Here is a 72,089-nt window from a genome sequence, read left to right on the forward strand (position 1 = left end):
TTAATATTAAGTAGCGAATATAAAAATCAGAATGTAAATTACGGAAATTAAATAGTTTTAAAGAAAAAGAGAAAATGTATGAAATTATAGAGGTTCAGTCAAAAGAGAAAAAGACATACTCACTGTGTAAGAATTGATCTTGAGAGTATAAAAAAACTTGAGAGATTTTAGAAGGTTATACTCCCGAACCCTCCTTATACAAGAAAAAACATGAAAATTAAGGTTAACTTTTTACCAAACAATAAACTGAGGAATGAAATGGTGAGTCTTTCTTCCAAATGGAGGATTGAAGCGGTTAGTTTACTTTCCATGAGAATCTTGGAGCACTTAGTCTTAAAGCTTCTAAACAAACCTTAGGAGCTTTTAAAAGTGGGATAACTAATAATCTGTGAGATTTTAATACCGGGAAAATCTCAAACCTAATCACACTTTTAATACCGGGCTATGATTTAAGATTCACTTGGTTTTATCACAGGCTAACCAAGAACCTACGAAAGCTTTTAAAATGGGTCTGGCCTTCAAACCTAACAAGGGTCTGATCACACAATCCCAAAACAACGATTTTTACGGGTTTAGCTTCTAACCTTAAAAAAATTTCCCTAATAGGATAAAATGTTCAACCAATGCATAAAATAAACTCACTTGGTGAACTGAAAATTCTACCCTTCCAGAATTACATAATCCTCACTTACAAACAAACTTTCTCGAAAAACACTTAGGCTAAATTCTTAGTGAGAGATAGTAAAAAAAAGACAAGTTTAGAGAGAGAGTGAGAAGTGTTAAATGAAACATGATATTGGAGTGATTTGAAATGATGGAAGGGACCTTTATATATAGGTTAGAGGTTGGCTCAAAAAGGAAATAGTTTTAAAGATATTTTATGACTTGCCAATCAATTGGTAACACGAATCAATTGATTGGTTCCTTTCAAAATAATTGATTACTAAGTTAAAAAAGGAAAGAAAAGATATCTATTTGTTACCAATTATTAAGGCGTTATCCTAATCAATTAGGGCGCACTTTTGAACTGGCCTAATCGATTGGCAAAGACAAGACTTTCCCAAAGCTTTTCTGACATGTCCTAACTTTTCTGGCACGACTTCAAGACATTTTTGAAAATATTTTATAGAGAGAAATTAGTTTGAAAAGTATTTATGTATGTGTGTGATTTAACCATGCACTTTAATGAAAATACCCTTATACATTTCAAAGTTTTCACTCAGACTAAACGTGGAAGGGCTTTGTTGTACTTCAAAATTTTGTCGAGGCTTTCTTTCTTGTAGACACTTGCTTGAGTTTAATTAATATGGGCCTTGAGTTAAAATTAATTTGATTTCCATCATGGGATAGTCAAGTCCAATAAACCATAGTATTCTGGTTTGCATCTTTAACAGCTTAATCGCTTATACTTGACTTATCATTAAGGACTAGTTGTCGTCATCAAAGTTGTTGTCCTTAATAAAGGCATGTGACTTAGAAGTAACTTGTAAAATAAGGTTCCACATTCTCCCCCTTTTTGACGATGCCAATGCAACTCTCAGGGGTGTGCTAAAATAAACAAATAAAAGTATTTGGAGTAATCAAACTCCCTCTCAATTTAGTAAAGAGTATACTCTACTCCTCTCGAGAGTATACTTCTCCCTCTTAGTCCAAATAAAAAAAGAGCAGGTAAATATGCATTGCGAGAAATATAAGTATGCAAACATAGGCAAATAAACATTTAAGACCGGTAAAACATTACTTTTATTAGTTGAAAAACTCAGAAAACAGGGAAACATTTGCTACTTGAAATAAAAAAATGGAAATTGTAAGAAATTAAAAAACATGAGTAACTAAGAAACAATTAGTTCATCTTATCATCATCATCCTCACTTGAAGCCATTGGAGAGATAAGGTTTATTTTCTCCATTCTTCTAATCAACTTGTTGATTTTTTCAGTCATTGTCTTTTGGTCATCACGTATTTAATTGAGGGTATTTGAGGAGGATTGCGGAAGGTATTTGTTTCTTAGCTGCATTGATCTTCTTGGAGGTATTAGAACTAGTTATTTTCCTTGAATAGGAAATCCCATCTTGCTTATAACGGCTTGCCCAATCTTTGTGTGCATGAATTCTGGTTCATCCTCTCCTAAATCATATCCGGTGTAGGTTAAGATTTTTGTGATTAGTTCGACACAGGGTAATGATGTTTTTCCTATTGCTATCTAGAATATGGTGAACTATGGCATCCACCCAATATTTCTCAACTTGGTTTTCCAAAAACCCAATTTCAGGGACATTTGACTTTTGGATTGTACTATAATTGCTTTTCCTTGGTAAAATTACATGATTCATTGTGTAATGAATCAATCTGCAGTCAAGGATAATGATTCCAACAATGAAAGAATACGGGTTACCAGAAGAGGGATCAATGAGAAGAGTGTGAGCGAAAGTTTTAGAATTGAACTTATTACCTTAAAGAACAATTTGATCATAATCTTCCTCAATGAATGGTAGCATGAAAACTCTTGCAAATTCTTATGAGGAAAGGGTACAATGGTGTTTCTTTATTTCTGAATTTATGATACCATATTTGTATTTGAGATTCGCATAAAACATTTTTACTAATTCCGGATACCTTTCTTGGGGTTTTTCGAACACGAAGTCCTTCAAATCGATGAAGTTTAAGGCTTCTATAAAAGCGCAATTATTGAAGATATCTTCATCAAATAATGAGAGATATACCGCTTTCTATCAACATAGTACATGTTGAAGTTGTTTTCTTGAGATTGAGAGGAAAAGTCTTCAGAAAAGTATGGGGTTGAAGGTTTAGAGGAACATGTTATTTTTTTAGCCAGTTGAGGTGATGCTGGATGATTGAGAGAGCTAGATTGTTTCACTACTACAAAAAACACCTATAATCATGGTTACGAAAGACATACAATAACGGTTGAACAATTGTTGTTAGTTAGGGTGTGATTGTATGAGGGTTATTTACAGCCACGGTCCAGTGCTCGTGGTAGAAAACTGGAAAGCACGCTACCTATAACCACAGTTGTTTTAAATACCCGTAGTGAAAAGTTTGCCAGCATTTTTTATTTTTTCCACATGTTTTTCCTGACTACATTGATAAATTTAATCAAAACATATAATATTAAATATTTTTAACACAACAACAACAAGAACAATAAGAACAATAACAAGAACAACAAGATCAACAACGATAATAATAACAACAACAAGAACAACAAATAGAACAACAAATAGAACAACAAGAACAACAACAAGAACAATAACAATAACAACAACAATAACAACAACAATAAACATAATAAGAACAATAATAAGGATAACAACAAGAACAAAAATAATAACAAGAATAAGAACAACAAGAAGAAGAAGAAGAATAAGAACAACAATAACAATAACAACAACAACGACAACAACAACAAGAACAACAATAACAACAACTAACTTTGCTAAGTTGAATTCATGCTTTTCATGCCTTGTTTAGTTTGGAGAAGAGGTGATGGAGTTTTGAAACTCAGTAATGGAATAAATGTTTTTAAGTTTCTTTTATGGAAGAAATTATATTTTCAAGTTTGTTTTAGTTGAGTAATAGTGTTTCATAAATGGAAGAAGTTTGGAGAAAGATGATGAAGTTTGTCTAAGTACGTATAGGCAAAAAGTGAATGAACCAAGAACGATATATATCTTTAAAAAAAATAAGAACAAACCACTTTTCACCACGGTTAGAATTCCAACCGTGGTGAAAATTGGCTTAAAAATAAGTAAAACAAAATTGGTGTTGGGATTCAAACCCATGACTAGACGCCACTTTTTACCACAATTTGAATTCCAACCGTGGTTAAAAGTGACACCTTCCTACTTTTCACCATGGTTATCATTAAGAACTGTGATGAAAAGTCTTTTAATAAGATAAAAAAAATCATGCGCGTTAAAAATGACATATTACTACGGTTGACAAATGGGTTGGGGTAATATAGTGTTACCAAATGTATATTTTGTAGTGGTGTTTCTAATGTAACGCACAAGTGAAATAATGATGAAAAGAAGAATGATAAAGTTTCCTCTCTCTATATGTAGCTTATGTCCAATCGATTGGAAGGGTGTGCCAATCGATTGGAAACCCTAACATAACAACTAACCATAATGCTTTCCATTTTCCATCATCTTTTATTATTGGATAAGAGACTTCATAAATATTGTATACTTAGAAGTATACTCTTGGTTTGCATAGCTCCATCTATAATAATTTAGAGCTTTGAGCTGCAAAGCATACCTGCAAAACACTAAGGTTTCATATATGGTGCCCACATCTTCTTTGGCCCATGTGCATATGTTGTAGAAGATCTAAGGTTATTACCTTTAGATCTATTCAATTTATTAAAACAAAAAGGCTTTAAATAGTCAACTCTTTTATAGTGTGTGCACTTATAAACAAGACAGTTCCTTTTCTTGTGATTTATACCTTTAATAGGTTTTATATCTTTTTTAAATCCTAGAATGTTCTTGTTTATGGAATATTTTTGACTCGATAAGATCAAGTCAACCTTTTCTTTCACTTGGATGAACTTGCCTATTGTTTCATGTAAATAATTTACTTCCTTTTTCAAGGAGACACAAGTCTCACATGTTTCTCTTGAGCTTCTAATTTTAGTTATTTCTATCTTGAAATAATTATTAAGTTCTTCAATATATTTTAGTGATTCCTTAAGACCTAAGTTAAGTTCCCTAAGTTTGTCATTTTCTTTAACTAACTAAGCACTCTTTCTAAACAATTGTTCGTAAGATCGTTTGGTTACCTTAACAATATCTTCCTCGTAGGATGTCTTTAAGAAAATTTCATCTTCTTTGTTTTAAGAATATTATTTTATATTTCTCCCCGAGGTTGATGTTTCTCCTCCTTTTCTATGTTCGGATATTGAAGAAGCTTCTTCATCTTCACCATTTCTTAAAAAATATGATCCTTCATTTGATGTTGAATTTTCCAAATATCATTCAACTACTGAGTATGTTATTTCGAAGGGTTCTACCAAAGTTGTATGATAGGAGTATGATGAAGTTGATGATTATTCAGTTTTTACTTTTTCATCTTTGAGTAATTGAACTAGTTCATTCAATTTCATAACAATTTCCTTCTTTTTAGGTTTTTCCTGAAATTCATGAAGTTTCCCACCTTTTGATTTAAGGGTTGAATTAAACTTCCAATTCTTAAATCTTAGACATTGGTTAGTGATGCGTGTTCTAATATAATTTCTAACATTTCTAAACTTTGAAAAACAACTTAAAGTGGTATCTTTATCTTCTTTGCTTCATGTGTTCATCTTCTCTTTTTCGATAATTGGAGAAACTCTATATATCATCTCATTAGTATCCCACATTTCCTTGGCGGTATTACATTGATGAACATATTAAAATTTACTATCATCTAGAGACATTGTTATAAAGCTCTTTGAATGAAAATTCTAAACCTAACTTGCCAACTATCAAATATACTATTATTTAAAAGTGGTGGTGTGTTTAGAAAGGAACTCTTGTTGGAAGTCATCTTCCTCCTGAGATGATTAGTCCTTAAAAAAGAGTTAGGCTCTGATGTTAGTTGTTGGACATGTGACTACACACAAAAGAGTGGGGTGAATTGTGTGGTTCAGAAAAATATGGTTTTGAAAACTTTTGGAATTAAAATCAGAGTTTCAAAATATTTTGAAAGATGTTTTAATATTATGTAGCGGAAAATGAAAAGAAGAATGTAAAGTGCTTAAATTAATTAGTTTTAAGCAAAAAGAGAAAACACCAGAAATTATAGCCATTCGGTCAAAAGAGGAAAATACCTAGTCCTCTCCCCAAGAATTGATCTTGATAATATCCAATAAACTTGAGATTTTTTAGTAGGTTATACTCACAAACCCTCCTTATACAAGGAAAAATGAAGTTTAAGGTTAAACTCCAATCAAATAATAAACTGAGAAGTGAAACGATAAGTTTTCCTTCCAAACGGAGGATTGAAGCGGTTAGTCTCCTTTCCATGAGAATTTTGGAGTGGTTAGTCATCAAACTTCTAAACACCGGGTTGAGCTTACGAACCTTAAACCTTGGTTTTATATCGCACTAACTAATAACCCGTGATACTTTAATATCAAGATAATCTCTAACCTAATCTAGATTTTAATATCGGGCTAAGGTTTAACCTTCATTTGGTTTTACCATGGGCTAACCAAGAACCTATGAAATATTTTAAAATGGGTCGAGCCCTCGAACCTAAACAAAGGTTTGATCACACAATCCCAAAACCAATTTTTTTATAGGTTTAGATTCTAACCCAAACAAACACTCCCCAATAGGATAAATTATTCAACCGAGATATAAATAAACTCCCTTGGTGAACTTACAATTCTACCCTTCCAAAATTACAAAATCCACACTTGCAAACAGATTTTCTCGAAAAACACTTAGGTTGAATTCTTAGTGACAGAAAGTAAACAAAAGATAAGTTTAAAGAAAGTGAGAAGTGTGAAATGAAACACGATTCTAGATTGATTTTAAATGAGGTAAGGGACCTCTACTTACAGGCTAGAGGTTGACTCAAAAAAGGAAATAGTTTTAAATATATTTAATGACTTGCCAATTGATTGGTAACATGAACCTATCAATTGGTTCCTTTCAGAATAATCAATTATTAAGTTAAAAAAACGAAAGGAAATATATCTATAAGTTACTAGTCATTAAGGCATTAGTCTAATCAATTATGGCACATATTTGAACTGACCTGATCGATTGGATCAAAGTGTCAATCGATTGTCAAAGGTAACAATTTTCCCTAAGCTTTTTTACAGCTCTAACTTATCTGACACGACTTCAAGATATTTTGGAAAGTATTTTCTAGATAAATTAGTTTGAAAATTATTTTTTTGTGTGCGTGTGATTTAGCCATGAACTTTTACAAAAATGCCCCTATGCATTAAAAAGTTTTCACTCACACTAAACGAGTAAGGCTTTCTTGTACTTCGAGATTTTAATGGATGCTTTCTTTCTTGTAGAGACTTTCTTGAGTTTACTTGAGATGAGGCTTGAATTAAAATTCATTTGGTTACCAGCATCGAATAGTCATGTTCAACAAACCCTAATATTTTGATTTAAATCTTTACCCGCTTAACCACTTATACTTGAATTGTCATTAAGGATCATTTTTCATCATTATTTGTAATCATCAAAAGTCGTTGTCCTTATTAAAGGTATGTCATTTAGAAGTAATCTGCTAAACAAGGTTCCACAATTTTGGCATGAGATTCTTCATTGAGGGGGAGGGGTGTATTTATCCTTGAAGTGATTCTCACTATCCTAATAAACATCAAACATGTTGGTGGAATGTAGAAGAGATATCAAACTCAGGCCCTTTGCAAAATTATTTAAGTTATCCTGTGCTTTAAAGAGATGGAATATGTGTGTCAAGGTTGGCAGTCTCTTCTTACATTCACACCAGTATTAGAAGAGTTTAACATAAGCCAAACTCATTGGGTGTAATTGTGAAAGGGTGATTAACAAGTTGTTAAGAACACCAACCTCAAAATTTTTGAAAGGGAAACAAAAACATATCAAAGAAAACAAACACTCATGAATAGGAATGATACATCCGTCATACTTACACACCCTCTTATCTTAGATAAGAATAAGCCCTCCCAAGTCTGACAAAGGTTACAGCTCGGTGAAAGCACAATCCAAACTAACCACAAAGACGAAAGCAGAGGTAGTTTCCAACGTCTCCTAATCCACCCACACTAACAAGTTGTACTATATTTCCTTAAGTAGCATAGTATGGGGACTCTCCATTCTAAATAATATTGTCAGTACATTAAAGGAAAATATGAAGAAACAACATATTACACATGCAAGGGTGAAGATTCAATGCTCCGTTTGAACATGTCAATAAGAGAAGTTCAAACATTTGAGACCCCAAAAACATAATCTCCAAAAACCGTAATAATAAAGGAGGCTAAAGTAAGAATAAATATATATATACCTTACCTTAAAAAAACAAGTTGATCGACTATGTGTCACAGGTACCATTGAAGGAGATGTAGCAGATAAGTTTAATTAGAAAATCAGTGCATAAGAGCTTATAAGAAAGAGGGAAATTGATGATACGAAAAAAGAGCATTTACAATTCATAAATGTAGAAAAATGGGGAAATAGGTTATTTAGGAACTTTTTATATGCGCCACAGTGACAAGGAACTCTACGATCCATCGTATGGGGAAGCTAAAACCACATCATCAACAGTCCAGATCTCTTCGCGAGTTGTTTGAGGCACTCTAGTATCCTAAGATTAAAGAGATATCATTACTGACTAGTTTAGGGGCACATGTCAGAAGTTCCATGTAGAACGCTACCCATTACAACTAAAATATTTAATGCAATTGTTCCCAATGAAAGAAACGTCCCATCAAATATTTTTGCCTACTTCTGCCATGCAGACGACTTAAGGGCATATGCGATAAACCCTCATCCTATTAAGCATGAGCAAGGGTTTGTGGATAACTATTATGGGCTATTTGTAAGGCCCAAAGTGACAGGTTGTTTTAGTGCAGATAGAAACTACAATTTTATCATCTCTATAAAGTCTGGTTGTGTTTCAAAGACCATTCAATAGTTTATATTACTTTAAGTTTGGTTTTAAGAAGATCGATTGTTTGGTGAATACTTGAAAAGTAAAATAACATAAAATAAATTTTCAGTGTTTCGATAGTGAGAAAACTTTGTTGGGGTTAGACTAATGACTTATTCTTATGTAGATTTTTTGGCCAGTAATATGCAATTCAAATAACTTATTAATATTACCACATTTTGCTCTTATCACAACTCATGTCTGAGTCAATGACGTGAGATCATCCGTATTGCCTAATAGAAGATCTCTCAGCCTATTAACTAGTACACCAACATTAAGTTTCAACAATGAAAATAGATATCAATGTCCATTTTCATCAGATATTATTATTCGTGCGAATATCAAACTTAAATCTATGTCTAGCATTAGCATCCAATTGATGATATTCTTGGATCTAGTAATGACCAGTACCTTTTGAATATCAAATCATACCATGAAAATATATTTTAGATAGATAATTTAAAACAAGCATTAAGAAGAAAGAATCATCGATATTAAAACTTGAGAAGAATTACATTAAATGCCATGATCCAGATCAAAACATATGTAACATGACAACTACATCTAACCCCAACAAAAGAAAAAACTAGCTACACTTACTCATCATAGTTTTATAATCAAGCTCTAGAAAAACCCAAACGGAATAGGATTTTTCCGTCCATTTATAACAAGTTTTTAATTCTTGTTGTCCCTGGACTTGAGAAAAACAACCATGCGAGTTTTCCAGTAGTAATAATTTTTTCCATCAAGAATTGGTGGATGGTTAAAAGAACATCCTTCCTTGATATTGTGCATCTCAAATAGAAAATGTTAGTCACATTGGAAAAAGCCCAAACGGAATAGGATGCCCTCCTCTGATGCCAATTGATATTATGATTGATTAGAGACAAGATGTTACATACAAGGTTAAATCAATGTGTGAGACAAGATAATCTAAAATAATAGATGAATGATTAAACAAAGTAATAAATTTAAGACACAAGACATTTTTGATCAAGTTGAGTGCAATTGTCCCCTACGTCTGAAGGGTCGTAGCTTAGTGCAAAGTAAATTCACTAATAATAAGTAGTCAATAGTATATGGCAGTCTTGTCTGAACTATCCCCACTTTATAGCCCTTTTCCTAGTACTACCCGTGATTTACAACCCATACTCCCCCTAAAATCGAGATCTCTTCCCTTCCACTCAAACACTCGGGAGAGTGTTTGTAAGTCTCCCTCAATAAGAACATGATAAACTTGACAAAAGGAAAACACAAATTTGTCTTTCAAATAATGGTAGAAAATAACATATGATATAGTTGAATATAACAAGTCACACTTTATTTCTTAATTAGAACAAACATCCACTACAAGTCCATGTGATGAACATATGTTTTCCCTCTTTGGCTAGTATACCCATTAGGTTTTCAGAAATCAATTCATAGCATATCTAATCTTAAACAAAATAAATCATGTATATTCTGGAAGAAAATAAATATTTCCAAAATAAATCACGTAGAATCTGAAACAAAATAACATACTATTTCGATATGATTCGTTTCCAAAAGATTGTGAAAAATTCAGAATCAAACTAAATATTTCCAAAAAAATGCACCACTGGATAACAAAGCTAAGATATCCCAAAAATGTAAGTGACATCTTATTCCTTAACATTTTACCGATAAAAATAAATCAATCATATGAAATACCAATATTAATTCATGGGCTTCAAACTATCTTAGGCTTCAAACTATCATAAGAAACCTTCACTCGTAAGCCTCATGTATCATAGAGAAATTCCCCATGAGGAAAGTGATTCATAAATTCATATTAAAAAGAACACTTTACTCTCAAAACCTTGTTACAATCAAAGGAGTACACATTTCTCATAGTTTAAGTAAGCACCAATTTCAATTCCCCTCAATCGAATTCCATTACACATAATCTTAGTCTATTGTTAGCTCTTTTTCAGATTAGACTTTGAACTTATGTTTTATAGGAATATAAAGAAACCAATTTGAGTTTTGACTTTCTTTTGAATGATTTTCCTACTTTGTTTGTTAATCCTATACCTTATTTTTGTATTAATTTGAATTTATCTTATTTTATGAGTTTATAGACCATTTATGAAGCTGACTATGGTTATTTATATGGGTATATATTTCTGATTTGATTGATTTGTTGTATTATAAAGGTTTTTCAACAATTTAAGGATGAAGCCTGAGATAGTGATAAGTTTATAACCAAATGCAAACCTATTGAGAACTTGACAAAAGTGAGTAGCTGAAGTTCTTTCAAATAATTTAATTTCTTAACAAAAGTTTTCAATTTCAATAATTTTTTTTAATTATTCCTTGTTTACTTGTGAAATTTCAAATAAAGTTTCTGTGGAGTGGTGTGGGGTGTGTGTGTGGTGGGTGGTGGTGGTGGAGGTTTAAAGATCGTTTAGGTTAGGTGGTATGAAGTTTGCAAGCCTAAGAAGCTTGGGGACCTTGGTGTTCATGATCTTCAATTGGTTAATTTGGCTCTGTTGGATAAATGGGGGTGGCGTTTGATATCAGAAGACTCTGGTGTATAGAGAGATATTTTGTCTGGTAGATATGGTGTTAGTCTGAATACTTATGTCTTAGGAGGTAAAACTTCTTTCCTTCGCTCTGTGTCTCCTTGATTGATAGGGGTGTCCCTCCTCAATGCCAAAGGAGAGGATCCCTCATATTGGTTTCAAGATAGTGTTATTAAGAAAGTTGGGTGTAGTATTGTCACTAAAATTTGGTAAGATCTCTGGGTTGGGGATACTCCTCTTAGAGCTAAGTTCCCTCGATTTTGTCTATCTTTGACCAGAAGAATTGTCTAGTGGGAGAGGTTGGTAAGTGGGAGGGGCAGGCTTGGGTCTGAGATTTTAAGTGGAGAAGATTTCACATTTTTGAGCTTGAATTGATCTTGATATCTAATCTTCATTTAGTAATTAGGAACTTTATTCCTTCCTCCTAGCCTGATAGGTGGTTGCAGAGAAACTCTAAAGATGGTTCTTATTTTGTGGTCTCCGTACGATTTTCTTCTTTCTCATGAGCTCCCTAGAGATGGCCAAATATCGTTCTTGAAGTTGGTTCTTACTAGTATTTGGTATTGTTGGGCCCCTTCTAAAGTAATTGTTTTTTGGTGACAACTACTACAAGATATGACCCCTAATAGAGAGAATATTCCCAAGTGAAGGGTATTCATTGGATCAGACGGTGTGTTGTTCCCTTTATGTTCAAGGTTCCTAGAATTTTTCTCCCACCTTTTTGTGACTTGTGAGGTCGTGGCATTTGTATGGTATAACATTTTTAAGTGGTTGGGATGGTATGTAGTCATACCAAGGGATTCCTCTAGCCTTTTTTCAGATGTTTCTCACTCTTAGTAGTATGCCTAGGCTGGGGGTGTAATATGATTTGGCATGTCGTGGTGTGGTCAATCCGAAAATCTAGGAATGATATAGTTTTCCCATGTTAAATAGTTTCATCGAAGGATGTGGTAGATTTAAACATTCTTTTGGCTTGGAATTGGTATCTTGGTATTTCCTTGGGGAGCTCTTAAGTTTTCTCGGTCTACCTCGATAACCCTATCAAGAATTTGAGGCAATAGCAGCTTGAGTGTCTCCGACCTCCTTCTGGTGTGTTCATGTGTTTAGTAGAGATTGGTGACTTCTTTCTGACCATTGCATTTGGTCATAGGTCTCATTAGTATGCATCAGTCAAAGTGAATAGAGAAAAGTCAACAACTTGACTTATTTATCTAATCATTTTCCTTTTGGATCATTCATTCAAATCCAAAGCATTTCATTACATGATTCATAAACTCATATATTCATGTTGACTTCAATAAAGGGTTTTATTTTGAGATTATGATATTGGTTTCATTGCTTTAGTGTCACTCATCCATAATTTATACATACATCCATTAGTCATTGATGAATTTTCTTCATTTCCATGCATACATTCATTTTTGTTTTGTAACTCAATCAATTTCATCTTGATTTCAAGCTCATATTCAAATAAATAACTTCAAAGTTTAGAAATTTTAATACCAAAACAATGCATTTTTTAATTTAAATATATTTTCCAATGTTACATTTAACTATACATTGCATCAGTGAAAATGAAAAAAACACCAAACAATTACATTTCAAATTACATCTTATTTTGTATATTTGGAAGTTTTTCTTCACATTTGGAACCTAAGCCTAATTGATCTATACATGTGACCTAAACCTAATGCTACACAAACTTCCAATTTGGTTTTCAAGCCTCCAAACAGTAGAAACTCAATATGCCCCATCATTTCTTTCATCATCAAACTGAGCTCTTAGCTACTCCATCTAAGACATTTTGCAATCCATTCATGCTTTAAGGACCTAGCACCAAAAGAGACAATACAATCAAAACCAAACCATGGCTCTCAAATGTACAATATGTGGAATTCAAACCAATGCAATGTCAAAATATATTTCTGCAACATTAACCATCAAAGCAATCACAACAGTTATGCAATGCAAGAAACAATAGAGTCCAATTACCAAATAACTTACACTAAAGTAAAAAATATAAGAGGCAAGGGAAATCGTTTGAAAACTTTTCATTGCACCAACAAATTCAAGAGATTTCAATCATACACACCAAGTTACTGTAGTTAAAATGGGGAAGGGCGATGCATTTTTTTGAATAATTTTCACAACAGTAAAAGAACAATATGATTCCATTCAAGAATTGCACATGGGCTACACGATTTTTTCACTCCACTCATCACTTGAGTCCAACAAAATCAGGGATGAGTGCCAAACTTTAACAATTGTGATTCTTTCCATTTTATCCTTGTACATTCCTAATTTTTACACACTTGGGATCATAAAATATTTCATCCTCACTATCCGACACGTATCTAAACTCACTCTCAGTCATGCTATAAAGTGTGCTCATTTTTCATAAAGATAACAAACAAGAAATCCTAATCTCTAACTTAGTCAGAAGGCAACCAAAAACTCATAAGTTAATAACCTGCAAAAATCATTATAGCACATTTTTATCATAAGTTTCTTAGAGATTCATATCAGAAGCTCTAATACAACCTGAGCTAGACCTAACCACATAAAGGTAGCAACAGCAACCCAGAAGCAAAAATCATATTCAAAATGAAAGGAGCAGAAGAGATTTTGAAAGAAAAGAAACATATGAGGAAGGAATAGGAAGTTACCATAGGGAAATATTCACCATGGGAACATCCATGTCAGTACATTTTATGCTCCTTTTTGAGTTTTTCTTGATTGATTGTTGTTCTTTGTTGCGTTTAAGCCTAATTCCCTTTGTTGGTTTTGTTGTGTTGTTGTGGATCAGGGGAGATTTTGAGTTTGGGATAGTTAGTGTTTATGCTCTGTTGGTTCGATTGAAGGGTTTAGGTTTTTTTTTGTGTTTTGAGTCCATATTTGGACTCATGAGGATCAATAACCATAGGGTAGAGGTTTATTTTGGTGTCAGGTGGTGGTCAAACGGTTGCAGGATGAACACCATTGTGGTGTTCATCTATGCCGCTGTGAGCTCCATGCTCTCTATCATGTGGGTTATTAAGAACCACCGACTTAGATCACCCACCACCATTTTTCTGGGTTTTTTTTGTGTTTGTTCATAGATAAGTTATCAAGCCATGGTGGTGTTCATCAACAACATGGGTTTGACTTTCATGAAACATTTTCACTGGTTATCAAGCCAATAACCATATGTGTTATTCTCACTTTAGCTATCATATATAAGTGGGAGATACAACACATTGACATCAATAATGCTTTCCATAATTGTCAACTTCATGAAGAGGTGTACATGCATCAATCTCCAGGTTCCATTGGTTCCAACCCACTCTTGGTCTGCAAGCTCAGCAAAGCAATCCATGGTTTGAAGTAGGGTCCATGTGCATGGTATGAGAATTTGCATCATACACATATTCAATTTGGATTTGTTTCAAGTCGGTGTGATCACTCTTTATTTGTTTATAATCATCATAATATCACACTCTATGAATTGATCTATCTTGATGATATCATATTCACATGATCTTCTCCAAATTTGATTCATGATTTAATCAACAAACTTCATATCAAGTTTTTCCTAAAGCAGCTCGGTGTTTCTCAATACTTCCTTGGTATTGAGATGTGTGTATTGTCTAAGTTATTATGTGAAAATTCCAATCGATGAATATAATCTCTTTTATATGTAAAAATTGTTTCTCCCACACAAATCATTTTTTTTAAATCCGATAAAAATAGTTTCAAACTATTTTCAATTAAATTTAGACTATTCATAATTATGGAGTCATTCTTAAATATTGTTAAGATTAAATATGTTTTTAATCCTTTTAAATATATGGACAACCTTTAATATTAATCCTTCTAAAAATTCCCTTCGAATTTTAGTTCCTCAAAAAATTCTATTCAAAAATTTGGTCATTGTGTTTTTTGGATAACATATCAGATTTAAGACTTTAAAATATCATTACTTAATAACTTAACACTTAAATCTTTAACTTAAAGTTATAGATAAATTTATAAAGAATACAAAATAAATTAATAAGTTATTAAATTAATGTTATTTCAAAATTTTATCAATAATATGTTATTAAAAAATGTCATTAGAAATGTGAAACAGAACATTTATAAGAAAAATATGAAGTAGAATTACCAACAAATTTCTTTTAAGACCAAAAACACATTTAACTCATATTTTTAATACTAATTTGTTGGATAAATTCAAAATCTAATTATTTTAATAAAATTTAAATGGTCTCGATTTTCTCATTACATAAATGTAGTGAGTCCGTAAAATTATTAAAAAAAGTTGAAAAAAAAAGGAGAAATATGTAAAAAGATAAAAATAAAACTTCTCATTATCAAAAACCTCTCACAAGATGCCAATAAAATAGAAAATGGTTTTTCTATTCCCCATTCAACTTCACATTCTAAATTGTGTCGTAAACAGTGGGCCTTTTCACATGTTTAGTACTTCCCTTTACATCATCGTCATCGTCATTTCTTTAAACTATGTCTCCTTTATAACCTAAACCTTCCATCCCATCTTGTAATCACTCCTCTCACAATTTAACATTTTCTATTCATTTTGAAGAACCTCTCACAAGATGCCAATAAAATACAAAATGGTTTTTCTATTCCCCATACAATTTTACATTATTAGTTGTATCGTAAACAACTGGCCTTTACACATGTTTAGTACTTCACTTTACATCATCTTCATCACTTCCTTAAACTATGCCTTATTTATAACCTAACATTTCCATCCCATCTTATGATGACTCGTCTCATAATTTACACATTTTCTCTTCATTTTTAATTAAAACATTTCATCAAACACCTTTCTCAAAATGGTCAATTGTGCAAAATTAACAAACCTGAAATCAGCTATCACAAAATGGTCTTTATTTGCCAAACTAAGCCGCAACAATAGCTCTATGTCTTCCTCCTCCAAGCAGCAGGAACATGAATAAAAGCTTCATGTTGTCTATGTCGGAAAGTCTCGGCGACAATATCTCGTGAACTCCAAAATATTTCAGCATCCTGTTTTTCAAGAGCTAGTTGATAAGTCATGTTGCAATGATGGATGTGATGATTGTGTTGTGGTTGTTTCTTGTGAGGTTGTTTTGTTTGAATAGTTGTTGTGGATGCTTGAAAGTGCTGAAACTGAGGCACAATTAGGATCCATGGATGAACTTGTTGAATTCTACCATTGCAGTGCTTGTTGATGGATGATTATGCTTTGTTTGCAAGATAAGAATAACAGTAAATAATTCACTTCAATTGGTCTGTATTTTTATGGTGATGTAAAAAAGAAAGTGAATTGGTTATTTCAGTGTATGGAAGTTGTTTAATATATATTATTGCAGTGAACATTGCATGAATTAAACTTGAATTATGTTGGATGAGGTGTTATTTGTTTAATGTGTGATGAGTTATCTATTTGATGTTTTGAATTTGTTCCGTTAATATTTTTAAAATAATAATATAATAGAAAATAATTTAAAATAGTTAAGTTTGTTTATATTTGGTTTATCATATATATATATATATATATATATATATATATATATATATATATATATATATATATATATATATATATATATATATATATATATTATTATGACTTTATTTTTAAATAAATTTGAAAATATATTTTTTATTTTGTAAATAATATGTAACTTCTAGAATTTATCTGGTCAAATACTTGTATAGTCTTATTATTGTATGTTATGTCATTGTTTTATAATTATATTTTAGGAATAAATTATTAAATAAACTTTAATTAAATATATTAATACACCATCAACATTACAAGAATTTATCTTTTTATCATTATTATAAAATAGTTCGAGAGTATTAAATTTTATATAATTAAAGACTCAAGATATATTGGATATATTGAAAAATAAATTTAATTATACAATATCACTATTCTCTTTATTTAATTTCTCTTTATAGTGATAGGGAGCAATTGTATTTTTTACACTATCTAAATTTTAATGATAGACATGCATTCTTCTTTCTATTTGACATATATCAATCTATATGCTTCAACAAATACTTCATATGAGAGTTCTTCATTGTTTGATTCACCATCATTTTGATCATTTGTCTTGTAACCTAGGTGAGCACTGAAAACAATTACATTGTTAGCCTTTTCTTCATCACTCTCCTTTTCAGATTCTTCATGAGTGAGTGTAGCAGTGTATCTATATAATTTAAATAATATACGTTATGTCATTGTTTATAATTATATTTTATGATAAGTTATAATTTTAAATAAATTTTATTTAAAGATTTTAATACTCCACCAAAACTATAAGTCAAGAATTTATCTTTTTATTATTATAAAATCATTTGAGAGTTATTAAATTTTATATAATGAAAAACTCAAGATATATTTGATATATTGAGAAATGAATTTTATTATACAATATCACTATTCTCTTTATTTAATTACGGCGTGTTATTTAATTAAAGAAAGAGGAGGATTTTAGATGTAGTTTATTTATTATTATTTTATTATAAAGATGTAGTTTATTTATGAACTAGCTTAAACAAAAAATAGATTCAAACAATATTAAATAAACCTATTACAAGTAATAAAATACCCATAATTATTTGATAAATTATATAAATTTTTGTTTTAAAGTTGATTAAAGTTGCACTTCAAATATTCATACTTATAATGATATAAAGCAATTTCATTTGGAAATGGATTTGTTTATTTAAATTTCTTTTTCAATGTTACATTTAACTATACATTGCATCAATGAAAATGCAAAAAAACACCAAACAATTACATTTAAAATTACATCTTATTTTGTGTATTTGGAAGTTTTTCTTCACATTTGGAACCTAAGCCTAATTTATCTATACATGTGAACTAAACCTAATTCTACACAAACTTCCAATTTGGTTGTCAAGCCTCCAAACAGTCAAAACTCAATATGCCCCATCATTTCTTTCATCATCAAACTGAGCTCTTAGCGACTCCATCTAAGATATTTTTCAATCCATTCATGCTTTGAGGATCTAGCACCAAAAGATACAATACAGTCAAAACCAAACCATGGCTCTCAAACATAAAATATGTGGAATTGAAACCAATGCAATGTCAAAATATTTTTCTGCAACATTAACCATCAAAACAATCATATAAGTTATGCAGTGCAAGAAACAATATAGTCCAATTACCAAATAACTTTCACTACTGTAAAAAATGTAAGAGGCAAGGGAAATCGTTTGAAAAGTTTTCACTGCACCAATAAACTCAAGAGATTTAAATCACAAACACCAAGTTACTGCAGTTAAAATAGGGAAGGGTGATGCATTTTTTTGAATAATTTTCACAACAGTAAAAGCACAATACAATTTCATTCAAGAATTGCACATGGGCTACACGATCTTTTCATTCCATTCACCACTCAATCCCACAAAATAAGGGATGAGTGCCAAACTTTAACAGTTATGATTATTGCCATTTGATCCTTGTACATTCCTAACTTTCACACACTTGGGATCATAAAATATTTCATCCTCACTCTCCCACACGTATGTAAACTCACTCTCAGTCATGCTATAAAGTGTGCTCATTTTTCATAAAGATAACAAACAAGAAACCCTAATCTCTAACTTAGTCATAAGGAAACCAAAAACTCACAAGTTACTAACCTGCAAAAATCATTATAGCACATTTTTATCATAAGTTGCTTAGAGCTTCATATTAGACGCTCTAATGCAACCTGAGCTAGACCTAACCATATAGAGGTAGTAGCAGCAACCCAGAAGCAAAAAATCACATTCAAAATGAAAGGAGTAGAAGAGATTTTGAAAGAAAAGAAACATATGAGGAAGGAATAGGAAGTTACCATAGGGAAATATTCACTCTGGGAACATCCGGATCGGTACATTTTCTGCTCCTTTTTACATTTTTCTTGATTGATTGTTGTTGTTTGTTACATTTAAGCCATGTTACCTTTGTTGATTTGCTCTGTTGTTGTGGATTAGGGGAGATTTTGAGTTTGGAATAGTTAGTATTTATGAAATTTTAGTTCGATTGAAGGGTTTAGGTATGGGGGGGGGGGGGGGTTGAGTCCATATTTGGATGCATGAGGATCAATAACCAAAGGGCAGAGGTTTATTTTGGTGTCAGATGGGGTCCGACGGTTGTAGGATGAAGACCATTGTGGTGTTGATCTATGCCGCTGTGAGCTCCATGCTCTCCACCGTGTGGGTTATTAAGAACCACCGACTTAGATCATCCACCACCGTTTTTCTGGGTTCGTTATGTGGTTGTTCATAGATAAGTTGTTAAGCCATGGCGGTGTTCATCAACAACATGGGTTTGACTTTCATGAAACGTTTTCACTTGTTATCAAGCCAATAACCATATGTGTTATTATCACTTTAGCTATCACATATAAGTGAGAGATACAACACATTGACATCGACAATGCTTTCCATAATGGTGAACTTCATGAAGAGGTGTACATGCACCAACCTCCAGGTTTTATTGATTCCAATCCACTCTTTATCTGCAAGCTCAGCAAAGCAATCCATGGTTTGAAGTAGGGTTCATGTGCATGGTATGAGAAGTTGCATCATACACATATTCAATTTGAATTTGTTTCAAGTCGGTGTGATCACTCTTTATTTGTTTATAATCATCATAATATCACACTCTATGAATTGATCTATGTTGATGATATCATATTCACATGATCTTCTCCAAATTTGATTCATGATTTAATAAACAAACTTCATATCAAGTTTTTCCTAAAGCAGCTCGGTGTTACTCAATACTTCCTTGGTGTTGAGATGTGTGTATTGTCTAAGTTATTATGTGAAAATTTCAATCGATGAATATAATCTCTTTTATATGTAAAAATTGTTTCTCCTACACAAATCATTTTTTTTAAATCCGATAAAAAAAGTTTCAAACTATTTTCAACTAAGGATTTAATTGGCAGGTCTACTCACCGTCCTATAGATCATTGAATACTCCATATTCTCGCCCAACACTTCAAGTTATATTTAGACTATTCATAATTATGGAGTCATTCTTAAATACTCTTAAGATTAAATATATTTTTAGTCCTTTTAAATATATGCACAACCTTTAATATTAATCCTTCTAAAAATTCCCTTCGAATTTTATTTCCTCCAAAACTTCTATTCCAATTTTAGTCATTATGTTTTTTTTAATGCATAGTGCGTAATCAAATTCACTTTTTTTTATAACATGTCAGATTTAAGACTTTAAAATATGAATACTTAATAACTTAACACTTAAATCCTTAGCTTAAATTTATAGATAAATTAATAAAGAATACATAATAAATTAATAAGTTATTAAATTAATGTTATTTCAAAATTTTATCAAAAATATGTTATTAAAAAAGTCATTTGAAACGTGAAATATGAACATTTATAAGAAAAATATGAAGTAGAGTTAGCAACAACTTTTTTTAAGACTAATAACATATTTAACTCATATTTTTAATACAAAATTGTTGGATAAACTCAAATCTGATTATTTTAATAAAAGTTAAAAGGTCTCGATTTTTCAATTTACATAAATGTAGTGAGTCCGTAAAATTATTAAAAAAATAGAAAAAAAGGAGAAATATGTAAAAAGATAAAAATAAACTTCTCATTTTGAAAAACCTCTCACAAGATGTCAATAAAATAGAAAATGGTTTTTCTATTCTCCATTCAACTTTACATTCTAAATTGTGCCCTAAACAGTGGCCCTTTACACATGTTTAGTACTTTACTTTACATCATCATCGTTATTTCTTTAAATTATGTGTAATTTATAACCTAAACCTTCCATCCCATCTTGTAATCACTCCTCTCACAATTTACACATTTTATCTTTATTTTGAAGAACCTCTCACAAGATGACAATAAAATACAAAATGATTTTCCTATTCCCCATACAATTTTATATTCTTAGTTGTATCGTAAATAGCAGGCCTTTACACATGTTTAGAACTTCACTTTACATCATCTTCATCACTTCCTTAAACCGTGTCTACTTTATAACCTATTTTTTCCATCCCATCTTGTGATCACTCGTCTCATAATTTACATCTTTTCTCTTCACATTTCATTAAAACATTTCATCAAACACCTTTCACAAAATGGTAAATTGTGCAAAATTAACAAATCTAAAATCAACTATCACAAGATGGTCTTATTTTTCCAAACTAAGCCCCAACAATAGGTCTATGTCTTCCTCCTCCAAGCAGCAGGAACATGAACAAAAGCTTCATGTTGTCTACGCCGGAAAGTCTCGACGACAATATCTCGTGAACTCCAAAAAAAATCAGCATCCTGCTTTTCAAGAGCCAGTTGATAGCTCTTATTGTAATGGTGGATGTGGTGATGGTGTTGTGGTTGTTTCTTGTGAGGTTGTTTTGTTTGAATATTTGTTGTGGATGCTTGACAGTGCTGAAACTGATGCACAATTAGGATCTATGGATGAACTTGTTGAATTCTACCATTGTTGTGCTTGTTGATGGATGATTATGCTTTGTTCGTTAGATAAGAATAACCGTAAGTAACTCACTTTAATTTGTCTGTATTTTTATGGTGATGTAAAAAAGAAAGTGAATTGGATATTTCTGTGTATTGAAGTTTTTTAATATATATTATTGCAGTGAACATTGATTAATATAAACTTGTATTATATTGGATGAGGTGTTATTTGTTTAATGTGTAATGAGTTATCTATTTGATGTTTTGAACTTGTTCCATTTTTTTTAAAATAATAATATAATATAAAATAAAAAATAGTTAAGTTTATATATATATATATATATATATATATATATATATATATATATATATATATATATATATATATATATATATATATATATATATATATATATATATATATATATATATATATATATATATATATATATATATATATATATATATATATATATGACTTGATTTTTAAATGCATTTGGAAATATATTTTTTAATTCGTAAATAATATGTAACTTCTAGGATTTAGCTGGTCAAATATTTGTACAGTTTAATTATTGTACGTTACGTCATTGTTTTATAATTATATTTTATGATAAAATTATTAAATAAAATTTAATTAAAGATATTAATACTCCATCAACATTACAATAATTTATCTTTTTGTTATTATTATAAAATTATTCGAGGGTATTAAATTTTATATAATTAAAGACTCAAGATATATTGGATATATAGAGAAAATGAGTTAATTATACAATATTACTATTCTCTTTATTTAATTACGGCATGTTATTAAATTAAAAAACAGGAGGATTTAAGATGTAGTTTATTTTTATTTTCGTTTTTGATGATAAATATTTAGTTTATTCGAAAATATTTAAACCAACTATTATAAGTGATAAAACAGCCACCCAATTTACAAATAGATAAAAATAAAATTGTACACTTTTCGAAAGATTTCATGATTCTCTACAACATATACATATATATATATATATATATATATATATATATATATATATATATATATATATATATATATATATATATATATATATATATATATATATATATATATATATATATATATATATATATATATATATATATATATATATATATATATATATATGCTATAATTTACCAAATAATTATGAAAGCTATAATTATTTGATGAATTATATGAATTTTTGTATTGATTATAATCACACTTAAAATACTCAGACTTATAGTGATGGAGAGCAATTTCATTTTTCACACTATCTAAATTTTTATGATAGACATGCATTCTTCTTTCTATTTGACATATATTAATCTATATGCTTCAACAACATCTTCATCCGAGAGTTCTTCATCGTTAGATTCACCATCATTTTGATAATTTGTCTTGTAACCTACGTGAGCAGTGAAAACAATTACACTGTTAGTCTTTTCTTCATCACTCTCCTTTTAAGATTCTTCGTCATTGAGTGTAGCAGTGTATCTATATAGTTTAAATGATATACACTATGTCATTGTTTATAATTATATTTTATAACAAATTATAATTTTAAATAAATTCTATAGAAAGATTTTAATACTCCACAAAAATTATAAGTTAAGAATTTATCTTTTTATTATTATAAAATCATTTTGAGAGTATTAAATTTTATATTATGAAAGACTCAAGATATATTTGATATATTAAGAAACGAATTTAATTATACAATATCACTATTCTCTTTATTTAATTACCGTGTGTTATTTAATTAAAGAAAGAGGAGGATTTTAGATGTAGTTTATTTATTATTATTTTATTATAAAGATGCAGTTTATTTATGATCAAACAAGAAATAAATTCGAACAATATTAAATACAACTATTACAAGTAATAAAATATCCATCCAATTTACAAACGGAGAAAAAAAAACTAATATTTTAAAATGATTTGATGATTCTCTACAACATATATATGCTATAATTTACCGAAAGTTTATGAAAGCCACAATTATTTGATGAATTATATAAATCTTTGTTTTAAAATTGATTAAAATTGCACTTCAAATACTCATACTTATAATGATATAAAGCAATTTCATTTGGAAATGCATTTGTTTATTTAAATTTCTTTTCCAATGTTACATTTAACTATACATTGCATCAATGAAAATGCAAAAAAAAACACCAAACAATTACATTTAAAATTACATCTTATTTTGTATATTTGGAAGTTTTTCTTCACCTTTGGAACCTAAGCCTAATTGATCTATACATGTGAACTAAACCTAATTCTACACAAACTTCCAATTTGGTTGTCAAGCCTCCAAACAGTCAAAACTCAATATGCCTCATCATTTCTTTCATCATCAAACTGAGCTCTTAGCTACTCCATCTAAGTCATTTTTCAATCCATTCATGCTTTGAGGACCTAGCACCAAAAGATACAATACAGTCAAAACCAAACCATGGCTCTCAAATGTACAATATGTGGAATTCAAACCAATGCAATGCCAAAATATATTTCTGCAACATTAACCATCAAAGCAATCACAACAGTTATGCAGTGCAAGAAACAATAGAGTCCAATTACCAAATAACTTTCACTACTGTAAAAAAAAGTAAGAGGCAAGGGAAATCGTTTGAAAAGTTTTCACTACACCAATAAACTCAAGAGATTTCTATCACAAACACCAAATTATTACAATTAAAATGGGGAAGGGTGATGTATTTTTTTGAATAATTTTCACAACAGTAAAAGCACAATGCAATTTCATTCAAGAATTGCACATGGGCTACCCGATTTTTTCATTCCATTCACCACTCAATCCCACAAAATAAGGGATGAGTACCAAACTTTAACAGTTGTGATTATTTCCATTTGATCCTTGTACATTCCTAATTTTCACACACTTGGGATCATAAAATATTTCATCCTCACTCTCCCACACGTATCTAAACTCACTCTCAGTCATTCTATAAAGTGTGCTCATTTTTCATAAAGATAACAAACAATAAACCCTAATCTCTAACTTAGTCAGAAGGAAACCAAAAACTCAAAAGTTACTAACCTGCAAAAATCATTATAGCACATTTTTATCATAAGTTGCTTAGAGCTTCATATCAAAAGCTCTAATGCAACCTGAGCTAGACCTAACCACACAGAGGTAGTAGCAGCAACCCAGAAGCAAAAAATCACATTCAAAATGAAAGGAGTATAAGATATTTTGAAAGAAAAGAAACATATGAGGAAGGAATAGGAAGTTACCATAGGGAAATATTCACTCCGGGAACATCTGGGTCGGTACATTTTATGCTCCTTTTTGCATTTTTCTTGATTGTTTGTTGTTGTTTGTTACGTTTAAGCCATGTTCCCTTTGTTGATTTGCTGTGTTGTTGTGGATTAGGGGAGATTTTGAGTTTGGGATAGTTAGTATTTATACTCTTTTGGTTCGATTGAAGGGTTTAGGTATTTTTTTTCATTTGGGGGGGGGGGGGGGGGGGGGGGGGGGGTTGAGTCCATATTTGGACTCATGAGGATCAATAACCAGAGGGTGGAGGTTTATTTTGGTATCGGGTGGGGGTCCGACGGTTGCAAGATGAACACGTGCCGCTGTGAGCTCCATGCTCTCCATCGTGTGGGTTATTAAGAACCACCGATTGAGATTATCCACTACCATTTTTCTGGGTTCGTTATGTGTTTTTTCTTATATAAGTTATCAAGGCATGGTGGTGTTGATCAACAACATGGGTTTGAATTTCATGAAACGTTTTCATCGGTTATCAAGTCAATAACCTTACGTGTTATTGTCACTTTAGTTATCACATATAAGTAGGAGCTACAACACATTGACATCAACAATTCTTTCCATAATGGTGAACTTCATGAAGAGGTGTACATGCACCAACCTCTAGGTTTCATTGATTCCAATCCACTCTTGGTCTGCAAGCTCAACAAAGAAATCCATGTTTTGAAGTAGGGTCCATGTGCATGGTATGAGAAGTTGCATCATACACATATTCAATTTGGATTTGTTTTAAGTCGGTGTGATCACTCTTTATTTGTTTATAATCATCATAATATCACACTCTATGAATTGATCTATGTTGATGGTATCATATTCACATGATCTTATCCAAATTAGGTTCATGATTTAATCAACCAATTTCATATCAAGTTTTTCCTAAAGCAGCTCGGTGTTACTCAATACTTCCTTGGTATTAAGATGTGTGTATTGTCTAAGTTATTATGTGAAAATTTTAATCATGAATATAATCTCTTTTATACGTAAAAAATGTTTCTCCCACATAAATCATTTTTTTTAAATCCGATAAAAAAATTTCAAACTATTTTCAACTAAGGATTTAATTGGGAGGTCTACTCACCGTCCTATAGACCATTGAATACTCCATATTCTCGCCCAGCACTTCCAGTTATATTTAGACTATTCATAATTACGGAGTCATTCTTAAATATTATTAAGATTAAATATGTTTTTTGTCCTTTTAAATATATGCACGACCTTTAATATTAATCCTTCTAAAAATTCCCTTCGAATTTTATTTCCTCTAAGATTCTATTCCAATTTTAGTCATTGTGTTTTTTTTTTAATTCTTAGTGCGTAATCAAATTCACTTTTTTTGAATAACATGTCAGATTTAAGACTTTAAATATCATTACTTAATAACTAAAAACTTAAATATTTAGCTTAAAGGTATAGATAAATTAATAAAGAATACATAATAAATTAATAAGTTATTAAATTAATGTTATTTCAAAATTTTATCAATAATATGTTATTAAAAAAAGTTATTTGAAACATGAAATATGAACATTTATAAGAAAAATATGAAGTAGAATTAACAAAAAAAAAATTTAAGACCAATAACATATTTAACTCATATTTTTAATACTAATTTGTTGGATAAATTCAAAATCTGATTATTTTAACAAAAGTTAAATGGTCTTGATTTTCTCATTACATAGATGTAGTGAGTTTGTAAAATTATTAAAAAAAAGTTTAAAAAAACGAGAAATATGTAAAAAGATAAAAATAAACTGTTTTCTCATTTTGAGAAACCTCTCACAAGATGCCAATAAAATAGAAAATGGTTTTTCTATTCTCCATTATACTTTACATTCTAAATTGTGCCGTAAACAGTGGGCCTTTACACATGTTTAATACTTCACTTTACATCATCATCGTCATTTCTTTAAACTATGTGTCCTATATAACCTAAACCTTCCATCCCATCTTGTAATCACTGCTCTCATAATTTACACATTTTATCTTAATTTTCAAGAACCTCTCACAAGATGCCAATAAAATACAAAATGGTTTTCTATTCCCCATACAATTTTACATTTTTAGTTGTATCGTAAACAACAGGCCTTTACACATGTTTAGTACTTCACTTTACATCATCTCCATCACTTCCTTAAACTATGTCAACTTTATAACCTAACCTTTCCATCCCATCTTGTGATCACTCGTCTCATAATTTACATCTTTTCTCTTCACTTTTCATTAAAATATTTCATCAAACACCTTTCTCAAAATGGTAAATTGTGCAAAATTAACACACCTAAAATCAACTATCAAAAGATGGTCTTCTTTTGCCAAACTAAGCTGTAACAATAGGTCTATGTCTTCCTCCTCCAAGCAGCAGGAACATGAACAAAAGCTTCATGTTGTCTACGCCAAAAATTCTCGGCGAAACTATCTCGTAAACTCCAAAAAATTTCAGCATCCTATTTTTCAAGAGCTAGTTGATAGGTCTTGTTGCAATGGTGGATGTGATGATGGTGTTGTGGTTGTTTCCTGTGAGGTTGTTTTGTTTGAACATTTGTTGTGGATGCTTGAAAGTGTTGAAACTGATGCACAATTAGGATCCGTGGATGAACTTGTTGAATTCTACCATTGTGGTGCTTGTTAATGGATGGTTATGCTTTGTTCGCTATATAAGAATAACAATAACTAACTCACTTCAATTGGTCTGTATTTTTACAGTGATGCAAAAAAGAAAGTGAATTAGTTATTTCAGTGTATCGAAGTTGTTCAATATATATTATTGCAGTGAACATTGGTTGAATTAAACTTGAATTATGTTGGAAGAGGTGTTATTTGTTTAATGTGTTATGAGTTATCTACTTGATGTTTTGAATTTGCTCCGTTAATTATTTTTTTAAATAATAATATAATATAAAATAAAAAAATAGTTAAGTTTGCTTAGATTTTGGTTATCATATATATATATATATATATATATATATATATAATATATATATATATATATATATATATATATATATATATATATATATATATATATATATATATATATATATATATATATATATATGACTTCATTTTTAAATACATTTGAAAATATTTTTTTTATTTCGTAAATATTATGTAACTTCTAGAATTTAGCTGGTCAAATATTTGTATAGTTTAATTATTGTATGTTATGTCATTGTTTTGTCATTATATTTTATGATAAAATTATTAAATAAACCTTATATAAACATATTAGTACTCCATCAACATTACAAGAATTTATCTTTTTATTATTATTATAAAATTGTTTGAGAGTATTAAATTTTAAATAATTAAAGACTCAAGATAAATTGGATATATTGAGAAATGAATTTAATTATACAATATCACTATTCTCTTTATTTAATTACAGCTTGTTATTTAATTAAAAAAGAGGAGGATTTAAGATGTAGTTTATTTTTATTTTTGCTTTTTATCATAAAGATTTAGTTTAATTATGATCTAGCATACATTAGAAATATATTCGAACAATATTAAATACAATTACTATAAGTGATAAAAGATCCATCCAATTTGCAAATAGAAAAAAAGTAAAATTGTAAACTTTTCAAAAGATTTCATGATTCTCTACAACATATATATGCTGTAATTTACCAAATAATTATGAAAGCTACAATTATTTGATGAATTATGTGAATTTTTGTATTGGTTAAAACCACACATAAAATACTAATACTTATAGTGAGAGAGAGCAATTTCATTTTTCACACTATCTAAATTTTTATGATAGACATGCATTTTTCTTTCTATTTGACATATATCAAGCTATATGCTTCAACAAAATATGCATCTGAGAGTTCTCCATCGTTAGATTCATCATCATTTTGATCATTTGTCTTGTAACCTAGGTGAGCAGTGGAATAATTACACTGTAAGCCTTTTCTTCATCACTCTCCTTTTCAGATTCTTCAACAATGATTGTAGCAGTGTATCTATATAGTTTAAATAATATACATTATGTCATTGTTTATAATTATATTTTATAATAAATTGTAATTTTAAATAAATTTTATTTAAAGATTTTAATACTCCACCAAAACTATAAGTCAGGAATTTATCTTTTTATTATTATAAAATCATTTGAAACTATTAAATTTTATATAATGAAAGACTCAAGATATATTTAATATATTGAGAAATGAATTTAATTATACAATATCACGATTCTCTTTATTTAATTACGACGTGGTATTTAATTAAAGAAAGAGGAGGATTTCAGATGTAGTTCATTTATTATTACTTTATTATAAAGATGTAGTTTATTTATGATCTAGCTTAAACAAGAAATAGATTCGAACAATATTAAATACAACAATTACAAGTAATAAAATATCCATCCAATTTACAAACCGATAAAAAAAACTAATATTTTCAAAAGATTTCATGATTCTCTACAACATATATATGCTATAATTTACCGAAAATTTATGAAAGCCACAATTATTTGATGAATTATATAAATTTTTGTTTTAAAATTGATTAAAATTGCACTATAAATACTCATACTTATATATATATATATATATATATATATATATATATATATATATATATATATATATATATATATATATATATATATATATATATATATTATATATATATATATATATATATATATATATATATATATATATATGGAAATATTTTTTATTTTGTAAATAATATGTAACTTCTAGAATTTAGTTGGTAAAATATTTGTATAGTTTAGTTATTGTATGTTATGTCAATGTTTTGTAATTATATTTTATAATAAAATTATTAAATAAACTTTAATTAATGATATTAATATTTCATCAACATTACAAGAATTTATCTTTTTATTTTTATAATAAAATTGTTTGAGATTATTAAATTTTATATAATTAAAGACTCAAGATATATTGACAAATTAATTTAATTATACAATATCACTATTCTCTTTATTTAGTTTCGGCATGTTATTCAATTAAAAAAGAGGAGGATTGAAGTTGTAGATTATTTTTATTTTTGTTTTTGATTATAAAGAATTAGTTTAATTATGATCTAGCATAAATAAGAAATATATTCGAACAATATTAAATACAACTATTATAAGTGATAAAAAATCCATCCAATTTACAAATAGGAAAAAATAAAATTGTAAACTTTTCAAAAGATTTCATGATTCTCTATAATAAATATATATATATATATATATATATATATATATTATATATATATATATATATATATATATATATATATATATATATATATATATATATATATATATATATATATATATATATATATATATAATATATATATATATATATATATATATATATATATATATATATATATGCTATAATTTACCAAATAATTATGAAAACTACAATTATTTGATGAATTATGTGAATTTTTGTATTGATTAAAACCACACTTAAAATACTGATACTTATAGTGATAGAGAGAGCAATTTCATTTTTCACACTATCTAAATTTTTATGATGGACATGCATTCTTCTATCTATTTGACATATATTAATCTATATACTTCATCAACATCTTCATCTGAGAGTTCTTCATCGTTAGATTCACCATCATTTTGATCATTTGTCTTGTAACCAAGGTGAGCAGTGAAAACAATTACACTATTAGCCTTTTCTTCATCACTCTCCTTTTCAGATTCTTCATCAGTGAGTATAACAGTTTATCTACATAGTTTAAATAATAAACATTATGTCATTGTTTATAATTAGATTTTATGATAAATTATAATTTTAAATAAATTTTATTTAAAGATTTTAATTCTCCACCAAAACTATAAATCAAGAATTTATCTTTTTATTGTTATAAAATTATTTGAGAGTATTAAATTTTATATAATGAAAGACTCAAGATATATTTGATATATTGAGAAATGAATTTAATTATACAATAACACTATTCTCTTTATTCAATTATGGAGTGTTATTTAATTAAAGAAAGAGGATTTCAAATGTAGTTTATTTATTATTATTTTATTATAAAGATGTAGTTTATTTATGATCTAGCTTAAACAAGAAATAGATTCGAACAATATTAAATACAACTATTACAAGTAATAAAGTATCCATCCAACTTACAACACTACGCCAAAAAGGTTTTTTAACAGCGCATCTTAGACAGCGCTTTTAAAAGAAAGCGCTGTCTAAGGTTAAAATAAAAATAAAACACGGAAAATGTTCTAAAAAAATAATGAAAGCGCTGTCTAAGAGGGGGTCTTAGACAGCGCTTTTAGAAAGCTCTTTTAAATATAGACCTTAGTCAGCGCTTTTGAGAAAGCGCTGTTTAAAGTCTTTCAATTAAAAAAAAAATTAAAACGCCATCCCATAGGATCAACGGATGACCCAAAGCCCAAACGCAAACAACACCTTGAGAGGAGAATTAAAGCTTCAGCTTCCCTCCTTACTGGAGAACCTTCCTCCGTCGCGCCAGAATTCGCCACCGGCGGCAGCGGAGACCTAAACTACTAAATTTCCACCCCAAATCCTTCGTCTACACAACCTTAACCTAAATCTGCCATTAAATTTCACAATTCCTGATTATACATCCAAACTGGAGTGGTGCTGTACATGAACCCTAAATACAAATGGTAAAATTAAACTCTAAAACGATGGAATCAAAACCCAATAGGTTGGGGTTTTGATTCCCCAAGCTTCGAGCTACATCTTGTATCCGATTCAAAGTGAAACAAGGAAGAAATCGACTTACCTATGGAGAAGACGAAGACGACGACGAACTTCCAGTAAGCTCTCCTTTCTCTAAGTTCCGTTCAAACACTTTTTCTTCTACTTCTTCTTCAACCTTCTTCTGCTTCTATCGTGCACACGTGAGTTATGAGGGTTGTGTAGAGAAGGTGAATGATTGAATTGAGAGAGTTCTATGAGAGTGGTTTTGAGAGGTTGAGGGATTCAAATAGAGCTGAATGGAGATTGAATCGAGAAGTGTGCGTATGAATGAGTTTCTGGACCAATGAATGAATCGGAGAATGTGTGATTCTGGGGAAGTTAGATGAATGAAGATTGTAATGGTGAGGGATTTATAGATAGGAATTTTAACAGAGGTTAACTCTGTGAGATTCAATCAAAGCAATCTTGTTAAATGTTAGTTACTCCGTTAGTGTTGGGAAGTTTGGGAATTAGTTAGAGATGAAATTGTAGAAAAATCTGTTTAGTTTGGATTTCTGTTAGCATTTAAATGTGAATTTCGGTTATAGTTAGTTATATTAGATATGAATGGTAATGAACTATTTTCTGTTATGGACTGTTAATGCAGTATGATAACATATGCTCTGCTAGCAATTTCCTGATATGAAGTTAATGATTAGTTCGAAGGTTTTGTTAACTCCGCTCTGATAATTGGTTTTGTAGGTTAAAGTTAAAAGAAAATTGGCTTATGGACCCTGTTATAAAGAATGGAGTTAATGGTTGGTGAAATGAATATAAGTGGGATGTGAAGGTTAAAATGCATTTGGTTATTGATCAGATTTGCTATGTTATGCATGAATTGAACTGTTTTTGCCATGTTGAAATGATACAGGTGCACCGTTGTAATAGAGTTTCACTTGTGCGTTCAGAAAGAAGGGTTCTGCATTTGGCCTAGTGTATTGCATTGAATGAATTTTGAAGGTGGGTCCATAAAGAATGAAGGAGCTTGGTTTTGTATGTTTATGTTTGTGTTGGTGTGTTGGTGTGCAATAGGACGCTTGGATGTTTGTTTTGTATTTTTATAGGCTCCTAGTAAAACATTAGTACTAATATTTTCTTGTTTGTTTGTTTATAATTGTAAGAAATAATGCAGGAATTATGGCATGCCCTTTCAAGCTGTCCAAAGACAACATTGAACTACAGTTTGCCACCAATCACATAGGTATGTGGTAAATCTTATGTAAGATGTCGATTCTGACAACATTGCTCACAAGTAAGATCCAATCAACTGTAAGTTTTTCCTTTTGGAAATTCTTTTCATGAGTAGCAGTAACATGAATTCAATTTACTAGTGTTTTATTCTTCTTATAATATGAATTATTCAAGAACTTTCCAGCATTAAAGTGGGGAAGGGATAGAGCACTTTGCCACTCACTCACATTAGTTTATACAGAGTGTGGGCATGTGTTTTACACAAACTAATAGTTTATATACAACATGCAAATTTGAAACCTCTCTTTCTACATTGGAGAAGTGGTTTGTAAATCATTGAAAGATGAAATTTATGTGCAATTTACACTTATGATCTGTCTTAATCAATTTATATAAAACATCAAGTAATTATTTTACTTTTTATTTTCTTCTTTTTTGTGAGATTTTACTGTTTCTTTAAATCCATTTCCTGAGAAGAAGCAATCCTTTTGATTGTAATTATGAGTTATTTTAACTATGCAGGGCATTTTCTTTTGACAAATCTTTTGTTGGATACTATGAAGAAAACAACACGTGAAAGTAAAAAAGAAGGAAGAATTGTTAATGTTGCCTCAGAGGCTCACAGGTTTGCATATCCCGAAGGAATCCGTTTTGACAAAATCAATGACCAATCAAGGTAATACCACGTGCTTATGTTGACTTCCTTGATTAGAGTTAAAACAGTTGGCTCGCCTTAGTTGCATGAAGAATTAAACTTGAAAATGTTATCCCTTTGTACAGTTATAACAACTGGCGTGCATATGGGCAATCCAAGCTTGCTAACGTTTTACATGCCAACCAACTTACAAAACATCTCAAGGTGCACTTACTTCTACTGTATAGTGGTGTTATTTACATGCCATATGGTTTAGTAGTTCATAATTGGTGTGTTTTTACCATAGTTCAATATAACTTATTGTGTCTCACTTTAATTAAAAAGAGGATGTCCTTAGGTCGGTGTTCTTTTCATTGTCTCATTAGCTTTTTATGAGTTGACTAAGAAACTGATATTTGAGCTTAACTATTAACATAAGCATGTGTGAGACTGTTTGAGAGAGTTTCTGAAAACAACTTATGACATGTCCATAAGTTGTTTTCAGCTTATTTTCATAAGCTCTCCAAGATAGCTTTTATTTTATCTTTCGTTATAGAAATAGCATATGCATAAGCACTTGTATGAGAAGCGCTACGCTTGTGCTATAAACTCACTCAAGTAAGTTGTTTAACCAAACAAAGTCTTGATTTTATTTTGAATGGTAAAATATTGCTTATTATGTCTGCATCATGATCAGGAAGATGGTGTGAATATTACTGCAAATTCTCTTCATCCAGGAACAATTGTCACCAACCTTTTCCGTCATAACAGTGCAGTGAACGGTAAGTACCACATTGTGTTATTCATGTAAGTTCACTTTTATTCAGTGGAGATTCTTATTCATGTAAATTCACTTTTAGTCAGTGGAGATCCTTGGTCAATTATTGGAAATGAAACGAATATTAATGTTGAAACGGATCGTACGTCTATCTTTGAACGTAACAAGATTGCACTCCGATTAGAGGTGTTATGCGACAATACCTGCCCCGCTGATGGTGTTGGCGTTTATAACCCTGGCTTCTGGGGCATGGTAAGACTAGTTCATGCCCTTGCATCAATTTGATGTTAAATCAGATCCTTATATGATTACTTTCATTACGAGTTATTTTTATTCCTTAGTGGCTGATTCAGCTAGTACTATTTTCAGAATATTGAGCAAGGGAAGAAATATAAAGTTGTTTTCTATGCTCGTTCAACTGGGCCACTTAATCTAGCAGTTTCGTTCACTGGACCTAACGGCGTGGGAAACCTCGCTTCAACCGTGATCACGTGAGCTCTATTTTTATGTGCTGTAGAGACTTGACGAATAAAAGTTTTAATCCCGAAGATCATTTTTTCCATCTATTAATGATACTGATATCTTAACCTTGCAGGGGTTCTGCATCTGATTTTTCAAACTGGACCAAGGTTGAGGTTGTATTGGAGGCCAAGGCAACGAGTCGAAACTCGAGACTTCAATTAACGACAACTGCAAAGGGTGTAATATGGTTGGACCAAGTGTCTGCTATGCCAGTGGACACATATAAGGTTGGACCAAGTGTCTGATATGGTTGGACCAACTTCAATTTAGCCTACATCCTGAAATTGCGATAACATTTATATAAATTTTGATATCTGATGCCAATGTTAGTAATACTGTATTTTTCTCCTCTCACCCTATTAATGAGATATTTGTCATTGACTTGGCGCAGGGACATGGTTTCCGAAGTGATCTTTTTCAAATGCTGCTAGATATAAAACCAAGTTTTATCAGATTTCCAGGTATGCATAAAATGATCTTCATCAAATTACTTTCTATGTGTTTGGAACTGTGATTTGGCATGTTTCTTATATTTATTTATTAATGAAGCATAAAGAATTAAAAAAAAATCTATGATTTGTACCTTTAATTCTTCGGTATATATCGTAGTTTAAAATAAGCATTATTTAGTAATCTTGTATTCCAGTTCACTCTTCTCATTTGTGTATAAGCAATCGAATTACCGATCAAATAACTTTTTGCAATGCTGATTTACACTACATTGCATCAGGTGGTTGTTTTGTCGAAGGCGAGGCTTTAAGAGATGCATTTCGATGGAAAGCTTCAGTTGGACCTTGGGAGGAGAGACCAGGGCACTTCGGTGATGTATGGAAGTACTGGACTGATGATGGAATTCAAGTGTGCATTTTATACAAAGGATCAAGTGGACGAAATCAAAGAGGAGTGGTGTCAATTCATGATAAAGCTCAATGTTTGTTCATAAATTTGTGTAATTAATGTGTACATTTGTAGTATATGTTATGACTTGTAAATGTGTACATAAATTTGTATATATTTTGATACATTTAAGGCAAAATTGGTTTGAATTGGTATATATATATATTTGTTAGCCAAAAATTGGTAGAAAAAAGGCCAAATGTGATAATTGTCTGTCAAAATCTGGTTGAAAACAAAAGCTTCAAAAATTTTCGTATACCTTAGACAGCGCTTTTGTAAAAAGCGCTGTCTAAGGGGGGGATTAGAAAGCGCTTTAGGCAAAAGCGCTGTCTAAGGGGGGGGGGGGGGCTTAGACAGCGCTTTTTGAAAAGCGCTGTCTAAGGTATACCAAAAAAATTAAAATAGGAGGGTCTTAGAAAGCGCTTTTGCCCAAAGCGCTGTCTAAGGGGGGGGGGCTTAGACAGCGCTTTTAAGATTTAAAAAAGCGCTGTCTAAACCTTTAGCAGCGGAGGTTTAGACAGCGCTTTAAAGCGCTGTCTAAGGTCTTGTTTGTTGTAGTGCAAACCGATAAAAAAACTAATATTTTCAAAAGATTTCATGATTCTCTACAACATATATGCTATAATTTACCGAAAATTTATGAAAGCCACAATTATTTGATGATTTATATAAATTTTTGTTCTAAAATTGATTAAAATTGCACTTCAAATACTCATAATTTTAATGATATAAAGCAATTTCATTTGGAAATGCATTTTTTTATTTAAATTTCTTTTCCAATGTTACATTTAATTATACATTGCATAAATGAGAATGCAAAAAAAACACCAAACAATTGCCTTTAAAATTACATCTTATTTTGTATGTTTGGAAGTTTTTCTTCACATTTGAAACCTAAGCCTAATGCTACACAAATTTCAAACTTGGTTCTCAAGCCTCCAAATAGTCAAAACTCAATATGCCCCCATCATTTCTTTTATCATCAAACTAAGCTCTTAGCTACTCCATCTAAGCCATTTTGCAATCCATTCATGCTTTGAGGACTAGCACCAAAAGAGACAATACAGGCAAAACCAAACCATGGCTCTCAAATGTACAATATGTGAAATTCAAACAAATGCAATGTGAAAATATATTTCTGCAACATTACCCATCAAAGCAATCACAACAGTTAATACCAAATAACTTTCACTACAGTAAAAAATATAAGAGGCAAGGGAAATCGTTTGAAAACTTTTCACTGGACCAATAAATTCAAGAGATTTCAATCACAAACACCAAGTTACTGCAGTTAAAATGGGGAAGGGTGATACATTTTTTTGAATAATTTTCACAAAAGTAAAATCACAATACAATTTCATTCAAGAATTGCACATGGGCTACACGATTTTTTCACTCCACTCAACACTCAACACCACAAAATCAGAGATTAGTGCCAAACTTTAACAGTTGTGATTCTTTCTATTTTATCCTTGTACATTCCTAATTTTGACACACTTGGAATCAGAAAATACTTCATCCTCACTCTTCCACACATATATTAACTCACTCTCAGTAATGCTATAAAGTATGCTCATTTTTCAAAAAGATAAAAAACAAGAAACCCTAATCTCTAACTTAGTCATAAGGAAACCAAAAACTCACAAGTTACTAACCTGCAAAAATCATTATAGCATATTTTTATCACAAGGTGCTTAGAGCTTCATATCAGAAGCTCTAATGCAACCTGAGCTAGACCTAACCACAAAGACGTAGTGGCCGCAACCCAGAAGTAAAAAATAATATTCAAAATAAAAGGAGTAGAAGAGATTTTGAAAGAAAAGAAACATATGAGGAAGGAGTAGGAAGTTACCATAGGGAAATATTCACGCCTGGAACATCCGGATCTGTATATTTTATGCTCCTTTTTACGTTTTTCTTGATTGATTCTTGTTGTTTGTTGCATTTAAGCCTTGTTCCCTTTGTTGATTTGTTGTTTTGTTGTGGATTAGGGGAGATTTTGAGTTTGGGAAAGTTAGTCTTTATGCTTTGTTGGTTGGATTGAACGATTTAGGTTTTTTTTTAGGGGGGGGGGGATGGGGGTTTAGCCCATATTTGGACTCATGAGGATCAATAACCATAGGGTAGAGGTTTATTTTGGTGTAAGGTGGTGGCCTGACAGTTGTAGGACGAACACCATTGTGGTATTCATCTATGCCGATGTGAGCATCATGCTTTCCACCATGTGGGTTATTAAGAACCGCCGACTTAGATCATCCCCCGTCGTTTTTCTAAGTTCGTTATGTGTTTGTTCATAGATAAGTTTTCAAGCCATGGTGGTGCTCATCAACAAAATGGGTTTGACTTTCATGAAACGTTTTCATCGGTTATCAAGCCAATAACCATAAGTATTATTCTTACTTTAGCTATCACATATAAGTGGGAGATACAACACACTAACATCAACAATGTTTTCCATAATGGTGAACTTCATGAAGAGATGTACATGCACCAACCTCCAGATTTTATTGATTCCAATCCACTCTTGGTCTGCAAGCTTAACAAAGCAATCCATGGTTTGAAGTAGGGTCCATGTGCATGGTATGAGAAGTTGCATCATACACATATTCAATTTGGATTTGTTTCAAGTTGGTGTGATCACTCTTTATTTGTTTATAATCATCATAATATAACACTCTATGAATTGATCTATGTTGATGATATCATATTCACATGATCTTCTCCAAAGTTGATTCATGATTTAATCAACAAACTTCATATCAAGTTTTTCCTAAAGCAGCTCGGTGTTACTCAATACTTCCTTGGTATTGAGATGTGTGTATTTTCTAAGTTATTATGTGAAAATTTCAATCAGAAATATAATCTCTTTTATACGTAAAAATTGTTTCTCCCACACAAATCATTTTTTTAAAATCCGATAAAAAAATTTCAAACTATTTTCAACTAAGGATTTAATTGGGAGGTCTACACACCGTCCTATAGACCATTGAATACTCCATATTCTCGCCCAACACTTCCAATTATATTTAAACTATTCATAATTATCGAGTCATTCTTAAATATTATTAAGATTAAATGTGTTTTTAGTCCTTTTAAATATATGCACGGCCTTTAATATTAATCCTTCAAAAAATTCCCTTCGAAATTTTAAATCCTCTAAAAATTCTATTCCAATTTTTATCATTGTGTTTTTTTTTAATTCATAGTGCATAATCAAATTAACTTTTTTTGGATAACATGTCAGATTTAAGAGTTTAAAATATCATTACTTAATAACTTAACACTTAAATCTTTAGCTTAAAGTTATAGATAAACTAATAAAGAATACATAATGAATTAATGAGTTATTAAATTAATGTTATTTAAAAATTTTATAAATAATATGTTATTAAAAAATTCATTAGAAACGTGAAATGTGAAGGAGAATTAGCAACAAAAAAAAAAATTAAGACCAATAACATATTTAACTCATATTTTTAATACTAATTTGTTTAGATAAATTCAAAATATGATTATTTTAATAAAAGTTAAATGGTCTCAATTTTCTCATTACATAAATGTAGTGAGTCCGTAAAATTATTTAAAATTTTTGAAAAAAAGGAGAAATATGTAAAATGATAAATAATAAAACTTCTCATTTTAAAAAACCTCTGACAAGATGTCATAAAAATAGAAAATGGTTTTTTTATTCCCCATTCAACTTTACAGTCTAGATTGTGTCGTAAACAGTGGGTCTTTACACATGTTTACTACTTCACTTTACATCATCGTCATCGTCATTGCTTTAAACTATGTCTCCTTTATAACCTAAACCTTACATCCCATCTTGTAATCACTCCTCTCACAATATACACACTTTCTCTTCATTTTGAAGAACCACTCACAAGATGCCAATAAAATACAAAATGGTTTTTCTATTCCCTATACAATTTTACCTTCTTAGTTGTATCTTAAACAACGGGTCTTTACACATGTTTAGTACTTCACTTTACATCATCTTCATTACATCCTTAAATTATGCCTTCTTTATAATCTAACATTTCCATCCCATCTTGTGATCTTTCGTCTCATAATTTACACCTTTTCTCTTCACTTTTAATTAAAACATTTCATCAAGCACCTTTCTCAAAATGGTCAATTGTGCAAAATTAACAAACCTGAAATCAACTATCACAAGATGGTTTTCATTTGCCAAACTAAGCCGCAAAAATACCTCTATTTCTTCCTCCTCCAAGCAGCAAGAACATGAACAAAAGCTTCATGTTGTCTATGTCGGAAAGTCTCGACGACAATATTTCGTGAACTCCAAAAAATTTCAGCATCCTATTTTTCAAGAGCTAGTTGATAGGTCTTGTTGCAATGGTGGGTGTGATGATGGTGTTGTGGTTGTTTCTTGTGAGGTTGTTATGTTTGAACATTTGTTGTGGATGCTTGAAAGTGCTGAAACTGAGGCACAATTAGGATCCATGGATGAACTTGTTGAATTCTACCATTGCGGTGCTTGTTGATGGATGATTATGCTTTGTTCACTAGATAAGAATAACAGTAAGTAACTAACTTCAATTGGTCTGTATTTTTATGGTGATGTAAAAAAGAAAGTGAATTGGTTATTTCAGTGTATTGAAGTTGTTTAATATATATTATTGCAGTGAACATTGCTTGAATTAAACTTGAATTATGTTAGATGAGGTGTTATTTATTTAATGTGTTATGAGTTATCTATTTGATGTTTTGAATTTGTTTCGTAAATTTTTTAAAAAATAATAATAATATAATATAAAATAAAATAAATAGTTAAGTTTGTTTATATATATATATATATATATATATATATATATATATATATATATATATATATATATATATATATATATATATATATATATATGACTTCATTTTTAAATATATTTTGAAATATATTTTTCATTTCATAAATAATATGTAACTTCTAGAATTTAGCATATATATATATATATATATATATATATATATATATATATATATATATATATATATATATATATATATATATATATATGACTTCAGTTTTAAATATATTTGGAAATATATTTTTTATTTCGTAAATAATATGTAACTTCTAGAATTTTGCTGGTAAAAAATTTGTATAGTTTAATTATTGTATGCTATTTCATTGTTTTATAATTATATTTTATGATAAAATTATTAAATAAAGTTTAATTAAAGATATTAATACTCAATGAACATTAGAAGAATTTATCTTTTTATTATTATTATAAAATTGTTCGAGGGTCTTAAATTTTATATAATTAAAGACTCAAGATATATTGGATATATTGAGAAATGAATTTAATTATACCATATCACTATTCTCTTTATTTAATTACGGCGTGTTATTCAATTAAAAAAGAGGAGGATTTAAGATGTAGTTTATTTTTATTTTTGTTTTTCATTATAAAAATTTGGTTTATTTAGTATCTAGCATAAATAATAAATATATTCGAACAATATTAATTACAACTATCATAAGTGATAAAAGATCCATCCAATTTGCAAATAGAAAAAAAATAAAATTGTAAACTTTTCAAAAGATTTCATGATTTTCTACAACATATATATGCTATTATTTACCAAAAATTAAGAAAGATACAATTATTTGATGAATTATATGAATTTTTGTATTGATTAAATCCACACTTAATTACGGTGTGTTATTTAAAAAAAGAAAGAGGAGGATTTCAAATGTAGTTTATTTATTATTATTTTATTATAAAGATGTAGTTTATTTATGATCTAGCTTAAACAAGAAATAGATTTGAACAATATTAAATACAACTATTACAAGTAATAAAATATCCATCCAATTTACAAACCGAGAAAAAAAACTAATATTTTCAAAATATTTGATGATTCTCTACAATATATATATATATATATATATATATATATATATATATATATATATATATATATATATATATATATATATATATATATATATATACATACTATAATTTACCGAAAATTTATTAAAGCCACAATTATTTGATGAATTATATAAATTTTTGTTTTAAAATTGCACTTCAAATACTCATACTTATAATGATACAAAGCAATTTCATTTGGAAATGCATTTTTTTAATTTAAATTTCTTTTCCAATATTACATTTAGCTATACATTACATTAAAGAAAATGCAAAAAAACAACAAACAATTACATTTAAAATTACATCTTATTTTGTATATTTGGATGTTTTTCTTCTCATTTCGAACCTAAGCCTAATTGATCTATACATGTGAACTAAACCTAATGCTACACAAACTTCCAATTTGGTTCTCAAGCCTCCAAACAGTCAAAACTCAATATGCCCCTTCATTTCTTTCATCATCAAACTGAGCTCTTAGTTACTCCATCTAATCCTTTTTGCAATCCCTTCATGCTTTGAGGACCTAGCACCAAAAAAGAGACAATACAATCAAAACCAAACCATGGCTCTCAAATGTACAGTATGTGGAATTCAAACCAATGCAATGTCAAAATATATTTATGCAACATTAACAATCAAAGTAATCACAACAATTATGCAGTGCAAGAAACAATAGAGTCCAATTACCAAATAACTTTCATTGTAGTAAAAAATATAAGAGGCAAGGGAAATCATTTGAAAACTTTTCACTACCCCAATAAATTCAAGAGATTTCAATCAGAAACACCAAGTTAGTGCAGTTAAAATGGGGAAGGGTGATGCGTTCTCTTGAATAATTTTCACAACAGTAAAAGCGCAATACAATTTCATTCAAGAATTGCACACGGGCTATACGATTTTTTCACACCACCTACCACTAAATCCCACAAAATCAGGGATGAGTGCCAAACTTTAACAGTTGTGATTCTTTTCATTTGATCCTTGTATGTTCTTAATTTTCACACTTGGGATCAGAAAGTATTTCATCCTCAGTCTCCCACACGTATTAAACTCACTCTCAATCATGCTATAAAATATGCTCATTTTTCATAAAGATAACAAACAAGAAACCCTAATCTCTAACTTAGTCAGAAGGCAACCAAAAACACACAAGTTCTAACCTACAAAAATAATTATAGCACATTTTTATCATAAGTTTCTTAGAGCTTCATATCAGAAGCTCTAATCCAACCTGAGCTAGACCTAACCACACATAGGTAGTAGCAGCAACCTAGAAGCAAAAAATCATATTCAAAATAAAAGGAGTAGAAGAGATTTTGAAAGAAAAGAAATATGTGAGGAAGGAATAGGAAGTTACCATAGGGAAATATTCACTCCGGGAACATCCAAATAGATACAATTTATGCTCTTTTTTTTTCATTTTTCTTGATTGATTGTTGTTGTTTGTTGTGTTTAAGTCCTGTTCTCTTTGTTGATTTGTTGTGTTGTTATGGATTAGGGGAGATTTTGAGTTTGAGATAGTTAGTGTTTATGCTCTGTTGGTTCGACTGAAGGGTTTAGGTTTTTTTTTTTTTTTTTTTGGGGGGGGGGGCGGGTTGATTCCATATTTAGACTCATGAGATCAATAACCATAGGGTAGAGGTTTATTTTGGTGTTAGGTGGTGGTTTGGCGGTTGCAGGATGAACACCATTGTGGTGTTCATCTATGTCGATGTAAGCTCCATGCTCTCCACCGTGTGGGTTATTAAGAACCACCGACTTAGATCATCCACCACCGTTTTTCTAGGTTCGTTATGTGTTTGTTCATATATAAGTTATCAAGCCATGGTGGTGTTCATCAACAACATGGGTTTGATTTTCATGAAACGTTTTCACTCGTTATCATGCCAATAACCATATGTGTTATTCTCACTTTAGTTATTACATATAAGTGGGAGATACAATATATTGACATTAACAATGTTTTCCATAATGGTGAACTTCATGAAGAGGTGTACATGCACCAACCTCCAGGTTTCATTGATTCCAATCCACTCTTGGTCTGCAAGCTCAGCAAAGCAATCCATGGTTTCAAGTAGGGTCCATGTGCATGGTATGAGAAGTTGCATCATACACATATTCAATTTGGATTTGTTTCAAGTCGGTGTGGTCACTCTTTATTTGTTTATAATCATCATAATATCACACTCTATGAATTGATCTATGTTGATGATATCATATTCACATGATCTTATCCAAAGTTGATTCATGATTTAATCAACAAACTTCACATCAAGTTTTTCCTAAAGCAACTCGGTGTTACTCAATACTTCCTTGGTATTGAGATGTGTGTATTATTTAAGTTATAATGTGAAAATTTCAATCATGAAAATAATCTCTTTTATACGTAAAAATTGTTTCTCCCACACAAATCATTTTTTTAATCCGATAAAAAAATTTCAAACTATTTTCAACTAAGGATTTAATTTGGAGGTCTACTCACCATCCTATAAACCATTGAATACTCCATATTCTCGCCCAAGACTTCCAATTATACTTAGACTATTCATTATCATGGAGTCATTCTTAAATATTAATAAGATTAAGTATGTTTTAGTCCTTTTAAATATATGCATGACCTTTAATATTAATCCTTCTAAAAATTCCCTTCGAATTTTAGTTCCTCTAAAAATTCTATTCGAATTTTAGTCATTGTGTGTTTTTTTTAATTCATAGTGCGTAATCAAATTTACTTTTTTTGGATAACATGTATGACTTATTAGTTTAAAATATCATTACTTAATAACTTAACACTTAAATTTTTAGCTTAAAGTTATGGATAAATTAATAAAGAATACATAATAAATTAATAAGTTATTAAATTAATGTTATTTCAAAATTTTATCAATAATATGTTATTAAAAAAGTCATTAGAAACGTGAAATATGAACACTTGTAAGAAAAATATGAAGTAGAATTAGCAACAACAAAAATTTAAGACCAATAACATATTTAACTCAAATTTTTAATACTAATTTGTTGGATAAATTCAAAATTTGATTATTTTAATAAAAGTTAAATGTTCTCGATTTTCTCATTACATAAATGTAGTGAATCCGTATAATTATTATAAAAAGTTGAAAAAAAAGGAGAAAGATGTAAAAAGATAAAAATAAAACTTCTCATTTTGAAAAACCTCTCACAAGATGCCAATAAAATAGAAAATGGTTTTTCTATTCCCCATTCAACTTTACATTCTAAATTATGCCGTTAAAAGTGGGCCTTTGCACATGTTTAGTACTTCACTTTATATCATCGTCATTTCTTTAAACTATGTCTCCTTTGTAACCTAAACCTTCCATCCCATCTTGTAATCACTCCTCTCACAATTTACACATTTTTTCTTCAATTTGAAAAACCTCTCACAAGATGCCAATAAAATACAATATGGTTTTTCTATTCCCCATACAACTTTTATTTTTAGTTGTATCTTAAACAACAGGCCTTTATAACCTAACCTTTCCATCTTGTGATCACTCATCTCATAATTTACACATTTTCTCTTCACTTTTCATTAAAACATTTCATCAAACACCTTTCTCAAAATGGTCAATTGTGCAAAATTAACAAACCTGAAACTAGCTATCACAAGATGGTCTTCATTTGCCAAACTAAGCCGTAACAATAGCTCTATGTCTTCCTCCTCCAAGCACCAGGAACATGAACAAAAGCTTCATGTTGTGTAAGTTAGAAAGTCTCGGCGACAATATCTCGTGAACTCCAAAAAATTTCAGTATCCAGTTTTTCAAGAGCTAGTTGATAGGTCTTGTTGCAATGGTGGATGTGATGATGGTGTTATGGTTGTTTCTTGTGAGGTTATTTTGTTTGAACATTTGTTGTGGATGCTTGAAAGTGCTGAAACTGAGGCACAATTAGGATCCATGGATAAACTTGTTGAATTCTACCATTGTGGTGCTTGTTGATGGATGATTATGCTTTGTTCGCTAGAAGTAACTCACTTCAATTGGTCTGTATTTTTATGGTGATGTAAAAAAGAAAGTGAATTGGTTATTTTAGTGTATTAAAGTTGTTTAAGATATATTATTGCAGTAAACATTGCTATAATTAAACTTGAGTTATGTTGGATGAGGTATTATTTGTTTAATGTGTTATGAGTTATCTATTTGATGTTTTGAATTTGTTCCGTTAATTTTTTTTAAAATAATAATATAATATAAAATAGAAAAATAGTTAAGTTTGTTTTATATTTTGGTTTATCATCTATATATATTATATATGACTTCATTTTTAAATACATTTGGAAATATATTTTTTATTTCGTAAATAATATGTAACTTCTAGAATTTAGCTGGTCAAATATTTGTATAGTTTAATTCTTGTATGTTATGTCATTGTTTTATAATTATATTTTATGATAAAATTATTAAGTAAACTTTAATTAAAGATATTAATACTCCATCAACATTACAAGAATTTATCTTTTTATTATTATTATTATAAAATTGTTAGAGAATATTAAATTTTATATAATTAAAGACTCGAGATATATTGGATATATTGAGAAATGAATTTAATCATACAATATCACTATTCTCTTTATTCAATTAAAAAAAAGGAGGATTTAAGATGAAGTTTATTTTTATTTTGTTTTTTATTATAAAGATTTAGTTTATTTACGATCTTGCATAAATAAGAAATACATTCGAACAATATTAAATACAACTATTATAAGTGATAAAAGATCCATCCAATTTGCAAATAGAACAAAATAAAATTGTAAACTTTTCAAAAGATTTCATGATTCTCTATGACATATATATATATATATATATATATATATATATATATATATATATATATATATATATATATATATATATATATATATATATATATATATATATATATATATATATATATATATATGCTATAATTTACCAAATAATTATGAAAGCTACAATTATTTGATGAATTATATGAATTTTTGTATTGATTAAAACCACACTTAAAATAGTCATACTTATAGTGATAGAGAGCAATTTCATTTTTCACACAATCTAAATTTTTATGATACACGCATTCTTCTTTCTATTTGACATATATCAATCTATATGCTTCAACAACATCTTCATCTTAGAGTTCTTCATCGTTAAATTCACCATCATTTTGATCATTTATCTAGTAACCTAGATGAGCAGTGAAAACAATTACACTGTTAGCCTTTTCTTCATCACTCCTTTACAAATTCTTCATCAGTGAGTGTAGCAGTGTATCTATATAGTTTAAATAATATACGTTATGTCATTGTTTTATAATTATATTTTATGATAAATTATAATTTAAAATAAACTTTATTTAAAGATAATTTAATACTCCACCAAAACTATATGTTAAGAATTTATCTTTTTATTATTATAAAATCATTTGAAAGTATTAAATTTTATATAATGAAAGACTCAAGATATATTTTATATATTGAGAAGTGAATTTAATTATAAAATATCACTATTCTATTTATTTAATTACGACGTGTTATTTAATTAAAAAAAGAAGAGGATTTCAGATGTAGTTTATTTTTTAATATTTTATTATAAAGATTTAGTTTATTTTAGCTTAAATAAGAAATAGATTCGAACAATATTAAATTCAACTATTACAAGTAATAAATATCCATCAAATTTACAAACCGAGAAAAAAAACTTATATTTTCAAAAGATTTCATGATTCTCTACAACATATATATGCTATAACTTACCGAAAATTTATGAAAGCTACAATTATTTGATGAATTATATAAATTTTTGTTTTAAAATTGATTAAAATTACACTTCAAATACTCATAGTTATACTGATATAAAGCAATTTCATTTTTCACACTATTTAAAATTTCATGATAGACATGCATTCTTCTTTTTCTTTGGCATACATCAATCGATATGCTTTAACAACATCTTCATCTGAGAGTTCTTCATCTCTAGATTCACCATCATTATGATCCCTTGTCTTGTAACCCAGGCGAGCAGTGAAAACAATTACAATGTTAGTCTTTTCTTCATCACTCTCCTCTTCAGATTCTTCATCAGAGAGTGTAGCAATTCATCCCTTCTTTTGATTTTGAAGAAAGTTGGTGTAATACCTTAAAATTTACCCTTCATTTTTCCTGGAAGCATACACTTTACACCTCATGCATGCATTCATTTTTAGGTCATTTAGCATTTGCATTTCATCATGGCAATCGGAATCGGATCCAAGAAGCTTGAACATCACCCAGGACACTTTGTGGGCTCTATTTAGATTATCAGTCAACACAAGGGAAAGACTTGAGTTACTTCCAACAGGGGTCTATTCGTCAGTCAAAATGTTAATCTTGAAGGAGCAAAGGTTTGTTCATGAGCTGTCATGCTCGCTAGGCGAAGCCCACGTGTTATGCAAAAAAAAATGAAAAAAAAATGAAAAAAATAAATAAAAGAAAAAATCTTGGACTTGGACCTCTCTCATTTGAGCCCACAGGTCCACAAAAATCAGGTTATAAATTCAGAGTTTCAGTGAAATAAAAGGCATTATATTCCTATTACCCTGTCTGGGAAAAAGATAGTGAGAGAAGAACTATGGGAAAAAGATAGTGAGAGAAGAGCTAACAGAGTTCAGAGCAGCCTCCAAACCCTGAAGGGAACTCCACTGCACAGAATCACCTCTGCCTCACATAAACCCTAAAGATTGTTTTGTAAACCTCACGGGTGCAACTCAATTTCAATCAAGCTCTCCAATCAGGTTTGCCATATCCCCATTATTTTACGCCTTCAATTTGAATGTTCTAAATGTGTGATGTATTATGTTTGAATTTGGAAGTGTGGATATCGTTAGGTTTCGCACATGCATGAATGGGTGAAATCTATGCCTTGAATGCTTAATCGTTTAATTTCTGAAGTGTATGCCACAAGGTTTGAGGTTTCTGAAACCATACTGTTATCCATGAAAAAAATGCTTATCGTGTTTCACTAACCCTTTTGTTGAGTTTTTGTGAAGGCTCACGTGACTTTTGCAGGGATAGCTCGTTGGATATTCCACTTTGCTTGTGGGATACCATTTGGGAGATTTATTCTGATTGCCTTGTTGGCACATTTACTTTATACATGTTTGTTTTGTATGTGTTCGTATCCCCGCAGGTAGCGCGGTTCCTTCGTCAAGGACTGCCCTTTTTGCATGAGCATCCCAAACCCTAACCCTTCATTGATTTTTCTTCTCCTAAACACACGTTTACTCCTTCTACTACAGGCAAGTAAGTCTCCAAAGGTCGAGCATCCGGTAGATTGCGTAGTAACGTCGTTCGTCCAAAACCCAATCCATAACCCCGTAGTTAGCCGAACTATGGCTTGCTCTGATTCTCATTCCATATGAGATATGTAGGCATAAGACGCGATGTCTTAGCGAGCACACATCCCCCCAACCCATAGGTCAGCCGAGCTACGAAGACTCTGATTCTCATATTCAGATGAGATACGTATGCAGTGGATGCGACATCCGCGCGAGTCATTTTCATTTAACCCCCCTTTTTTAGTAAACAGCACAAGATAAACTCACACCCTTTAGACAAGAACTACAAAAGTGGATCCCGTAGAGTACTACGGATGCGTAGGGGTGCTAATACCTTCCCTTCGCATAATCGACTCCCGAACCCAAGATTTGGTTGCGAGACCTTGTCTTTTCCTTTCCCCTTTTCAGGTTTACTTCGAGCGTTTCCTTTCCCTCCTTTGGGATAAATAACGCACGGTGGCGACTCTTCTGTCATTTTCTTTCGCCGGTTGTTTTTTCGCACACTGTATTTTTCAGGTTGCGACAGCTGGCGACTCTGCTGGGGACCCGGTTTCCCTAAGCGAGTCCCTCCTAGCTTTTGTAGTTTGTTTGTTTATTGGGTGTTCATGCTTCTGTACAGTTATTTATTTACCTGTTTTACCTTATTGCATTGTGTACATATCATTGTTGTATCTGTCGGCTGGCTATGGCTGCTTGGTGATCTTTGTGAGATGAGTTCTATACCCGAACTCGAGTGCACTTAGGATAGGAGAATGGCATACTCTTGTCGACTTGTGTGGAGTTATTCCTTAGCAAGTTGACTTGCAAGCCCATTCACTTGGTGGAGGTCATGTTGAGATCAATAATGTCACACAAGTAAGTTGTGGTTAGACATTACTTTTTCCAATATAGACCTTAGAAGCCGAGGACCTTAGTTTACCAAACCCATCTTGGCCTATTCGTAGGACGTAGTGCGAAAGTCGTTCAAGTGTAAGATTTGATACGATTGTTACGCGATACTACACTCATAAGAGTCTCTCTTGAGAATATTTTTGGAATACGAGTAGTCGTTCCTCCGATAATCCGAAAGATGGGATTATGACTATGGGAACCTTTTGTAGAACATGTTTGGAAGGTTTAAACCTTAGTAAACTCCTTTTGGGTGGTTCTTAACCTAAACTCCATGCTCGTGACTTGCAACAAACCCTTGATTCATGGTTGATCCGATCCGGTATCCTTAATATCAATGAAACTTGGGTGTTGATATGGTGTAAACCATAATCCACCAAAATGGATGGTTGATATTGAGGATAACATGATCCATCCCATGACCTTTGTTTGGTGTGCTCTTAATTTCTCTCCAGACAGTGCAACCTGACAGATGTTCAAGCAGATACAGCGATCCTGATTCCCATGCCACTGCACTACATTCACATCATTTTGCATCACATCATTTTGCATTCATAATCATTCACACATGTTTATCCATTTCTGTGGGGTTTATATCTTCTACTTGATTCTAGTCGGAATTTTCTTGGTTCTCATCAACGGCTTAGTCTTTTTTTATTTTACATCGTTTATCTATTGAGAGACTGGAATCAAGGGGGTAGAATACCTTTGGAATTGATAAACATGTCATTGCATTTACATATTCATTAGCATGTCTTGCATAACAGGTACCGCCACAGTGTTCTCAGTTTGTTTGGTGTTCCATTATCAGGATAGCTGACCCAGGCATTCACCGGTACGGTACCCGCAGAAACCAACAGAGAGTAATGGAAAGCCTACAGGCGGAGTTCGCCGAGATTAAAATCCGCATGAATCAATTCATGGATGTGGTTCAAGGGGTGGCTCAAGGACAACAAGAGCTCAGGCAGATGATACAGAGGAATCCCCTTGCTCAACCAGAGACGGTGAATGATCCTTCAGCTGGAGAGGCTAATGGACCCAATGGACCGGGGCCTATCCCAATCCTACATGTCACCTCCGGTCAACAGCCCGTTCATGATGATCAGGACGATCAGTTCCCCCTGCTGCGGAAAGACTTTGGTATGGGTCATGGTGTGGACCCCATGTTTAGAAGATTGGAAGAGAGGTTGAAGGCAGTGGAAGGACAGAATCCTCTGGGAGTAGATGTTGCTGACTTGGGGCTGGTCCCAGGTGTGAGGGTGCCACCGAAATTCAAGGTCCCGATATTTGACAAATACAATGGCAACTCTTGCCCAAAGACCCATGTGCAAGCCTATTTCCGTAAAATGGTTGCATACTCCGATGACGAAAAGTTGCTTATGTACTTTTTCCAGGACAGCCTAGCTGGGGCATCCCTGGAATGGTATATGAGGCTGGACAGAGCCCACATCCGTTGCTGGAGGGATTTGGCTGAGGCTTTCGTGAAGCAGTATCAGTATAATGCAGACATGGCTCTAGACAGAACTCAACTTCAAAATCTGTCTCTTAAAAGCAATGAGTGCTTCAGAGAATACGCTCAACGCTGGAGGGAGACAGCTTCCCGTGTTCAACCTCCTATGTTGGAGAAGGAAATGGCTAACATGTTCATGAACACTCTGCCAGGACCTTATTTGGAGCACCTAGTGGGTTGCAATGCCTCCAATTTTGCTGATGTAGTCTCTACCGGAGAGAGGGTGGAGAATTACCTGAGGACATACAAGACCCAGAGTGGAGATGGATCCTCATCAAGGGTGAAGAAGTCGTTCATTCAGGGACAAAAGAGGAGAGAAGGGGATGCAAGTGCCATATCTTCTTATCAGAACAGGGATAACCGGAGGAATAACTTTCAGAACTATCATCAGCAACCATATGTTGCGGCTGTGACCATTCCAGCTGCAGCACCACTACGACAACAACAACCACAGCCTCAACCAGCTCAGTACCAACCACAACAACCGGGTAACAGACCCGCCTATCAACCGAGGCCAAGGACGATGGACCGGCGTTTCGACACTCTTCCAATATCGTACGCTCAGTTGCTTTCTATTCTTCAACAACTACAACTTGTGCAGTTGCGCACTCTGGCTCCTCCCGTTGGTAGGCTTCCGGTGGGTTATGACGCCAACGCTAGGTGTAGCTTCCACTCTGGGGCACCTGGCCACAATATTGAGAACTGCAAAGCTTTTAAGCACGTAGTTCAGGACCTCATTGATTCAAAGGCCGTTAACTTTGCACCAGCTCCTAATGTCGTCAACAATCCCATGCCCCAGCATGTTGGAGCCAACGTTAACATGGTTGAAGGAGAAGTCAAATTAGTCTTTGCGGTCAACAATGAAGATGGGGATAGTGATTGCGACATCGATAACTGGGTGCGTCCGAGGGTCCCGGGTGAACTTCACAACAATTGGTCTTCTGAGGAGATTGTCCAAACCACTTGTCTGGAGGAGTAATTTTCTTTGTTTATTCATGCATACCCAAGTCTTACGTTTCGCCAGGGTGTAATGACTCATTGTAGGGCTCATCTATGTGACACTTGCATTTTTATCATAAATAAAGGACGTCTTTTTGCATTCAAATATTTCGTTCCCTGTCTTTCTATTTTTGCAGTTTTTCAAAAAAAATGGTAATGTTTTGTTTAGTTTCCACTTTTCTTTTTTTTTTCTTTCACACTCATAAGCACATACCATCACTCATGCAGATGCACATCACCGGATCCTATTGATAACGATTCTGCTATGGCTCGCTTTGACTTTGAAAATCCAATCTTTCAAGCTGAAGAAGAGGGTGATGAAGACTGTGAACTCCCTGAAGAACTTACCAGGTTATTAAAACAAGAGGAAAGGGTCATTCAACCGCATCAAGAGTTTGTTGAAGTGATTAATCTCGACACCGACGACGCCAAGAGAGAAATCAAGATAGGGGCTGCTTTGGAAGACAATGTGAAGAAGGGGTTGATTGAATTGCTGCAAGAGTATGTTGACATCTTCGCTTGGTCTTATCAGGACATGCCAGGGCTTGACACAGACATCGTGGTACATCGTTTGCCGCTCAAAGAAGGTTGTCCTCCGGTCAAGCAGAAGCTCAGAAGAACAAGACCAGAGATGGATGTCAAGATAAAGGAAGAAGTGCAAAAACAGTTGGATGCAGGGTTTCTAGCAGTCACAAATTATCCGCCATGGGTTGCAAATATCGTTCCGGTACCTAAGAAGGATGGAAAGGTACGGATGTGTGTTGACTACCGGGATCTGAACAGAGCTAGTCCTAAAGATGATTTCCCATTACCTCACATCGACGTTTTGGTGGATAACACATCTCAGTTCTCGGTATTCTCCTTCATGGATGGCTTTTCTGGCTATAATCAAATTAAGATGGCACCAGAAGACATGGAGAAGACAACATTCATAACCCCATGGGGCACCTTCTGCTACAAGGTGATGTCGTTTGGTCTGAAAAATGCCGGAGCAACATATCAACGAGCGATGGTGACTCTTTTCCATGATATGATTCATCATGAAATCGAGGTTTATATTGATGATATGATTGCCAAATCTCAGACAGAAGAAGAACATTTGGTGAATTTGCAGAAACTGTTTGAGCGTTTAAGGAAATTCAAGCTGAGGCTTAATCCGAACAAGTGTACTTTTGGGGTGAGATCTGGAAAACTACTGGGTTTTGTTGTTAGCGGAAAAGGGATTGAGGTGGATCCGGCCAAAGTGAAAGCGATACAGGAAATACTTGAGCCAAGAACAGAGAAACAAGTCCGTGGTTTCTTAGGGAGGTTGAACTACATTGCAAGGTTCATCTCTCACCTAACAGCTACGTGTGAGCCAATATTCAAATTGTTGAGAAAAGATCAGGCTATCAGGTGGAATGATGATTGTCAAAGGGCGTTCGAGAAGATAAAAGAGTACTTGCAGAATCCTCATATCCTTGTGCCTCCGGTCCCAGGGAGACCGCTGATTATGTATTTGACAGTACTGGACAATTCCATGGGTTGTGTTCTCGGTCAACACGACGAGACAGGTAGGAAAGAGCATGCCATCTACTACTTGAGTAAGAAATTCACAGATTGCGAGTCGAGATACTCAATGCTTGAAAAAACATGTTGTGCACTTGCATGGGCTGCTAAGCGATTGAGACAATACATGCTGTCTCACACAACCTTACTGATCTCCAAAATGGATCCAGTCAAGTATATATTTGAGAAGCCAGCTCTCACCGGAAGAGTTGCTCGCTGGAAAATGGTACTGACAGAGTATGACATCCAGTATACTTCCCAGAAAGCCATCAAGGGGAGTATTCTGTCAGACTATCTTGCTCAACAGCCGGTTGAAGATTATGAGCCGATGAAGTTTGATTTTCCAAATGAAGACATCATGTTCCTCAAGATGAAAGACTGTGAAGAGCCAGTTGTTGAAGAGGGACCTGATCCAGACGAAAAGTGGACTTTAATGTTTGATGGGGCCGTCAACGCCAGAGGAAGTGGAATTGGTGTTGTCATTACAACTCCGAAAGGTGCCCACATGCCTTTCACCGCTCGTCTGACTTTTGAGTGCACCAATAATGAAGCTGAGTATGAAGCCTGTATCTTGGGTATTAAGCAAGCCATTGATTTGAAAATCAAGACTTTGGACATCTTCGAAGATTCAGCTCTGGTAATCAATCAAGTGAATGGTGATTGGAACACTCTCCAGCCTACTCTGGTCCCCTACAGAGATTACACGAGAAGACTGTTGACTTTCTTCACAACAGTAAAGTTGTACCATATACCTCGTGATGAGAACCAGATGGCAGATGCTCTTTCTACTCTATCCTCCATGATCACGGTGATCCGTTGGAACCATGCTCCCAAGATGGACGTGATGCGCCTTGATAGGGCCGAGTATGTGTTTGTTGCTGAACTGGTAGTTGATGACAAGCCCTGGTTGTAACACCTCAAATTTGCACCTATCATTGTACATACATTCTCATATTAGGTCATAGCATAACATGGTCCACTGCATAGCATTGCATTGTCCCATTTGCCTCAAGTGCAAGCCAATCAAGAAATTAGGTCAAACTGGTCAAGAGATCAGTCAGTCAAGCAAGCGAGCACAAATTCCATTGAGCCAAGGCCCTAGGGTTGGTCCAACATGTTCACATGACTTGGGGATCCATTTGAAGTGTTTTGGTCAAGGGTTGGATGTTCAGAAGTCATCAGTCAATGCACAATCAGTCAGAAACCCTAAAAGTCAACTGTTGGTCGACTGTCCATTTAATCAGTGATTTGATGGTTGGATTTGGTTTGAGAGGTCTCATTCATGTCCATATAGTCTTCATATATCATGTCAAACACCATCATGGAAGAATTTGAAGCCAGATCAGAAATTTCCAAAAGGGGAAACTGGACCTGTAACTGAAACCTGCCCAAAATGGAAAGTCTTGATCCTCAAACTTACATCATGATACAAGCTTCAAATGAATTTTTGCCCAACATGAAAGTTGAAGATCTTGTTCTCCCATTTCCAAAAAGTCCAAGAACTCTCAATTCCCATGTATGGTTGTCAAGATATGATCAAATCATTTTCACAAAATCTTGAACTTCAAAAGGCCATATCTCTCAAACCATTTGGCCAATTTGGGTGGGGTTTTTTCCTACAAGTCACATTTGATCCCCTCTTTCCAAATATGTCATCCTCATGCACCAAAACATCACCAATCAAAATGGCATTTTTGGACTTGCATGAATTGATTTCAAGTGTGGTACAAAAGTGAGTTTCAAAATTAACCATTTCTAATCAATTCTACCAATCAAATATGTTCAGAAATCATATTTTGGTCATGTTACAAAGCCATTTTCGTGCAGTACACACAGCCATTCCCAAGTTGCTTGAAAATTGGACAAAAGTACACTTTTTTACCAACTCTATCCCACATTTCCATGGACTTTGATTTGTACTCTTAAACAGAGAATATAAAGATGATTTTCTGTCATTTACAAACCCTAGCAGCAGCCACACATTCAAGACAGAAAAATCTCATATTCTCTAAAATCCTCATTTTTCATTTTGGCATTTTTCTTGAGAAAACCTCAAAGGGCTCGAGCCACACTTGTTTGTGCCATCATTCACAATCATGTTGGAAGCCATTGCAAGCAAGGAAATGCAGCTGTAAAGTCATCTTCCACTGCTGTTTTAAAGAAGCATCAGCCATGGCAGATCTGAATGGAGGCTATTCCAAACACTCTTGAGCCAAAGTTCTTCAACTATTCTTCATTTAGAAGCTTAAGGTGCATCTGTTTCAGGCCAAAAACACCAAACAACATCTGTATCTCGACTGCTCTTCCATTTTGGTAAAATTTCGACTCTCACCTTTTCCAAAACCATGATACACACTTTGTAGATCACCTTTCCCTGATCATTATGAGCTTTGAATGGTTGAAATTGGTTTAGTATTTAGCAAGTTATGTTGAAATGAATGTTGATGATTCAAACTTGTTTTTGCTTGTTTCTTATTGTCCAGCTCGATTTAATGAAAATTATTGTTGGATTCATGATGAGTGTTGTTTGCTGGTTCTGTTGATATGCTGGTTTGCCATTTCTGGGAAATTGTTTTTCACGGTTTTGTGATGAAGATGAAGATGCTACAGTAAACCCTAGCCAATTTCCAGATTTTTTCCATTTTTCACGTGCATGAGCTTGTGTTTACTGTGTCATTAGCCAACAACCAATCACAACATTCCATTTCATGGCCCGAAACGACCGTGTTTTAATAAGTGGCTCGGGTATTTACAAAAATGCCATTCGTGGCATGTGACACATTGAATTAAGTTACTCCTTTTCCATTTTAATTTCATTTGATCATCAAACTTTGAAAAATCATATTTCATCCATTTTAATTCCAAATCTCATGGGAATTTTTGCATTGTGTTCATCTGGATCTCTACTTTTTTATCATGATTTTTCCAGAATTTTGTGATCAATGGATTTTAATTGGTATTAGGGTTTGTGACATGTATGCATATTTTGTACACTTTGCCAAAACATTTGTGAAATGATGATGCTTTATCCAATGGCCCTGAAAGTTTTTGTGCTTAAACTAGACACACTCATGGTGATCTTGGTGTAGAGTTTGTGAATTTATCATTGCTGGTTTGTGAGTTATGATTTTTTGAATTAGGGTGTGACAATTTGTGTCACACCATTGAAGTCCAACTTGTTGATTTTTATAGCCATGCCTGTTGACCTCAAAATGGATTGAATTTTTGCATGATTGAGCTCTTGTGAGTCTAGTTTACATGTGAATTTTCTTGGAATTATTTGTGGCATTTTCTAATTGTTTGAGATTTTCTCCCCTGTTTAGTCATATGTTGACTTTTTGTGACACATGTTCCCATTTCATTTGTGAAATTCTCATATTTTATTGGATGGACATGAAATTTGATATGTGATTAGTAGACATATTAAGCTTTGCCATGGTTTTAGTCCCATTCATTTATCATATGCCATTCCTGATTTATGATTTTTCTAAGTTGATGCATGTTTGGTTGACTTCTTTGAGCAGGTTCAAAATTGCTTTGACTTTCTGATTTTCATTGACTGCCTTCCACTTGTCCAAATGAGATGAAATTTGACATGCTTACCATGTTGTGGGTTGTGATTGATCATGATTTATTTGGTGATATTTGGAAATATTTAAGATTGCTTTTGAGTTAAGTCTTGCTGTTGACTTCTATGAGCTTCTAAATGCCATGCTTTGACCTAATTTGTTCATGAAATGATGATAGTGATTGATATGAATGTGAACCCAATTGGTTGTGTTTCTTAATTGTTTGAACATGATTTTGGATGCTTGCCCTTTGCTGTTTTGACTTTTTCATTCCTTTTTGACCCTAGGCTTGCCCTAGTGGTCCTGTTACTCACCTTTGAGCTCATGTTTTCAGGTTGACCAACAAATGATCAATGAGACCATTTCTTTTTGATTGAGCTTGCTTAAATATCATGGTCTAACTTGTTTGTTTTGTAGGTTGCTTGGCTCACATGCCTTGAGCCTTGTGCCTTGCACATTCACTTGCTTGTGTTGACTGGTTGATATCTGTTTCATTTTGATTTAACTTTGACTTGTATACTAACTGTGCTTGACTGATTTCAGGTACTTTTAGTTGCATAGTTCCTTGTGAACTTTTTGCTTTGCTTTGCTTGTATAAGCAATTTGCATTGAGGTATATCCCTTAATCTTCATGTAGTCTGGAAGACCTGGCCTGTTACTTGGCCAGGCAACTGTCTGAAGTCCTCCTTAAGAGGCAATGTTTGTGTATGTTTAATTTGTCCTTGTACATAGTCAAAGACCTCCCAAGTGAAGAGGCAATTGGCAGAACCCAAGGGATAAGCAACCTATCCCCTGCTATTCAGTGTTTCTTCTGTTTTGCTCACACCACTGTGTTGATGCATTGCAGATACAAACCCAAGATCTTGTGCAATTGTACAGTTGAGTCAGTTTCAAATGTGTAGAAGGGTTCCCACTTTCTGAACCCACACATTCTTGTCTTAAGCTCTCCCAGGCCAGGGATAAGAGCTGTGAAGTCTCATCTTCACTCACCCTTCATCTGCTTCACCTTAGCCCCTCAATGGCAAGGTTAAGAGCACATTCACCCAGTTCCAGAGGTTTGTTTGTTGAGGTTGATATGACCCCTCGACTAAAACCTAACCCTTGTTTGAGCCACTTGCTTGTGTATAGTGTGTGCTATCTGTGCTTGTATGTTTGTTTGACTTGCTTCCTGTGCGAGTTAGGGTTAGTTTAGACTTGCTCCCTGTGCAAGTTAGGTTTTGCTTGGCTTGCTTCCTGTGCAAGTTAAGTGTGTGTGTGGCTTGCTTCCTGTGCAAGTCATGATTAGGATAGGCTGGCTCCCTGTGCCAGTTAGCTAGAAACCTTAACTTAGGGATGATTTGCATGATAACATCTAGGCTCGAGTCGTAGTCTCCCTAGTGTTGTGTCTCCCTCTGTTGTCTGGTTAGGCTAGTCCTTTATCCCTCCGTAGGGGAACTACATCGCCCTGATCTTCATACCAGATGAAGTATGTAGGCAGGAGATGAGCTAATCTCTCCGGGCGCCTGGGTCTTTGTTTTGTCTTGTTGTGTGCTTGGAAGCTGATGTAAGTCCATCGAGTGGCATTTGGGTTCCAGTGTGCGTGTGTTTGGTTCGGATGCTGATGTAAGTCCAGTGATTGGCGTTCAGGCTCCATGTTAGCCTTCTTGTGTGTGTTTTGGTTCGGATGCTGATGTAAGTCCAGTGATTGGCAGTCAGGCTCCACGTTTGCCAGTGTTTGTTTGTGTGCGTGTCAGCCGAGCTACGAATGCTCTGATTCTCCTTCGTCCAAGGGGATACGTATGCATAGGATGCGATATCCTAGCGAGCATGTGTCGTTTCCCAGTCCGAACTACTTCGACTCTGATGTCTATGCCTGATAGACTAAGTAGGCCCAGGATGCGATATCCTGTCGAGTCAGTTTCAGTCAGTTTCTTGTGTCTCTTTCAGCCAGTGTGTGTGAGTTTGAGCAGTGTTTAGCAACCATTTTCCTTCCTTTTGTGCGTGGATCCCGTCGAGTACGACGGATGCGTAGGGGTGCTAATACCTTCCCTTCGCATAACCGACTCCCGATCCCATTCTCTTTGGTCGCGAGACCACGTCTTTTCCAGGTTTACTCTGAGCGTTTCCTTTCCCTCTTTTGGGATAAATAACGCACGGTGGCGGCTCTGTTGTTCTGTTTTCCCGCCGGTTTTTCGCGTGATGCGACAGCTGGCGACTCTGCTGAGGACTAGAGAAATTGACCTATGCTGGTCCATCTTCCCTAAGCGAGTCTCTCCTAGCGCTCTCTAGGATGGGTTTGGTTGCTGTTTGCTGTTGTATTTATTGCATTCATTGTATATATTTGCATTTCCTGTTTGCATTTATTGTTTGCATTAATGTTTGCATTCATATTCATCTGTTCACCTGGCTGGTTGTCTGTTTCTCTCTGTTGGGGTGGGAGTTACATGAGGTAAAAGGCCCAATACCCAGGCTATGAGTGAAATCTAGGATACTTAGGAATAGAGTGATTCATGGGAAGCGGGTGGTATTGCGTCACTTAGCGGAACATTGATATCACGAGCAGTTCAGACCCTGGTGGGATATCATCGTTACATACTTCGGGTGTGTATATGATGATATTCTGCGAAAGGTTATTTATGCTGCGTTTCTCTCGACCTTACCCTGGCCTAGACGACACCCGTGAGTGGGGAGGGGATGATCATTGTTACAGGTACAGTTGGTGACTTGTTGGTGACTATTGGTTCAGAAGTTTGGGGTCTCAGATGACTTTGGGTTTCAGATGAATTTGTGGTTCCGAGTTCAAGCCGAAGCTTTGATCCTGTGTTCCGAGAGACCCAGCCAACCAGTCTAGTCTGCATCATTTGCATCATAGCATGTTTATTTTCAAAAAAAATACGTAATAAAAAAAAAAGATACAAAAAAAAAAAAAAAAAAAAAAAAACTAATCCCTGCATGCATATCATTTCTCAGGTACATTCCAGAGCTTGTTCACTGATAGAGATGGCAACAGTCCCAGAGTTGAAGCGGAAGACTTGTTCCTACAGCTTTCACCGTGAACCTTTGACGTCTCTGATTGAGTTGAGCAACCTTATGACCAGTGGTAACCAGAAGGGGTTTGTCGACCAGTATGGAGATATTCTGACACTGTTGAAGATGGTAGTCGATCCGGTGCCGTTGCAGACTCTTCTACAGTTCTACGACCCAGAGCTTCATTGTTTCACCTTTCAAGATTATCAGTTGGCGCCTACTCTTGAGGAGTACTCCATTCTGCTGAGTGTCCCGGTCCGGTATCAGGTTCCTTTCTTGGATGTGCCCAAGGAGGTTGATTTCAGAGTTGTTGCCAGAGCTCTCCATTTGGGTATCAAGGAAGTCAGTGATAGTTGGAAGTCCAGTGGGGATGTTGTAGGATTGCCTTTGAAGTTTCTGTTGAGGGTAGCTAGAGAAGAAGCAGAGAAGGGAAGTTGGGAAGCCTTTCATGCTCAGTTGGCCGTCATGATCTATGGGATCGTCCTGTTTCCGAGTATGCCTAATTTTGTTGACTATGCTGCAGTCAGTATTTTCATTGGAGGAAATCCAGTTCCTACTCTATTAGCTGACACTTACTATGCTATTCACAGTAGGCATGGTAAGGGTGGGGCTATCAGGTGTTGTCTCCCGCTTTTGCTCAGATGGTTCTTGTCTCTCCTGCCAGTCAGTGGACCTTTTGTGGATGCTCAGAGCACGCATAAGTGGACTCAGAGGGTTATGTCTCTTACTTCCTATGATATCAGATGGCAATCTTACCGGATGGATGTGCGTAACGTCATTATGAGCTGTGGAGGATTCCGTAATGTGCCACTCGTAGGGACTAGGGGTTGCATCAATTACAACCCGGTTCTTTCTCTTCGCCAGTTGGGGTTTGTGATGAAGGGAAGACCACTTGAGGCTGAGGTAGCAGAAAGTGTGTATTTTGAGAAGCAGAGTGACCCAGCCAGATTGGAGCAGATAGGAAGAGCTTGGAAGTCTATTGGTATGAAGGATGGATCTGTCTTAGGGAAGAAGTTTGTCGTTGCTATGCCCGATTACACTGATTGGGTCAAGGAGAGAGTAGGAACTTTGTTGTTACCCTACGATAGGATGGAGCCGTTGCAGGAGCAACCACCTTTGATCCTTGCTGAGAGTGTGCCTGCGGAGCACTACAAGCAAACCCTGATGGAGAATCGCCGTTTGAGAGGGAAGGAGCAAGATACCCAGATGGAGCTGTACAAAGCCAAAGCTGATAGGTTGAACTTGGTTCATCAACTCAGAGGAGTGCGAGAAGAAGATGCTAGCAGACTGAGAAGCAAGAAGAGATCCTACGAGGGGGTGGAGAGCATGTTAGATGCAGAACACCGGGAGTGCTTGAGGCTGCAGAGGGTTGAGGCCAGCTATCGGAAGAAGATCAGAGACTTGGAGAAGCAACTCAGAGATAAAGACATCCAGTTGAAGAAGGAAGTAGACTTGAGACAGGCATCAGAGAACCACCTTGGAGGAGAAGTGATAGAGCTTAGACGACAACTGAAGGAGAAGATCACTCTTTTGCCAGAATGTTCAGAATGTGACCTGTTGATAGACCAGTGTCAGTACTTGAAGACTCTCATTCCGGAAGGCCGTTTGTCTTAGCTTGTATCTTTGATATGTATGTTGAGAATCACCTCCAGGCTTGTTGGATGGGATTCATTGTTGTACTCCGATTGTTTGGATTTTCTTTGTCGACTTTGTTGTATGATCCTGTTACTCATATAGATGAGGTTGTTGGCTTCACCTTGTACTCATCACTCTTGTGTATATTGTTTTTGTGCTTCTATGTTGTTCTTGCTGCAGGTTGCCATCTTTTGAGGATGACTCAGGCTCTTTGAATGCCTGAGAAATGAACATATCATGTGCATCATACGCATCATTAGCACCATACTCATATCATTTTGCATAACAGGTGTTCTTGGTCGTGACTTCTCACTCTTGGTTCCTGTTCAGGCAGGATAGCTGATCAACGTCCGCACCGCTACTCAACAAGACTGAATCAACAGAGAGGTATGGATCAAGTTCAAGCTGAGTTGGCTGAGATGAAGGCTAACATGGCCCAGTTTATGAATATGATGCAAGGGGTTGCACAAGGTCAAGAAGAACTTCGAGCCATGGTTCAGAGACAAGAGGCTGCAATTCCACCGGTCAACCATGCTCCGCCAGAGGGAGGCCCGGTCAATGATAACAATGTTGTTGCTGCTGTACCCATCAACAACTATGCCGTAGGTGATGAGTTGGGGGGTATTCGAATCAACGGTCAACCTATTGTTCCAGATGCCGCTAATGCCAGAGCAGTCCGTGTCCCGGCCCGTAATCCTGCTCCGATTGTTGACAGACAAGAGGATATGTTTTCTCTGCTCAGTGAAGACGAAGACGTTCTGGGAAGGGTTAATGAGAGGGATCGTAAAGTTGACGCCCTTGCTGAGAAAATTAGAGCTATGGAATGTCAGAATTCTCTCGGTTTCGATGTTACCAATATGGGGTTGGTGGAAGGTTTGAGAATCCCTTACAAGTTCAAAGCACCGTCCTTCGATAAATACAACGGTACTTCTTGCCCTCGCACCCATGTGCAGGCTTATTATCGAAAAATCTCTGCGTATACCGATGATGAAAAGATGTGGATGTATTTTTTCCAAGATAGTCTATCTGGGGCTTCTTTGGACTGGTACATGGAATTGAAGAGAGATTCTATCCGCTGTTGGAGGGATCTGGGTGAGGCCTTCTTGAGGCAATATAAACACAACATGGACATGGCACCGAGCCGGACTCAGCTGCAGAGTCTTTGTCAGAAATCCAATGAAAGCTTCAAGGAGTATGCCCAGAGGTGGCGTGAACTGGCTGCTAGAGTTCAACCCCCTATGCTGGAGAGGGAGTTGACAGATATGTTTATCGGTACTCTCCAGGGTGTGTTTATGGACCGGATGGGGAGCTGCCCATTCGGCAGTTTTTCTGATGTTGTCATTTGTGGAGAGAGGACTGAGAGCTTGATTAAAACTGGGAAGATCCAAGATGTTGGTTCCTCTTCTTCTAAGAAGCCATTTGCTGGGGCACCTCGTCGAAGAGAGGGTGAAACTAATGCTGTTCAACACCGCAGAGATCAGAACAGAATTGAATACCGTCAAGCTGCTGCAGTGACCATTCCGGCACCTCAACCTCGTCAACAACAACAACAAAGAGTTCAACAACCGCAACAACAACAACAGCAACGTCCGTATCAGCCCAGACAGAGGATGCCTGATCGACGTTTTGATTCGCTACCCATGTCGTACGCCGAACTGCTGCCCGAACTACTCAGGTTGGGGATGGTTGAATTGCGTACAATGGCTCCGCCTACAGTATTGCCTCCTGGGTACGACGCCAACGTCCGTTGTGACTTTCACTCTGGGGCACCAGGGCATCATACTGAGAAGTGTCGGGCTCTCCAGCACAAGGTCCAAGATTTGATCGATGCCAAGGCGATCAACTTCGCTCCAGTGCCTAACGTCATAAACAACCCTATGCCTCAGCATGGTGGGCATAGAGTGAACAATATTGAGGGGAAAGAAGCTGAAGATCTGGTTGTTAATATTGATTATGTTCAGACTTCTCTGCTAGTTGTGAAGGGCCGTCTGCTGAATAGGGGTGTCTACTCGGGCTGTGATGAGGATTGTTTGGGCTGTGCAGAATCTGAGAATGGTTGCGACCAGTTAAGGGCCGGTATCCAGGGTATGATGGATGAGGGTTGTTTGCAATTCAGTAGGGCTGTAAAAGATCGTGGAACAGTGTCAACTATTACCATTTACTTTAAACCAACTGAAGGACGTGGACAAAGGGTCGTTAGTGCACCTGCAACAAATGGTACCCCAGTTACCATTTCCGTGCCTGTAACCATCAGTGCTCCAACTACTATCGTTGCATCTGGAAGAAGGGCTGTTGAGAATAGTAGAGCCGTGCCGTGGAAGTATGATAATGCTCACCGCAGTTACAGAAGGGCTGAGAGTCAGACGAGACCAGTGAATCAAGCTCCAGTGACAATTGGTTTACCGAATAGAGTTCCTGCAACTGTTGGTCCGGCTGTGGATAATGTAGGGGGTCCAGGAGGTTTTACCAGAAGCGGTCGTCTATTTGCACCGCAGCCTTTGAGGGACAATAATGCTGAGGCTCTCGCCAAAGCAAAGGGTAAGCAAGCTGTGGTTGAGGAAGAGCCTGTCCAGAAGGAAGCGCCCGAGGGGTCATTTGAGAAGGACGTGGAGGAGTTTATGAAAATAATCAAGAAGAGTGACTACAAGATTGTAGATCAGTTGAATCAAACTCCGTCCAAGATTTCTATACTTTCACTATTGATGTGCTCTGAGGCACACCGTAATGCCTTGCTGAAGATGTTGAATCTGGCTTACGTGCCTCAGGAGATTTCTGTCAATCAACTGGAGGGTGTGATGGCCAATGTGAGCACCAGGCATGGTGTAGGATTCACCAACCTGGACTTACCGCCTGAAGGGCGGAACCATAACAAAGCCTTGCACATCACCATGGAGTGCAAGGGGGCAGTGTTGTCTCACGTATTGGTAGACACCGGGTCGTCGCTGAATGTGTTGCCTAGGCAGATTCTGAAGAAGATTGATGTGGAAGGGTTTGTGCTTACTCCCAGTGACCTGATCGTTCGTGCTTTCGACGGCTCCAAACGTTCTGTGTGTGGGGAAGTTACCTTGCCTGTGAAGATAGGTCCTGAGGTATTCGATATCATCTTCTATGTTATGGACATCCAGCCCGCCTATAGTTGTTTATTGGGGCGTCCATGGATTCATGCAGCAGGGGCAGTCTCGTCGACTCTCCATCAAAAGCTCAAGTATGTCTGGAACGGTCAGATTGTGACCGTGTGCGGTGAAGAAGAGATTCTGGTGAGTCATCTATCCTCGTTCAAATATGTTGAGGTAGATGGCGAGATCCACGAAACCTTATGCCAGGCGTTTGAGACTGTGGCTCTTGAGAAGGTGGCGTACGCTGAGCAGAGGAAGCCAGGTGCTTCAATTACTTCTTACAAGCAGGCTAAGGAGGTTGTTGATTCTGGCAAAGCTGAAGGCTGGGGCAAGATGGTGGACTTGCCTGTTAAAGAAGACAAATTTGGCGTTGGTTATGAGCCTCTCCAAGCAGAGCAGAATGGTCAAGCGGGTCCGAGTACTTTTACCAGCGCTGGGCTGATGAATCATGGCGACGTCTCTGCAACCGGTAGTGAAGACTGTGACAGTGACTGTGATCTGGACAACTGGGTTCGCCCGTGTGCACCAGGGGGATCTATCAACAACTGGACGGCTGAAGAAGTGGTTCAAGTTACTCTTCTGACAGAGTAATTTTCTGTTGTTTTGTCATTTTGCATGAAAATCCTACGATCTGCCCAAGGCGTAGTGATTCATTGTAGGGCCTCATCATGTTTTAATGATTATCAGTAATGAAGGACATTTTTTGAAATCAAACTTTGTGATCCCTGTCTTTCTATTTTTTGTTTTCATCTTTTTTCAAAAACAATAAAAATGGCAATGTTTTTGTTTTTGTGACTTTATTGAACTCTTTTTCTAAAACAAAGCATTAAACATGCAGAAGCGATCTTATGGCATTCACTATGAACAGTTCTGTTATGGCTCAGTATGATTTCGACAATCCCATCTACCAAGCTGAAGAGGAGAGTGAGGAAGACTGTGAACTCCCTGCAGAATTGGTCAGATTGCTGAAGCAGGAGGAAAGGGTCATCCAACCTCATCAGGAGGAGTTGGAGGTTGTTAACCTGGGTACTGAAGACGCCAAAAGAGAAATCAAGATTGGGGCTGCTTTAGAGGACTCTGTCAAGAGGAGGCTGATTGAGATGCTGAGAGAATATGTGTACAGGCATTGTGGTGCATCGATTACCTCTTAGAGAAGGATGTCCTTCGGTCAAGCAGAAGCTTCGTAGAACGAGTCCTGACATGGCAACTAAGATCAAGGAAGAGGTTCAGAAGCAGTGGGATGCAGGTTTTTTGGCTGTTACGAGTTATCCCCCATGGGTGGCCAACATCGTTCCTGTGCCGAAGAAGGATGGCAAAGTCAGAATGTGTGTCGATTACCGGGATTTGAATAGAGCGAGTCCGAAAGATGATTTCCCATTACCTCACATTGATGTATTGGTTGATAATACGGCTCAATCCTCGGTATTCTCTTTCATGGATGGTTTCTCTGGGTATAATCAGATCAAGATGGCGCCAGAGGATATGGAAAAGACGACATTCATTACACCTTGGGGCACGTTCTGCTATAAGGTGATGCCATTTGGGCTAAAGAATGCTGGTGCTACCTATCAGAGGGCAATGACGACTCTCTTTCATGACATGATGCACAAAGAAATTGAAGTGTACGTAGATGATATGATCGCGAAGTCGCAGACAGAAGAGGAGCACCTGGTTAATTTGCAAAAGCTGTTTGACCGGTTGAGAAAGTTCAAGCTGAGGTTGAATCCGAACAAGTGTACGTTTGGGGTGAGATCAGGGAAGCTGTTAGGCTTCATTGTCAGCGAGAAAGGGATTGAGGTTGATCCAGCAAAAGTCAAAGCTATTCAAGAGATGCCTGAACCGAAAACGGAGAAGCAAGTCCGTGGGTTTTTAGGGAGGTTGAACTACATTGCAAGGTTCATATCTCATCTAACTGCCACGTGTGAACCAATTTTCAAACTGCTCAGAAAGAATCAGGCGATCAAGTGGAATGATGATTGTCAGAAAGCTTTTGGCAAGATTAAAGAGTATTTACAGAAACCTCCAATTCTGATTCCTCCAGTTCCAGGGAGACCTCTGATAATGTACCTGTCAGTGACTGAGAACTCGATGGGGTGTGTATTGGGACAACATGACGAGTCTGGTCGAAAAGAGCATGCCATATACTACCTTAGCAAAAAGTTTACCGACTGTGAAACAAGATATTCACTGCTCGAGAAAACTTGCTGTGCTTTGGCCTGGGCTGCTCGCCGACTGAGGCAGTATATGTTGAACCATACTACCTTATTGATTTCTAAGATGGATCCAGTGAAGTACATCTTTGAGAAACCGGCTCTCACCGGACGCGTTGCTCGTTGGCAGATGATTCTAACAGAATATGATATTCAGTACACGTCACAAAAGGCCATCAAAGGTAGTATTCTGTCAGACTACCTCGCCGAGCAACCGATTGAAGATTATCAGCCTATGATGTTTGAATTCCCTGATGAAGACATCATATATCTGAAGATGAAAGATTGTGAAGAGCCTCTTGTCGAGGAAGGACCGGATCCTGATGACAAATGGACACTGATGTTTGATGGGGCTGTGAATATGAATGGTAACGGTGTTGGGGCAGTATTGATCAATCCTAAAGGTGCTCATATACCTTTTTCTGCCAGATTGACGTTCGACGTCACCAACAACGAAGCTGAGTATGAGGCTTGTATCATGGGGATAGAAGAAGCCATTGATCTGAGGATCAAAACTCTTGATATATTTGGAGATTCAGCTCTAGTGATCAATCAAGTCAATGGAGATTGGAATACGAACCAGCCGCATTTGATTCCGTATAGAGATTACACCAGAAGAATACTGACGTTCTTCAAGAAGGTGAAGTTGTACCATGTCCCCCGGGATGAGAATCAAATGGCTGATGCCTTGGCTACTTTGTCGTCAATGATCAAAGTTCATTGGTGGAATCATGTGCCACATGTTGCGGTGAATCGACTTAAGAGGCCTGCGTATGTGTTTGCAGCCGAGTCCGTTGTGGGTGATGAGAAGCCGTGGTATTATGACATCAAGAACTTCCTCAAGACTCAGGAGTATCCTGAAGGTGCATCGAAGAATGACAAGAAAACCCTGAGAAGGCTAGCTGGAAGCTTCTATTTGAATCAGGATGATGTGCTGTATAAGAGAAACTTTGACATGGTCTTGCTCAGATGCGTGGACAGACCCGAGGCAGACATGTTAATGCAGGAAGTTCATGAAGGTTCCTTCAGTACTCATGCCGGCGGACATGCAATGGCTAAGAAATTGTTGAGAGCGGGTTATTACTGGATGACTATGGAATCCGATTGTTTCAAGTATGCTCGGAAGTGCCATAAGTGTCAAATCTATGCTGATAAGGTGCATGTACCACCAAGCCCTCTGAATGTCATGAATTCGCCTTGGCCGTTTGCCATGTGGGGCATTGATATGATTGGGAAGATTGAGCCCACTGCTTCGAATGGACATCGCTTCATCTTGGTCGCGATTGACTATTTCACCAAATGGGTGGAAGTAGCTTCCTATGCTAACGTTACCAAACAAGTGGTTACCCGGTTCATCAAGAAAGAAATCATATGTCGTTATGGAGTTTCTGAGAGAATCATCACTGACAATGGTTCGAATCTCAATAACAAGATGATGAAAGAGCTTTGTAAAGATTTCAAGATTGAACATCACAATTCTTCTCCTTACAGACCGAAGATGAATGGTGCTGTAGAAGCGGCAAACAAGAATATCAAGAAGATTGTGCAGAAGATGGTCGTCACGTACAAGGATTGGCATGAGATGCTGCCTTTCGCTTTGCATGGGTACCGTACCTCAGTACGTACGTCGACTGGGGCAACCCCTTACTCCCTTGTGTATGGTATGGAAGCTGTCCTACCTGTTGAAGTGGAGATTCCTTCTCTGAGAGTTTTATTGGATGTCAAGTTGGACGAAGCCGAGTGGATTCGAACAAGGTTTAACGAGTTGAGCCTTATCGAGGAGAGACGGCTAGCAGCTGTATGCCATGGACAGTTGTATCAGCGAAGGATGAAGCGAGCCTTTGATCAGAAAGTGCGTCCTCGAAGCTATCAGATCGGTGATCTAGTTTTGAAGAGGATCCTCCCTCCCGGTGCAGATAATGTAACACCCCGAATTAAATAAGAGGATTATTTAATTAAGTTAATAATATATTTAATAATTTAATTAAATAAATTGAATTATTGGATTATTATTATTATTATTATTATTATTATTATTTGGAATAATAATTAGTGGAAAATATATAAGTTGGAATAAGAGAAAAAGGGTTCATTGTTGGTAAAGAGTTTTCACGTGAAACAGAGAAGCGGCTGAAAGGTGAAAAGTGGAGAAAGAGCAAAGGTTGAAGAACGGAAAAGCTTGAAGCTTAGAGATTGCCGGATTATCTCAGGTAAGGGGGGTTTATCGTCGCTTAATGGGTATTATAGATTAACATGTCATGGGTAGTGAGAAACCGTTGAATTGACCCTAATTGGGATTGTTGAATGCTGAAAGATTTTGATGAATAAACTGAGTTTAAGCTGTAATTGAGTCCGTAATCGTGTGAGTCGTGTTTCCCCGAACGTGTAGCTTTTTACGGAAATTGAATCGGAGGTCCGGAAGTCCTCCAACGGCGGAAAATGCGGAAACTCTGCATTCTGCCTTGTGTTAGCGCAGGAACTGCTGTTTCGTCTGCGTTAACCGGTTAACCCAGGGCGTTAACCGGTTAACACTGTTATATTTCGTGAAAATGTGCTGTTTTGCCTGCGTTAACCGGTTAACCCAGGGCGTTAACCGGTTAACACTGTTGCGTTTTGCCAGAAAATGTATTTTGTCCTGCGTTAACCGGTTAACCCAGGGCGTTAACCGGTTAACACTGTTGGAAATTAGAAAAATTGGTATTCTAATTTTGAGGACGTGATTGGTGATTGGCCTATTTTAGTTGATTGTGAGGAATAATTTTGTTGGGTTTATGTTATGAAATGTTGGTCCAAATATGTGAATCAGTTGTGTTAAAGTTGTTGAAAATACTGAGTTAGAGGCTTGATGAGCCAAAGTTGATTATAAGTTGATTTTTGTTGAAAACGTTGTTGTGTTGATATTATTATTATGTTGTTGACAGTTTAAAGTCGTGTATGCCATGTACATTCATATGCATTAAGTCGGAGCTTTGCTCACACCACGTTGGCCTGGATTGGCAAAATTTTAAGTTGAAAGTTGAAGGCTTATGCCTTGATGCCCACTAAAATGGCAATGATTTTAAGTTGGGAGTTTTACTCCGAATGGTACCACATGCATGACGAGTCGAGTCTCATTAGAGTTGCATTCTGTTGGTTTGTTGTATGTGTATCAGTGGTATTGATCTTGAGTATGTATATGAGTTGTGTTGACATTGGGTGATTAATGAGTTAAATTACTTAACATAACATGATAATTTATAATGTTTGTTACATCGATTGAGGAACTCACCCTTACAATTATTTTTCAGGTAACGAGCAATGAGTTGAGTAGAAGCTAGTGCTTGGAGTCTAGTGTAGTCTCCGTTATGGGTCATGCTCTGATAGATGTAACATCGGGACGGGATGTTTTAATTGTTTATTGTCGGTTGTTGAACTATTTTTCATGTAATATGTTATACGTTTTAATTGGTTGACATAATTTCTATCCGCTGCGTATTTTTGAAATGTTTTATGGTTGATATAATAAAAGAGCATGACAGATGTTATTTTCGAAGATGTGACACCCTTGTTTTGTGTAATTACTCTGATATATACCTGTTGTTGTTATTAAATAATTGGGGTATTTTAGAAGGGTGTTACAGATAACAGGGGCAAGTGGACTCCTAATTATGAAGGTCCGTATGTTGTGAAAAAGGTCTTCTCCGGTGGAGCCTTGATGCTTACAACTATGGATGGTGAAGATTTTCCGTCTCCTGTTAACTCAGATGTAGTCAAAAAATACTTCGCATAAATTGACCCGCTGGACAAAAAGAATAAAAGAGTCCAGGCAAAAAATGGGCATCCCGGCGAACCAAAAAACAGAAAGAAAGGTTCGGGCAAAAATTAGGGATAAAAATGGAAAGAATTTGTACACCCGGTAAGTCGAAAACCCGCAAGGGCGGCTTAGGCAAAAATGGGTATCCCGGTGGATTGAAAACCCGAAAGGGCGATCCAGCCAAAAGAGGGATTAAAGCGAAGACTACAGTCTGAGTTGTCTGTACTTCATCAAGCTTTGTCGTCTGCCATCTCGAAAGATGTGATCCGTCCAATCATTCTTCTCAGAAAGCAAGGAGTTGGGAGGAAAACAGATGATCTGTGAGTTATAACAGAATTGGGAAATAGTGGATGCCGTGTTCACATTGCCATTAGGATAGATTTTTTCCTTTTGTGCGCAATTACCTCTTCCTAGGAATTGCTCCCCACTGTATTTGCCTCTTCAGGCACATTTTCAATCAATAAAAGTCGTTATTCAGATAAATGGCTCTTTTGTTTTTATTTTTACTGTTTTGTTTGCAAAAATGTCCGAATTTTTGATAAGCATTGCATATAAGAACATGAAGGCTACACAATAACGTGCAAAAAGATGAAACATTTGAAAATCATTTTGAATGTTGAGGACACTTGAGCGTATCTTGTCCATGTATCCCCTGGGGGCATTTTATTGTGCTGTTTTTCAGATTGGCATCTGTGAGGACATTTCCTCAAGCAGATATTCTCCCCAAGCAAGTTTGGAAGCTATCAGAGCTATGTTCCCCTGCGAAGACGTCTGTGGATAGTGCCTTCTATTCCCCAACAGATCTAAGGATTGCCTATCCCCAGCAGGCCTGTAATTGCCGATTTCCTCCCCGAGTGAGGCAGGTTCATTGAAAT

At 34.3% G+C, this 72,089-nt stretch overlaps 1 protein-coding gene across 4 annotated transcripts; it reads left to right on the plus strand.

Annotated features, from left to right (window-relative positions):
• Positions 1-31,376: 31,376 nt before the first annotated feature.
• Positions 31,377-35,879, plus strand: LOC127076224 (alpha-L-arabinofuranosidase 1). Of its 4 annotated transcripts, none has more exons than XM_051017815.1 (12): positions 31,377-31,775; positions 32,401-32,488; positions 32,570-32,658; positions 32,820-32,899; positions 33,412-33,565; positions 33,670-33,748; positions 34,221-34,305; positions 34,384-34,553; positions 34,671-34,792; positions 34,897-35,050; positions 35,215-35,284; positions 35,554-35,879. In XM_051017815.1, the coding sequence occupies exons 4-12, from the start codon at positions 32,836-32,838 to the stop codon at positions 35,778-35,780; spliced, it is 1,125 nt and encodes a 374-aa protein (XP_050873772.1). In that variant the 5' UTR covers positions 31,377-31,775; positions 32,401-32,488; positions 32,570-32,658; positions 32,820-32,835; the 3' UTR covers positions 35,781-35,879. The 4 variants fall into 4 exon arrangements, with proteins under 4 accessions (XP_050873772.1, XP_050873771.1, XP_050873773.1 ...); XM_051017814.1 differs by having other exon boundaries at positions 32,831-32,899; XM_051017816.1 differs by having other exon boundaries at positions 32,401-32,456.
• The last annotated feature ends 36,210 nt before the right edge of the window (positions 35,880-72,089 follow it).

Source organism: Lathyrus oleraceus, chromosome 4, assembly GCF_024323335.1.
Source record: "Lathyrus oleraceus cultivar Zhongwan6 chromosome 4, CAAS_Psat_ZW6_1.0, whole genome shotgun sequence".
Taxonomy (NCBI): domain Eukaryota; kingdom Viridiplantae; phylum Streptophyta; class Magnoliopsida; order Fabales; family Fabaceae; genus Lathyrus; species Lathyrus oleraceus.

Coding starts and splice junctions, on each gene's coding strand:
- LOC127076224 (XM_051017814.1), top strand. Junction 33,566..33,669: donor AAAATCAATGACCAATCAAG/GTAATACCACGT, acceptor CCCTTTGTACAG/TTATAACAACTGGCGTGCAT. Junction 34,793..34,896: donor CTCGCTTCAACCGTGATCAC/GTGAGCTCTATT, acceptor TTAACCTTGCAG/GGGTTCTGCATCTGATTTTT.